The 66,032-nt window shown below is 64.3% G+C and overlaps 2 protein-coding genes across 4 annotated transcripts in view; both read right to left on the bottom strand.

Moving 5' to 3' along the window:
* Window positions 1-7,996: 7,996 nt before the first annotated feature.
* PLEKHO1 (pleckstrin homology domain containing O1) lies at window positions 7,997-33,376 on the bottom strand. Of its 3 annotated transcripts, XM_064175959.1 has the most exons (6): window positions 32,903-33,376; window positions 29,881-30,027; window positions 16,887-17,027; window positions 14,693-14,797; window positions 11,370-11,471; window positions 7,997-10,135 (listed from the first exon to the last, which is right to left on the bottom strand). In XM_064175959.1, exons 1-6 carry the CDS (start codon window positions 32,930-32,932, stop codon window positions 9,278-9,280), a joined length of 1,383 nt encoding a protein of 460 aa, XP_064032029.1. In that variant the 5' UTR covers window positions 32,933-33,376; the 3' UTR covers window positions 7,997-9,277. The 3 variants fall into 3 exon arrangements, with proteins under 3 accessions (XP_064032029.1, XP_064032028.1, XP_064032030.1); XM_064175958.1 differs by lacking the exon at window positions 32,903-33,376 and having other exon boundaries at window positions 29,881-30,300; XM_064175960.1 differs by lacking the exons at window positions 14,693-14,797; window positions 32,903-33,376 and having other exon boundaries at window positions 29,881-30,301.
* Window positions 33,377-43,432: 10,056 nt separating this feature from the next.
* Window positions 43,433-66,032, bottom strand: part of VPS45 (vacuolar protein sorting 45 homolog) — a 36,837-nt gene continuing 14,237 nt past the window's right edge. Inside the window, exons 10-15 of the mRNA XM_064175957.1 lie at window positions 65,551-65,718; window positions 59,615-59,773; window positions 55,335-55,442; window positions 53,172-53,293; window positions 50,394-50,525; window positions 43,433-43,923 (exon numbers count right to left, since the gene is read on the bottom strand). Coding sequence (XP_064032027.1) covers window positions 43,836-43,923; window positions 50,394-50,525; window positions 53,172-53,293; window positions 55,335-55,442; window positions 59,615-59,773; window positions 65,551-65,718 — 777 coding nt within the window. The 3' untranslated portion in view covers window positions 43,433-43,835. The remainder of the gene's footprint in view (window positions 43,924-50,393; window positions 50,526-53,171; window positions 53,294-55,334; window positions 55,443-59,614; window positions 59,774-65,550; window positions 65,719-66,032) is intronic.

Genomic DNA, 66,032 nt, shown 5'->3' on the forward strand with positions numbered 1-66,032 from the left:
GGGGATGGTGAGAACCTGGCACAGGGTGGGGGTGGTGAGAGCCAGGCACAGGGTGGGGATCGTGAGAGCCTGGCACAGGGTGGGGGTGGTGAGAGCCTGGCACAGGGTGGGGGTGGTGAGAGCCTGGCACAGGGTGGGGGTGGTGAGAACCTGGCACAGGGTGAGGGATGGTGAGAGCCTGGCACAGGGTGAGGGTGGTGAGCATCTGGCACAGGGTGAGGGTGGTGAGAGCCTGGCACAGGGTGAGGGATGGTGAGAGCCTAGCACAGGGTTGGGGTGGTGAGAGCCTGGCACAGGCTGCCCAGGGAGGTTGTGGAGCACAGAAGCAGAGAATGTCCCAAGTCTCAAGGGGTAGAAACTGTTCCTCATGGCCAACCTGAACCTCCCTGGGGCAACCTGAGGCCATCTCCTCTGGTCCTGTCCCTTGTCCCTTGGCAGCAGAGCCCAACCCACCTGACTGCAGCTTCCTCTCAGGAAGCTGTAGAGTCCAATGAGGACTCTCTTCAGCCTCCTCTTCTCCAGGCTGAGCAGTCTCAGCTCCCTCAGCTGCTCCTCACAAGACCTTTCTAAGAGCCTCCAGACCTTTCCAGGAGCCTCCAGACCTTCATAGGAGCCTCCAGACCCTTCTAAGAGCCTCCAGTCCTTTCCAGAAGCCTCCATACCTTTCTGGAAGCCTCCAGACCTTCATAGGAGCCTCCAGACCCTTCTAAGAGCCTCCAGTCCTTTCCAGAAGCCTCCATACCTTTCTGGAAGCCTCCAGACCCTTCTAAGAGCCTCCAGACCTTTATAGGAGCCTCCAGACCTTTCCAGAATCCTCCAGACCTTCATAGGAGCCCCCAGACCCTTCTAAGAGCCTCCAGACCTTTCTAAGAGCCTCCAGACCTTCATAGGAGCCTCCAGAGCCTTCTAAGATCCTCCAGAACCTTCTAAGAGCCTCCAGACCTTCATAGGAGCCTCCAGACTCTTCTGGAACCCTCCAGACCTTCATAGGAGCCTCCAGAGCCTTCTAAGAGCCTCCAGACCTTCATAGGAGCCCCCAGACCCTTCTAAGAGCCTCCAGAGCCTTCTAAGAGCCTCCAGAACCTTCTAAGAGCCTCCAGAGCCTTCTAAGTGCCTCCAGACCCTTCTAAGAGCCTCCAGAACCTTGTAAGAGTCTGCAGACCCTTCTAAGAGCCTCCAGAACCTTCTAAGAGCCTCCAGACCTTCATAGGAGCCTCCAGACCCTTCTGAACCCTCCAGACCTTCATAGGAGCCTCCAGACCCTACTAAGAGCCTCCCCTCCCCCAGCCCCCTCGGTCCTGTCCTGCCTGCAGAGCAGCTCCAGCCCTTGCCTCATCTTCGTGGCCACACTCCAGCACCTCCCTGAGCTGTGCAGATGTTCCCTGCCCAACTCCACATCTGGCAGACAATAAAACTCATCTGCCCCCCCCCCCTCCTCTTCCTCCTCTCCTTCTTCCCCCCTCTTTGTTTCTGCTTTGTCTCTCTGCTGTTGCTGAGCTTTCCTTTGAGCTTGGCACTTGCTAAGGCAATTATCAGTCTTGGGAATGTAGGTCAAAGCCTTTCCCCTGCTTCCTCCTCCTCCTTCTTGGGATGGGGAAGAGGATTTCAGGGCTCCAGAGCTGCCAGGGTGAAGCACTTTGGTGCCCTGAGCGAGAGGCAGCCCCAAGGGGCCAAACAGCAACCCCTTGAGGGGCTCAAGATTGATAGAACCAGAGAATGGATGAGGCTGGAAGGGAGCTCAAAGCTCAGGCAGGGCCATGGGCAGGGACAGCTCAGGTCACTCAGGGCCTCATCCAGCCTGGTGCTGAGCACCTCCAGGGAGGTTGTGGAGCACAGAAGCACCCAATGGGATCAAAGATCCCATTGGGTGCTTCTGTGCTCCACAACCTCCCTGGGCAACCTGTGCCAGGCTCTCACCACCCTCACTTCTTCCTCACATCCACTTTCAGTCTCCATTCTGACACTTCAAACCTCCTCCTCCTCCTCCTCTCATCCCAAGCCCTTCTCAACAGTCCCTCCCCAGCCCTCCTGCAGCCCCTGCAAGGCCACTCCAAGGTCTCCTCCAAGCCTTCTCCTCTCCAGCCTGCACAGCCCCAACTCTCTCAGCCTGTGCTCAGAGCAGAGCTGCTGCAGCCCTCTCAGCATCTTGGTGGCCTCCTCTGGGCTGGCTCCAACACTTCCATGTCCTGCTTGTGCTGGGGGCTCCAGAGCTGCCCCCAGGGCTGCAGGTAGGGGCTGAGGAGAGCAGAGCCAAGGGGCACAATGCCCTCCCTTGCCCTGTGCCCACACTGCTCTGGCTGCAGCCAGCACAGGCTTGTGTCTGGGCTGCACTCACCCTGCAGGCTCCTGTGGAGCTTTGCCTCAGCCCAGACCCCCAGGGGCTGTTCCTCAGGGCTGCTCTCAGCCATTCCCCACCCAGCCTGGAGCTGTGCTTGGGGCTGCACCCACCCAGCTGCAGGACCTTCCACTTGGCCTGGCTGAATGCCCTGAGCTTGGCCTGGGCACAGCTCTGCAGCCTGCCCAGGTCCCTCTGCATGGATCCCTGCCCTCTGGGGCAAGCTGACTGTGCCACACAGCTTGGTGCCATCTGCAGACCTGCTGAGGCTGCTCTGATTGCTCTGCCCATGGCACTGGTGCCAGCACTGACCCTTGAGGGAGCCTCTTGGCAGTGGTCTGCAGGTGGGCACTGTGCCCTTGCTCACCACTCTCTGGGTGCCACCACCCAGCAAGTGCCCTGCAGGAGTGCTCAGGGACTGGAACAAGCTGCCCAGGGAGCTGCTGGAGCCCCAAGGCCAGGCTGGGGGAGGCCTTGAGCAGCTAAGACTGGCTGAGAGGTGTCCCTGCCCATGGCAGGGGGTTGGAGGGGATGACCTCAGAGGTCCCTTTCGACCTGAGCTGTGCCTCTGTCACCAAGGGACTGCAAACCAGCAGCAGCTTCCCCCCTCCTGCAGTCCTTTGCTGTGCCCTGGAGCAGCTCAGGGCTAAGCCAGGGCTTCACAAGCAGCCTCTGAGCCTTCTCAGGGCAGAGGTCAGGGCTGGAGAGAGCAGAGCCTGAGGCCACTGCTGGCTTTGGAGCTCTGCATGCCCACCAGGAGTGCTCCTTCCCTCCAGGCTGGCACAAAGCAGGGTAAAGAGGTCACAGGGGGAGGAGAGGCAGACAGAGAGGATCATTCAGAGCTGCAGCCATGAGAGGCTCCCACTTCAGTGTGGGACACCTTGCAGAGGGCTGGCAGCAGCTGGAAGCAGCCAGCAGAGATCAGGACATCATCATTTGAAGGACTAAGCCTCAGCAGATGGACTGGGGGTGCTGGCAGAGAGGAGCTGCAGAGGAGGCAGCAGTGCCCAGGTGGGCAGCAGAGCCAAGGGCAGCCTGGGCTGGCTGAGGAGCAGTGTGGGCAGCAGGAGCAGGGAGGTTCTTGTGCCCCTGTGCTGGCACTGCTCAGGCCCCCCCTGGGGTGCTGTGCCCACAACCTCCCTGGGCAACCTGTGCCAGGGACAGCTCAGCTGCTGAGGCTGCACTCAGTGCCTCTGCCCATGGCACCCCCAGAGATGCTGGGCAAGGCTGGTGGCAGGACTGAGCCCTGAGGGACTCCAACTTGGCACTGTGGAGGGCTGTGGAGATGCTGGAGAGTGTCCAGAGCAGGGCCAGGAGGATGCTGAGAGGCTGCAGCAGCTCTGCTGTGAGCACAGCCTGAAAGAGTTGGGGCTGTGCAGGCTGCAGCAGAGGAGGCTCCCAGGGGACCTTCTTGTGGCCTGCCAGGACCTGAAGGGGGCTCCAAAAAACCTGGGGAGGGACTTTTGAGGCTGTGAGGGAGTGGCAGGAGCGGAGGGGATGGAGCAGAGCTGGAGGTGGGGAGAGTGAGGCTGGAGGTGAGGAGGAAGTTGCTGAGCAGGAGAGTGGTGAGAGCCTGGCAGGGGCTGCCCAGGGAGGGGGTTGAGGCCCCATGGCTGGAGGTGTTTGAGGCCAGGCTGGCTGAGGCTGTGTGCAGCCTGCTCTAGGGTAGGGTGTCCCTGGGCATGGCAGGGGCTGGCACTGCCTGCTCCTTGTGCTCCCTTCCAGCCCTGCCTGCTCCTATGGCTCTCTGATCCCAGGCTGTGCTTCTGTGCTCCACAACCTCCCTGCAGGTGTCCCAGCCCAGGCTGGCTGAGTCCTGGAGCAGCCTGAGCTGGTGGAGCTGCCCCTGGGCATGGCTGGGGCTGGGAGCTGGAGGAGTTTTCAGCTCCCTTCCACCCTGAGCCCTTCTGCCATTCCAGGAACTCACCAGAAAAAGCCTCCTGGGCTCAGCTGCTGCCCTGGGGGGGCTGCTGGGTGCCTGCTCACCCCCAGGCTTCCTCATTCTGCTTCTCCTTATTTGGCTGGGAGCTGGAGCATGGCAGGGATTGGCTGGGGAGAGGGAATGGGAAGAGGCAGGAGGAGAGGAGAGGGTGAAGGAAATGAGTTCTGTTGCCTGCTGAGCAGCAGCTGACAGAGCAGAGCCAACCCCTCCCTGGCACTGCTCAGGCACATTGCAGCTATTCCTGGAGCAGATCCTTTGCCTGCAGCCTCGGATCAGCCTCCAGGGCCTGACCTGAGCTCCCTGCAGGTCGGGTGACAAATACCAGGGCTCGGCCCCCCCCTTTCTCCTACCCATCCTGCAGCCACACTTGTGCAGGGCTGGGCATGAGGAGGATTCTTTTGGCTCTTAGGAGGCTTCCAAACCATTCCCTGCAGGAGCTGCAAGGGCAGGCAGAGCACAGACCTGGCTTTGTGCAGCAGAGACCATGCTGGGGAGCTGTGTCCATGTGGGAATAATGGAGAGAGGCTCAGCCAGCAGAGGGGCAGCAAGTTTGGCACAGCCAGAAAGGGCTGGGACAGCAATTAGGGGAGCTCTGGAGACAAGAGGTTGAGTCACTGCGAGAACAAAAGAGCCCAGCAAAAGAGGCCCAGTGCTGGCCAGGGCCAGGGAGAGGGGCACAGGGCACAGACTGGAGCCCAGGAGGTTCCATCTGAGCTGGAGAAGGAATTTCTTTGTCTGGAGCAGCTCTGGGAGGAGCAAAGGCTGAGCCCTGGGGCTGAGAGCCTGCAGGAGAGCAGCCCCAGAGGGGTTCTGAGCTGAAGGGGCTGGGGGGGGTGGGGGGCAAGAGGCTGGGGCTGGCACCTTGGGAGTGGTGCCAAGGGGCAGCAAGTGGCAGCCAGGAGGAGCAGGGCAGGGATTGTGCCCCTGGGCTGGGCACTGGGGAGGGCAGAGCTGCAGTGCTGGGGGCAGGGTTGGGCTGCTGAGTGCCAGGAGGGCATTGAGGAGCTGGAGCAGGGCAGAGAGAAGGGCAAGGAAGGTGGGGAAGGGTCTGGAGAAGTTCTCAGTGCTCAGCAAGAGGCTGTGGGGGGGCAAGAGGCTGGGGCTGGCACCTTGGGAGTGGTGCCAAGGGGCAGCAAGTGGCAGGCAGGAGGTTGTGTGTGAGCAGGAGGAGAAAGTTGTTTGTTGTGAGGGTGCAGGAGGCTGGAGCAGGCTGCCCAGAGAGGCTGTGGAGCCTCCTGGTGTGCAGAGCTGCCAAGGCCTGCCCTGGGCACTGTGCTGCTGGGCAAGCTGCTGGGGGTGCCCTGCTGGGGCTGGGGGAGATGCTTGGGGGGGGCAGGAGATGCTCTCCAGAGGGTCCCTGCTGGGGCTGGGGGGGGCAGGGGCAGGAGATGCTCTCCAGAGGGTCCCTGCTGGGGCTGGGGGGGACAGGGGCAGGAGATGCTCTCCAGAGGGTCCCTGCTGGGGCTGGGGGGGACAGGGCAGGAGATGCTCTCCAGAGGGTCCCTGCTGAGGCTGGGGGTGGGCAGGGGCAGGAGATGCTCTCCAGAGGGTCCCTGCTGGGGCTGGGGGGGACAGGGGCAGGAGATGCTCTTCAGAGGGTCCCTGCTGGGGCTGGGGGGGACAGGGGCAGGAGATGCTCTCCAGAGGGTCCCTGCTGAGGCTGGGGGGGGACAGGGCAGGAGATGCTCTCCAGAGCTCCCATGCTGGGACTGAGGAGGTTGTGTGCAGCTCCCAGCAGCTCTCCCAGCAGGCAGCAGGCAGCACAGGCAGCTCTGCAGCTGAACCACTCTCAGGGTTTGGTTTGTTTGCTTCTTCCCCCTCCCCCCCCCCCACCCTGCAAAGCCAAAGTTCTCCTCAGCCCTTTTTGCCTGTGGCTCAGGCAGAGCAGGCAGGGCTGAGTGGCTCTGGTTGGTGCCTTCCTTGGCTGTTGGTAGGCCTAAAGAAGGGAGAAAAATCCTCTCAGGCATCAGCTGGCAGCACCCAGGACTCAGCAGCACAGAGCCTGAGCCTGGGCTCCCACTTCTCCCACCCTGGGGATCAGATCTGGTTGGATCCTGATGGATTCCACCAGCCTGGAATTCACTTTCTGCTGCTCTCTGCCTCAGGGAGGTGGCTGGGGAGGAGCTGATGGAGGTGGCTGCCCCGTGAGGGGTTTTGACCTCCTGCAGGGATGCTGCTGGTCCCTGCTGAGCATCCCCAAAACCTCTCAGGTGGCAGAAGGTGAGAATAGAAGCACAGAGAATAATGCAGCTGCTGGGAGGGTGAAACCTGCACCCCTGGGCAGCCCTGGGAGGTGCAGAGATGTCCTCTAAGAGCTGTGTGAGGCTCAGGAGCAGCTCAGAGCCTTCATGGAGAAGATCTCCAGCTGCAGGAGGTTCAGCAAGTGCCAGGGCAGGCTCCTGCAGCTGGCTGGGGCCAAGCCCAGGCACAAATCCAGGCTGGCAGCAGAGGACCTTGAGAGCAGCTCCCAGGACAGAGCCTTGGGGAGGCTGAGAAGCTGCCCAGGAGCCAGCAGTGGCCTCCTGCAGCCCTAAGGCAGCTGTGAGCTGGGCTGCAGGCAGAGCAGAGTGGGCAGAGGGCAGGAGAGGAGACTCTGCCCTGGGCTGTGCTCAGAGCTCAGCTGCAGTGCTGTGGGCAGCAGCAGCAGCAGCAGGGCCCAGAGGTGCTGGAGGGAGGCCAGAGGAGGGCAGCAAGGGGAGGCAGGGCTGGAGCAGCTCTGCTGTGGGCACTGCCAGAGGGAGCTGGGGGGGTGCAGCCTGCAGAGGAGAAGGCTCCAGGGGCAGCTGAGAGCTGTGGCAGAGCCTGAAGGGAGCCTGCAGGGAGGCTGCAGAGAGCCTTTGGCTGAGGGAGTGTGAGGCAGGCCCAGGGCAGTGGTTTGGAGCTGAGGCAGAGCAGGGCAGAGTGGAGCTGAGGCAGGAGCTGGGCAGCAGCAGGGAGGGCAGAGGCTGGCACAGGGTGGGCAGAGGCTGGCACAGGGAGGGCAGAGGCTGGCACAAGGTGGGCAGAGGCTGGCACAGGCTGCCCAGGGAGGCTGTGGCTGCTGCTGCCTGGGGGTGCTGAGGGCCAGGCTGGAGGAGGTGCAGCTGAGAGCTGCCCCTGCCTGTGGCAGGAGCTTGGAGCTGAGCCCTGAGGTCCCTCCCAGCCTGGGCCCTGCTCTGCCTCTGTCCCTCTCTGCTCTCAGCACCTCCTGTGCAGCTCTCTGCTGCCTGCTGCAGCCGCCAGGGCTTGGTGCTCAGGGCAGGGCTCTGCACCCCCCAGCTCTGCACTGTGTCCTCCCTCCCTGCTTGCAGCCTGCTGTGGGGGCAGAGCTGCTGCTGGGCAGCTGCAGCCTTCTCCAGGGCTCTGCTCTGGGCTCCCTTTGGCCTCGCTGGAGCTGGCCCAGGCTGAGGACATCTCCCCCTGGAGCAGGAGCTCAGCCAGAGGGGGAGCATCCTCCTGGCCCTGCCTGTGGCTGCAGGAGGTTGGAGCTGAGCCCTGAGGTCCCTCCCAGCCTGAGCCCTGCTGTGACTGAGGACTCTCATGGCAGCAGGAATGATTCCACCAGGAACTGAAAGAGTAAAGTGGGAGAAGCACAAAGCCAAGAGGGCAGGAAGGGCTCTGAGGCAGAGCAGGCAACATGAGCCTGGGCTGGCAGCAGCCATGGGCACAGGTAACCAATCTGCCTCCCCTGGCAGGTCAGGCACCAGGGAGGGAAGAGACAGCACAGGCTGAGGCCAGGGGATCACTCTGCTGGGTTTAATGTTGGCATGGAGCATTTGCAGCTTGGGGAAGGGCATTTGGGTCCCAAAACCAACAGCAAAAGGAAGACCCAACCCAGCCCTGCCCCAGCCCCAACCCACCCCCAGCGCAGCCACCCCGAGGCTGGCAACCTCCTGGCCCTGGCATCCATCCTCAGCTCCTCCTTCCCTCCTCTTGCTGCTGTTGTTAGAGGCCTGAAAACTGAGCCAGCTGCTGGGCCAAGTGCCTGGCATCACCCTGAGGAGGGCACCTGAGCCCTGGGCTGCAGGCTCAGCTTTCACTGGTTTGGTTAAGCCTGGTTCTGGTCCTAGGGCAACCCCCCCCCCCCCCCCCCGGGGGCTGCTGGCACAGCAGGACCAAACCAACCCCTTTGGGCTCTGCCTCTTCCCAGCCCCCTGATTTTCTGCCATTTCCCCTCAGAGGAGCAAAAACCTTAAGGAAAAGCCAGAAAATGACCCCCCCGGAGCAGCCCCTGAGGGGGTTCGAGGCTCTGCTGCTCTGTGTGCACAGCGAGGAAGACATTGGGGGAGGGGGGAGGGGGAGCCAGGAGGGGCAGAGGCTGAGCCTGGCCACACCTTGCAGACCTGTTACAGCCTGGAGGGTTGTAAATGGACCCCCCCCAACCCCTACTCCCCCCCCCCCCTCCAAGAGCCGACTTCAGGGGGGTTCAGCCAGGGGAGCTGCACCAGCTGCAGCCCAGCCTGAGGTCAGCCTCAACCTCCCAAGCCTCTTCCAGACAGTCCCTGGGTGATGGCAACCTCCAAGCACTGCCTGGGGCTGAGCCTCTGAGCTTTGGGTGGGGGGGGTTGGGGGGTTGGGGGGGGTTAATTCTGTGTCCTTTCTTCCCAGTGGAATCTCTTGGCTGGAGGAGCTGTGAGGCAGGGCCACAGCTGCAGAGCTGACAGCAGCCCAGGCAGAGCCACCAGAGCATCCTGCCCCTGTGGTCCTCCCTCTGCTGCTGCTGCTGCTGCAGGGGGGCAGCTTCTGGCTGCTTCTCTTCTCTCCTCCAGGCATGAGCAAAGCTTTGGGGCTGGGGGAGAGCCTGGGGGGGGAGGTGCAAAGGCTGCAGCTTAAAAGCTCAGGAGGCATCACCTGGGAGTGGATTTCTTGGGCAGGGGAGAGGCAAGGCTGAAGCTGGGGGTGGGCAGAGGCAGGTTTGGGCTCTTTTGAACCCTGTAAATGATGATAGGAAGTTAAAAACCAACCCCAGCCCCACCTGGACCCCCTTTCCCCCCAGCCCTATGCCCAGGGCTTGGCCTTCTTCACATCATACTCTTCCTGAAGTGGGACTGTGAGCTCTGTCTGGCTTTGGAGTCCAACTGCTGCAGTTCAAACTGCCTGTACAGGTCCCTCAGCTCCTTGATCTCCTGCAGCACTCTCTTGGCTTGGCTCCAGGTGGACGAAGCCTCCCCCAGCAACCTCTCAGACTCCTGCAGGATCCTTTCTGAGTCCGACTTGGAAGAGGAAGAGGAAGAGGAGGAGGTGCTGGTGGTGCTGGTGGTGGTGGTGGTGGTGGTGGAGGAGGAGGAGGAGGAGTCCTTGGGCTTCCTCTTGGCTTCTCCAAAGCCTTTCACCTCCGTCAGCAGTTCCTGAGTCTTTTCCAGCTTGAGGGCAACCAAGTGCTGGATCCTGGAGAGCTGCTCAGGCTCTGCCGGGGCCAGCTGAGCCTCCAGCCCCCTCCTCAGCCCCCCCCGCGGTGGGGCAGGGTCCCGGCAGGCTAAGATCTCCTCCATGGAGGCACATCTGCTCTTCTGGCACTGCGAGAGCCTCTTGGGCACCTGGGGGGTGTACATGGTCCCTTTGGCCAAGGAGTCCTGCAGCTGCTGCTGCTGCTGCTGCTGCTGCTGCTGCTGCTGCTGCTGCTGCTGCTGCTGCTGCTGCTGCTGCCCAGGCGTGCCCCAGGAGCTGCCATCCCTGCGGGGGAGGCTGCCGGTGGGAGCCTGCGGGGAGGGTTTGGCGTCGTCGGAAGCCGAGCGGCGCCTGGCAGCGCTCAGCTGCGCCGCAGACCTGCCCAGGTCCACTCGGAAGCTGCGCTCGCAGCTGCTGGGATCCTCGGGGGAGGACTCCTCCTCCTGGATCAGGTCCAGGGTCAGCATCCCGTCCGAGGTTGAGGTAGATGCCTGCAAGGGAGCAAAGCCAGGGCTGGTGGTGGGCACAGGGCTCGGAGGGCATCCTAAAGAGTCCCAGCGTGGGAGGGGGGCTGGGGGGGAAGGGAGCTCTGGAGATCAGCTCCTGCCCAACCCCACCCCAGCTCCAGCAGGGACCCTCTGGAGAGCATCTCCTGACCCTGCCCCACCCAGCCCCAGCAGGGACCCTCTGGAGAGCATCTCCTGCCCCTTCCCCCCCAGCCCCAGCAGGGACCCTCTGGAGAGCATCTCCTGCCCCCCCCAACTCCAGCAGGGACCCTCTGGAGAGCATCTCCTGCCCCCCCCAGCCCCAGCAGGGCACCCCCAGCAGCTTGCCCAGCAGCACAGTGCCCAGGGCAGGCCTTGGCAGCTCTGCACACCAGGAGGCTCCACAGCCTCTCTGGGCAGCCTGCTCCAGCCTCCTGCACCCTCACAACAAACAACTTTCTCCTCCTGCTCACACACAACCTCCTGCCTGCCACTTGCTGCCCCTTGGCACCACTCCCAAGGTGCCAGCCCCAGCCTCTTGCCCCCCCCCCCAGCCCCTTCAGCTCAGAGCCCCTCTGGGGCTGCTCTCCTGCAGGCTCTCAGCCCCAGGGCTCAGCCTTTGCTCCTGCCAGAGCTGCTCCAGGCCCCTCAGCACCTTCCCAGCCTGCCCTGGACTCTGCCCAGCAGCTCCCAGGCCCTCTGCAGCTGGGGGGAGCCCAGAGCTGGCCCTGGCACTGCAGGGGTGGCCTCAGCAGGGCACAGCAGAGGGGCAGCAGAACCTAACCCTTGCCCTGCTGCTGCCCACACTCTGCTGCCTGCCCCCAGTAGACCCTTGGGGGCTTCTTGGCCATGGGGGCACCCTGCTGGCTGCTGTGCACCTCTCTGGCTCCTGGGCACCTCTCTGGCTGCTGGGCACCCTGCTGGCTGCTGGGCACTCTGCTGGCTGCTGGGCACCTCTCTGGCTCCTGGGCACCCTGCTGGTCCTGGGCACCCTGCTGGCTCCTGGGCACCTCTCTGGCTCCTGGGCACCTCTCTGGCTGCTGGGCACTCTGCTGGCTCCTGGGCACCTCTCTGGCTCCTGGGCACTCTGCTGGCTGCTGGGCACCCTGCTGGCTCCTGGGCACCCTACTGGCTCCTGGGCACCCTGGCACCCTGCTGGCTCCTGGGCACCCTGCTGCCCCCCAGCACTGCCAGCTCCTCCCCCGTGGAGCTGCTCCCCTGCAGGACTTCCTTTACCCACCACAGCCATGAGGTGTCCCCGCGTGGGAGGGCGTCTGGAGTGCTGGATCTTGGCTCTGTCCCGCGTGGGGTGTGCCAGGTAGCTGTCCTCTTCCACAGTGACCTGAGGGGGTGGCAAAGGGGCAGTGAGCAGGTGGCAGCAGAGGGCATCTGAGCCCCTCCTCTGCCTTCTGGAGCTGTGGCAGCTCCTCTGCTCCTGCAGGGTTCCCTTTCTCCTGGCAGCTGGTGGTGAACTTCTGCCTCCACTCGAGGTCTCTGGGCTGGACTGGCAGCAGCTGAGGCTGCAGGCATTGAGCCCTGAGGGGCAAGGGGGGGACCCTTCCTGACTCCCCCCCCCCCCCGGTGACCCCCTCCTGACTCGAACCTCCTGTTTGGGAGTTCTTCACACCAGGACAGGGAGGAGGTGGAGGCCACATCCCTGGAGCCATCCAAGGTGAGGCTGGAGGAGGCTCTCAGCAGCCTGCTCCAGAGGGAATGTCCCTGCTGAGGGCAGGGGCTTGGACTGGATGAGCTCCTGAGATCCCTTCCAGGCCAAAGCATTCCAGGATCCTCTGTTCCCAAGGTGCTGAGCAGCTCTGGCTGCTGACCCTCACACTGCTCCTGGGGGCACATCCTGACCAGGCAGCTACAACCCCCCCCCCTGCCCTCCTGGTTTCTGCACGGTGCTGAGGGCCAGCACTGGTCCAGCAGCTCCAGGGGGGACCTCTGTGTGCTTAGAGGATGCACAGAGGGGAGAGCCAGCAGGGAATGGGCTGTGGGAGTCATGGAATGGCTCAGGTTGGAGGGGAGACCTCAGAGCTCCTCCAGCTCCAGCCCCAGGGACATCTCCCCCAGCCCAGGCTGCTCAAGGACTCATCCAGCCTGGACCTGAGCACCTCCAGGTTGGGGCAACCAAAGCCTCCCTGGGCAGCCTGTGCCAGGCTCTGCCCAGCCTCACTCTCCACAACTTCTGCCTCCTCTCCCCTCTCCCTCTCCTCTCTCCCAGCCCAAATCCATTCTCCCTCCTCCTGCCCCTCCCAGCCCTTGTCCCAAGTCCCTCCCCAGCTCTCCTGCAGCCCCTCCAGGCACTGCCAGGCTGCTCTGAGCTCTCCCTGCAGCCTTCTCCTCTCCAGCCCCAACTCTGCCAGCCTGTGCCCCCCACAGGGGAGCTTCTGCAGCCTCTGCCCATCCTGGTGGCCTCCTCTGGATCTTCTCCAGGTCCCTCCTTGTGCTGGGGGCACCAGACCTGGCTGCAGTGCTGCAGGAATCCCTGCTCTGAGCTTGCTCTGCTCCAGCTCTGCCTCTCTGCAGCCTCCTCCCTCCGTGCAGCAAACACTGCAGGGCCAAACTCCTGTGCAGCTCTTCTGGTGCTGCCCAACTGTGGGCAGCAAACCCAAACCCTTCAGCATCCCTCCCTGGGCTGCAGTGCTGCAGGGGAGGGCAGAGCAGAGCCAAGAGGCAGAATCCCCTCCCTGTGCTGCTGCTCTCCCTGCTCCTGACTCCCTGCCTTGGGATCAAGTTGATCCTTTTGCCCCTCCCTGCCTCTATCTCCTGCACAGAGCCTGCTTGGCCTGGCAGAGATGCCAATCCCAGCCTGGTTGGGGTTGGGATGGGACTCCTGGAGCTCAGCTTGCTCCTACCCTTCCTGCTCCAGCAGGGGCACCTCGGGCAGGTGGCAGCCAGAAGATGCCAGAGGCTGCTGAGCAGGGCAGGATTGGACCTCCCGGGTGGGAGCCTGCAGCAGCAGGAAGGCATCTGCAGAGCTGAAACTGCCCTGCCCTCAGCCACAGCATCTCCTGGGGGGGCAGGCAGGGCTGGCAGATGGTGCCATGCTCCCAGGAGCACAGACAGGGCTGGCAGATGGTGCCATGCTCCCAGTGCCATGAAGGGCACAGGCAGGGCTGGCAGATGGTGCCATGCTCCCAGTGCCATGAAGGGCACAGGCAGGGCTGGCAGATGGTGCCATGCTCCCAGGGGCACAGACAGGGCTGGCAGATGGTGCCATGCTCCCAGGGGCACAGGCAGGGCACAGACAGGGCTGGCAGATGGTGCCATGCTCCCAGGGGCACAGGCAGGGCACAGGCAGGGCTGGCAGATGGTGCCATGCTCCCAGGTGCCCTGAAGGGCACAGGCAGGGCTGGCAGATGGTGCCATGCTCCCAGGTGCCATGAAGGGCACAGACAGGGCTGGCAGATGGTGCCATGCTCCCAGGTGCCATGAAGGGCACAGGCAGGGCTGGCAGATGGTGCCATGCTCTCAGTGCCATGAAGGGCACAGGCAGGGCTGGCAGATGGTGCCATGCTCCCAGGTGCCCTGAAGGGCACAGGCAGGGCTGGCAGATGGTGCCATGCTCCCAGGTGCCATGAAGGGCACAGGCAGGGCTGGCAGATGGTGCCATGCTCCCAGGTGCCATGAAGGGCACAGGCAGGGCTGGCAGATGGTGCCATGCTCCCAGGTGCCCTGAAGGGCACAGGCAGGGCTGGCAGATGGTGCCATGCTCCCAGGTGCCATGAAGGGCACAGGCAGGGCTGGCAGATGGTGCCATGCTCTGAGTGCCATGAAGGGCACAGGCAGGGCTGGCAGATGGTGCCATGCTCCCAGGTGCCATGAAGGGCACAGGCAGGGCTGGCAGATGGTGCCATGCTCCCAGGTGCCATGAAGGGCACAGGCAGGGCTGGCAGATGGTGCCATGCTCTCAGGTGCCATGGAGGGCACAGGCAGGGCTGCAGATGGTGCCATGCTCCCAGGGGCACAGGCAGGGCACAGGCAGGGCTGGCAGATGGTGCCATGCTCCCAGGGGCACAGGCAGGGCACAGGCAGGGCTGGCAGATGGTGCCATGCTCCCAGGTGCCATGAAGGGCACAGAAAGGGCTGGCAGATGGTGCCATGCTCCCAGGGGCACAGGCAGGGCTGGCAGATGGTGCCATGCTCCCAGTGCCATGAAGGGCACAGGCAGGGCTGGCAGATGGTGCCATGCTCCCAGGTGCCCTGAAGGGCACAGGGCACTGCTCATGCAGCCCTTAAGCTCCTCTGCCAACAGCTCTGACCTGCCTGCTGCTGCCAGCCCTGGGAAGCCATCCCAAGCAAGGCTGGGCCCTAGGGGAGGGCATCGCACTGGGCAAAGGGCTGCCAGGGGGAGCACAAAGCCTGGCAGCTGCCCCTGCCCCTCTGCCCTCAGCGCTGTGCCCCCCGAGGCTGGCAGGGAGCCCTCGGCTGGCTCTGAGCATGGTCCAGGGAGCCCTCAGGGTGGGGGTGGGGAGGGCAGGAGGGGCTGCTGCTGGCTCCAGCAGTGCCAAGGCAGGAAGCTGAGTGCCAGGGGCCTGGGGGGGCACGGGGGGGCCTCACCTCGTCCAGGATGCGGTTCTTGGCACGGGTGATGGCAGAGTTGAGGGCATTGATCCAGGACTCCTTCTCCTCTGGGCTCACTGCCAGGAAGATCAGGTTTGGTGCCTGGCAAAAGAGGGGATGGAGCTCAGTGCTGGGCACCAAGCTGGGCTCAGAGGAGCTGCCACAGTGCCCCCCTGCCCTCCCAAGGTGGCACAGCCTCTGGGGGGGGGGGGGGGGCAAAGGCAGAGCAGCTTCAGTCCTGCTGCCCTCTGCAAAGCAGCCCTCAGCTGCCCTGCAGCCCTCTGCCAGCCAGACCCTGGCCCCTCCCTGGCCCCAGAGCTTGGCACCACAGTTCCTCCTTCCCCTCCCCCTCCTCTGCTGCCTTCCCACACAGCCCAGCCTGGGGTTTGCCCTCCTTAAGCAGGGCTGCAGCTCTGCCCCCGCAGCTGCTGCCCAGGTGGCAGTGCCCTGCCCCCCCCGGGGTGGTGGCACCGGTGGCAGCTCCAAGAGGAGCTGCAGGCTCCATGCCTTGGTGCAGCAGAGGCACACTGGGGGCAAAGCAGTCCTGAGGGTACCACCCAGAGAGGTTGGCTGGGGGGAGGGGGGTTGTTAGGTGCCACTTTCACTTCACCCCCATGGCTCTGGGCACCTGGGGCCAGGGCAGCCTCTTCTCACTGTGCCCTCTCCTCCCCCTGCCTTTGGTGTTACACAACCCCAGGGGGTGGGCTGGGGGGGGTTTGGTCTGCTGCAAGCAGGCAGCAGGAGCCCTGCAAGAGCCAGCTCAGGCCTGGTGGGAGGGGGTGGGAGGCAGCTGGCAGCTAGAGACTGCCTCAGCCCTGGCTCAGCCCTGGCAGTGCCAGCTGAGAGCTCGTGGGAACCCCAGACTCTGAGAGTGAGACCTCAAAGCTCAGCCAAGCTCCAGGCTCCTGCCGTGCCCAGGGACACCTCCCACCAGCACAGGCTGCTCAGGGACTCATCCAGCCTGGCCCTGAGCACCTCCAGGGAAGCTGCAGAGCAGAGAACCAGAGACCCACAGCCTCCCTGGGCAGCCTGTGCCAGCCTCTGCCCAGCCTCACTCTCCACAGTTCCACTCTCCCTCTCCCAGCCCAAATCCATTCTCCCTCCTCCTGCCACTGCCAATCCTTGTCCCAAGTCCCTCCCCAGCCTCTTGCCCCCCCCACAGCCTCTTGCTGAGCACTGAGAACTTCTCCAGACCCTTCCCCACCTTCCTTGCCCTTCTCTCTGCCCTGCTGCAGCTCCTCAATGCCCTCCTGGCACTCAGCAGCCCAACCCTGCCCCCAGCACTGCAGCTCTGCCCTCCCCAGTGCCCAGCCCAGGGGCACAATCCCTGCCCTGCTCCTCCTGGCTGCCACTTGCTGCCCCTTGGCACCACTCTCAAGGTGCCAGCCCCAGCCTCTTGCCCCCACCCCCCAGCCCCTTCAGCTCAGAGCCCCTCTGGGGCTGCTCTCCTGCAGGCTCTCAGCCCCAGGGCTCAGCCTTTGCTCCTGCCAGAGCTGCTCCAGGCCCCTCAGCACCTTCCCAGCCTGCCCTGGACTCTGCCCAGCAGCTCCCAGGCCCTCTGCAGCTGGGGGGAGCCCAGAGCTGGCCCTGGCACTGCAGGGGTGGCCTCAGCAGGGCACAGCAGAGGGGCAGCAGAACCTAACCCTTGCCCTGCTGCTGCCCACACTCTGCTGCCTGCCCCCAGCAGACCCTTGGGGGCTTCTTGGCCATGGGGGGCACCTTGCTGGCCCCTGGGCACCCTGCTGGCTGCTGGGCACTCTGCTGGCTGCTGGGCACTCTGCTGGCTCCTGGGCACTCTGCTGGCTCCTGGGCACCCTGCTGGCTCCTGGGCACCCTGCTGGCTGCTGGGCACTCTGCTGGCTCCTTGGCACCCTGCTGGCTGCTGGGCACTCTGCTGGCTCCTGGGCACCCTGCTGGCTGCTGGGCACCTCTCTGGCTCCTGGGCACCCTGCTCAGCCTTTGTTCCCCCCAGAGCTGCTCCAGGCCCCTCAGCACCTTCCCAGCCTGCCCTGGACTCTGCCCAGCAGCTCCCAGCACCTCTGCAGCTGGGGGGGGAGCCCAAGCCAGCAGACTCCAGACCCTGCCTGAGCATCTCCAGGGCTCTGTCCCCTCCCTGCAAAGGCAAAGAAGCTTCTCCTGTGGCAGCTGAGCCCTGGGGATGCTGCCCAGGAGCTGGCCCCTGGCTCCTTACCGTGTTCCCAGGCTGCCTGGAGTGGGCAAGGGTAAATTTGCTGTGGTTCTTTTTGCTTCTGCTTTTGGACTTCCTGAGCTCTTCACACTTCTCATAGTCACTCAGATCAAAGACCTCCTGGATGCTTTTGTCATCTTTCACCTGAAAAAACAACCCCAGGGGGGGAAAAAAAAAGCTCAGGAAGTTGCAGGTTTGGAGCTGTCAAAAGCAGGCAGAAAGGAGAAGGAGCTGGGTGGGGGCTGCTGGGGGCTGCTGGATGCACGTGGAGGGGGTTCAGGCACAGGAGGAGGTTCTGGGGGGGTGCCAGGTCACTGTTTGTGGGTAGAGAGGAGAGAAGCAGAGGGCTGCAAGGTGCTGGAGCTGCTGGAGGGAGGCCAGAGGAGGGCAGCAAGGGGAGGCAGGGCTGGAGCAGCTCTGCTGTGGGCACTGCCAGAGGGAGCTGGGGGAGGAGAAGCTGCCCAGGAGCTGGCAGTGCCCTCAGGCAGCCCAGAAGGCTGCAGCCAGAGCAGTGTGGGCAGCAGGGCAGGAGGGGGCAGAGAGGATCCTGCCCCTTGGCTCTGCTCACAGCTCAGCTCCAGTGCTGTGCCCAGCAGCAGGAGGGCACAGAGCTGCTGGAGGGAGGCCAGAGGAGGGCAGCAAGGGGAGGCAGGGCTGGAGCAGCTCTGCTGTGGGCACTGCCAGAGGGAGCTGGGGGGGTGCAGCCTGCAGAGGAGAAGGCTCCAGGGGCAGCTGAGAGCTGTGGCAGAGCCTGAAGGGAGCCTGCAGGGAGGCTGCAGAGAGCCTTTGGCTGAGGGAGTGTGAGGCAGGCCCAGGGCAGTGGTTTGGAGCTGAGGCAGAGCAGGGCAGAGTGGAGCTGAGGCAGGAGCTGGGCAGCAGCAGGGAGGGCAGAGGCTGGCACAGGGTGGGCAGAGGCTGGCACAGGGAGGGCAGAGGCTGGCACAGGCTGCCCAGGGAGGCTGTGGCTGCTCCAAGGCCAGGCTGGAGGAGGTCTGCCCATGGCAGGGGGGCTTGGAGCAGCTGATCCACCCTGAGCCATTCCACCTCTCTGTGATCTCAGCTCTCTCCCAGCCCAAGCTGCTCCCTGCAGGTCCTTTTGTGTGCTCAGGCATCAGGGGGTGGGGGAGGGGGGGGGAGGGGGCAGCTTGCTCCCAAAGGGATGGATCCTTGCAAAGGAGGAGGGTCCAAGGCCAGGCTGGATGAGACCCTGAGCAACTTGGGCAGGTGGGGAGGGGGTTGGAGCTGAGCCCTGAGGTCCCTTCCACCCTGAGCCAGTCAGGATTGCTTTGCCTCAGCCCCTTCCTGCCATGACAGCTTCACCATCACCATCCCTCAGCTCTGCCCTGGGGTCTCAGCAGCCCCCCACGGCCCCAGGAGGTGTGAGCAGACACCGGGGGGGGTTGCTTGGTGGACCCTCAGAGCCAGAAGGACTCACTGCAGCAGCAGACAGAGGAGGTTGGAAGGAGAAGGGTTTGGCTCTGCCCAGCCCAAGGCACAATCCCAGCAGCAGTTGTGGCCTCCCAGCAGAGAGCAGAGCAGGAGCTGGGGGGGGGCAGGATTAGCAGCTCCTATTTTTACCCTCCCAGCCTGACAGCTGAGCTGGACTGGGCTGAGGAACAGCCAGCCCCGGGCCCCTGCTGCCCTCCCCCCACTGCTGAGCCCCTTGGGAGGGGGCCACAGGCAGCACTCAGGCAGGCAGAGCTCAGGCAGGCAGCACTCAGGCAGGCAGAGCTGAGGCAGGCAGAGCTGAGGCAGGCAGAGCTGAGGCAGGCAGAGCTCAGGCAGGCAGCACTCAGGCAGGCAGAGCTCAGGCAGGCAGCGCTCAGGCAGGCAGCACTCAGGCAGGCAGTACACAGTGATGGTGGCACAGTGAGGGGCACAGTGATGCTGGCACAGTGAGGGGCACAGTGATGGTGGCACAGTGATGGTGGCACAGTGAGGGGCACAGTGATGCTGGCACAGTGATGCTGGCACAGTGAGGGGCACAGTGATGGTGGCACAGTGATGGTGGCACAGTGAGGGGCACAGTGATGCTGGCACAGTGATGCTGGCACAGTGAGGGGCACAGTGATGCTGGCACAGTGATGCTGGCACTCAGAGCTGAGGCTGCAGGGAGGTTGAGCTGTGCCTGGGGGGCAATGCTTTGGGCTGCCTCCCCCGGGGCAGGTGTCTGAAGGGTGGGCAGAGGGAGGAGGAGCTGGGCCTGGTGGAAGCAGAGGCAGGAGGCTGTGCCAGGCAGCAGCTGCCTGCAGGTGGCACAGAGCACAAGTGGGCTGCATTCTGCCTGAGCTCAGCACCTGCTCTGTGCCCCTGCCCCAGAGCTGGGCCAGGGCAGCAGTGCCATGCTCTGTGTGGCACAGCTCCCTGCAGTGCCATGCTGCTGTGTGGCAGAGCTCCCTGCAGTGCCATGCTCTGTGTGGCACAGCTCCCTGCAGTGCCATGCTGCTGTGTGGCACAGCTCCCTGCAGTGCCATGCTGCTGTGTGGCACAGCTCCCTGCAGTGCTATGCCCTGTGTGGCACAGCTCCCTGCAGTGCCATGCCCTGTGTGGCACAGCTCCCTGCAGTGCCATGCTGCTGTGTGGCAGAGCTCCCTGCAGTGCCATGCCCTGTGTGGCACAGCTCCCTGCAGTGCCATGCTGCTGTGTGGCACAGCTCCCTGCAGTGCCATGCTGCTGTGTGGCACAGCTCCCTGCAGTGCCATGCCCTGTGTGGCACAGCTCCCTGCAGTGCCAGTCTCCCAGCAGAGCCCTTCCAGCCCTGCCAGCACTGCTGTGGCCTCCCCTGGCCCTGCTCCCCCAGTCCCTGCCTGTGCTGTGCTGAGGGCTCCAGAGCTGCCCCCAGCACTGCAGGGCAGGTCCGGGCAGGGCACAGCAGAGGGGCAGAGTCCCCTCCCTGCCCCTGCTGCCCTTGGCACAGCCTCCTGCAGCCAGCAAGGGACAGCCTCAGCCAGAGCAGGTTGCTCAGAGAGCCTGAAGCAAGCTGAGCTGGGATGCTGCCAGCCCTGGGGAGCAGAGGGGGCACTGCTGGGGGCACTTCTGATCCCTGGGTGACCTGCCCTGGGTGCTCCTGCTGGAGCAGGGGGGGAGGTGGGAGGGGGTTGGGCTGGGTGAGCTCCAAGCAGTCCCTTCCAGCCTCTCTCCATCCCTTGCCCCTGAGCTTCCCCCATGGGCTCCAATCCCTCTCAGTCACCAGCTGGGACCTGCAGTGCAGCAGCAGCAGCAGCAGCAGCTCAGCTCCTGGATGGAGCTCTGGGATTCCTTGGGAGGGCTCCACCCCATTCCATGTGCTTCCAGGAAGGAATTCCCCACTCCTTTGCTGTGCAGTAGAGGCCCAAGAGAGGCTTCTTTGGAGCCAGCTTTGGAAGCAGTGAAAAGAGATGAAATTAGCAGCTGGAAGTGCCTGAGGAATCATGGAAGGGTTTAGGCTGGAAGGGAGCTCAAGGATCAGGCAGGGCCATGGGCAGGGACAGCTCAGGTCACTCAGGGCCTCATCCAGCCTGGTGCTGAGCACCTCCAGGGAGGTTGTGGAGCACAGAAGCACCCAATGGGATCTTTGATCCCATTGGGTGCTTCTGTGCTCCACAACCTCCCTGGGCAACCTGTGCCAGGCTCTCACCCCCCTCACTTCTTCCTCACATCCACTTTCAATCTCCCCTCTGACACTTCAAGCCCATTCCCCTCCTCCTCCTCCTCCTCCTCCTCCTCTCATCCCCAGCCCTCCTGCAGACCCTGCAAGGCCACTCCAAGGGCTCCTGGAAGCCTTCTCCTCTCCAGCCTGCACAGCCCCAACTCTCTCAGCCTGTGCTCAGAGCAGAGCTGCTGCAGCCCTCTCAGCATCTTGGTGGCCTCCTCTGGGCTGGCTCCAACACTTCCATGTCCTGCTTGTGCTGGGGGCTCCAGAGCTGCCCCCAGGGCTGCAGGTAGGGGCTGAGGAGAGCAGAGCCAAGGGGCACAATGCCCTCCCTTGCCCTGTGCCCACACTGCTCTGGCTGCAGCCAGCACAGGCTTGTGTCTGGGCTGCACTCACCCTGCAGGCTCCTGTGGAGCTTTGCCTCAGCCCAGACCCCCAGGGGCTGTTCCTCAGGGCTGCTCTCAGCCATTCCCCACCCAGCCTGGAGCTGTGCTTGGGGCTGCACCCACCCAGCTGCAGGACCTTCCACTTGGCCTGGCTGAATGTCCTGAGCTTGGCTTGGGCACAGCTCTGCAGCCTGCCCAGGTCCCTCTGGGTGGATCCCTGCCCTCTGGCAGCTCCTTCATCCCTTCCATCCCTGGAGGTTCTCCTCAAGTTGGGAGGCAGGAGCTGGACTCAGCTCTTCTGAAGCCCCAGGGGAGTTGCTGGCTCCTGCCCCTGACAGCAGCTGCTGCATGCAGGCTGCTCCCAGCAGACCCAGAACTGCCTCTCCAGGGTCTGGCCCCACACACTGCTGATCAGCTTTGACCCCTTCCCATCCTCCAGGCCCTCTCTTCCCACCAATCTTGCCTGAATCCTTCCCTGTGCTCCTGCAGCTGGGAAAGCTGAGCCTCCCCTTCCCCCCAGCCCTGAGCCTGCAGCAGCTGAGGCACAAGAGCCTGCTCCAGATGTTGGCTGATGTAGGTCACTGGGACTTGCCCAGCCCTTCCCTCCCCCCTCAGACACACGGAGCCTGCCCTGGCAGCTCCTGGCAGCTGAGATCCCAAAGGCTTCTTCCCTCCCACAATGCCTGCAGGGGGCTTGGAAGGGACCCTCCAAGGGCATCCTGGCACCTAGGGGCCAGCTCCAACCAGAGCAGGCTGCCCAGGGCCACAGCAAGGCTGAGCTTGGATGTCTGCAGGGATGGAGACTCCACCACAGCCTTGGGCAGCCTCTTCCAGTCTGTCCCCAACCTCCTGGTGCAGAACCAACCCAAATCTGCCCTGCTCCAGGTCCAAGCCATTGGCCCTGGGCCCATCACCCCAAGCCCTTCTGAAGAGTCTCTCCCCAGCTCTCCTGCAGCCCCTCCAGGCACTTCCCAAGCAGACCCTGGGGGTGCAGATGGTGCTGGAGAGGACCTGGAGTGCCCAGAGCCAGGCTCTGACTGCACCTGGAGCAGCACAGCTGGGCTGAGCCTCACCAAAACTGAACCACAGCTGAACCACAGCTGCCAGCAGAGGCTGCAGGAGAACAGCTTGGGCCTTGCTCCTGCCAAATCCTCTGGTCCCTTCCCCTCTCAAAGGCTCCAGAGAGACCTCGAAGCAGCCTGGCAGTGCCTGGAGGGGCTGCATAAGAGCTGGGGAGGGACTTGGGACAAGGGTTGGCAGTGCCAGGAGGAACAATGGCTTTGAGCTGGGAGAGGGGCAGAGAGGAGCTGCAGAGGAGGCAGCAGTGCCCAGGTGGGCAGCAGTGCCAAGGGCAGCCTGGGCTGGCTGAGGAGCAGTGTGGGCAGCAGGAGCAGGGAGGTTCTTGTGCCCCTGTGCTGGCACTGCTCAGGCCAGCCCTGGAGTGCTGTGCCCAGCTCTGGGCTCCTGCATTGCAGAGAGCTGCTGAGGGGCTGGCAGGTGCCCAGAGCAGGGCAGCAAGGCTGGGGAGGGGCCTGGGGCTGTGCCCTGTGAGGAGAGGCTGAGGGAGCTGGGGGGGTGCAGCCTGGCCCAGAGCAGGCTGAGGGCAGAGCTGATTGCTGCCTGCAGCTGCCTGCAGGGAGGTTGTGTCCAGCTGGGGTTGGGCTCTGGTGCCAGGCAGGCAGGGCCAGAAGCAGGGCACAGAGGCTGAAGCTGTGGCAGGGCAGGCTGAGGCTGGGTGTGAGGAGGAAGCTGTTGGCAGAGAGAGTGATTGGCACTGGCATGGGCTGCCCAGGGAGGTGGTGCAGTGCCCATGGCTGGGGGTGCTGAAGCCAAGGCTGGCTGGGGGCACTGAGTGCCATGGGCTGGTTGGTTGGGCAGGGCTGGGGGAGAGGTTGGCATGGCTGAGCCTGGAGCTCTCTGCCAGCCTGCCTGGCTCTGGGATTCCCTCTGGTTCCAGAGCAGCCCCAGGGTAGCTGTGCTCTGTCTCCCAGGCTGAGCCAGCAGCAGGAGGGGGCAGTGCCAGGGCAGGCATCCTGCAGTGAAAGCAGAGAGCAGGGAGAGGGAAGGCAAAGCCCAGCAGCAGCAGCAGGCAGCTCCTCTGTGCCCTGGGGCAGGCTCTGAGGCCAGGTGGTGGCCATGGGGCACAGAGCAGAGCAAGCCAGGGGCACTGAGGGCAGTCCCAGAGCCTGTCCCCAGGTAAAACCCAGCCCCTGGGGAGGCAGAAAGCTGCAGGAGGCTGAGCAGCAGACCCCAACCCTGGACCCCCATCCCGGGGGGGCTGCTCTCCTCCAGGGCTTCAGGGAGCTTGGGGCAGGTAAAGAGCCTTCAGGGTTGGCCCAGCAGAGAGTTTGCCTCGATGGGTTCCCAGCAGGCAAGCAGCAGCTGGAGGGGGTGGGTGGGGTGGGTGTGGGTTGGGGACCCTTGGGAGGAGGCAGCCTCAGCTCTCAGCTCTCAGCTCTCAGGAGGAGGAAGGCAGTGGAGCCTCTACCCCTGCTGTGTCCACAGCCTCCCTGGGCAGCCTGTGCCAGGCTCTGCCCAGCCTCACTCTCCACAGCTTCTGCCTCCTCTCCACTCTCCCTCTCCCCTCTCCCAGCCCAAATCCATACTCCTTCCTCCTGCCCCTCCCAGCCCTTGTCCCAAGTCCCTCCCCAGCTCTCCTGCAGCCCCTCCAGGCTCTGCCAGGCTGCTCTCAGCTCTCCCTGCTGCCTTCTCCTCTCCAGCCCCAACTCTGCCAGCCTGTGCCCCCCACAGGGGAGCTTCTGCAGCCTCTGCCCATCCTGATGCCCTCCTCTGTACCCTCTCCAAGCAGCTCCAGGTCCCTCCCTGTGCTGGGGGCGCCAGACCTGGCCACTCTGTGATCTGCCTCCAGCCTCCAGCTCCCCTCCTCCAGCTCCCATCCACTCCTCCCCAGCCAAGCAGGGCTGATCTCTGACCTGCAGCTCCAGGCCCCAGGCAGGCAGCTGCAAAAGCACAGCAGCTCCCAGCAGGAATCGATGTGGACATCGATGGGAATTTGGCACTGGCACCTCCTGCCAGCCCCTGCAGCTCCCAGAGCTGTGCTCAGCTGGCAGCACTTCCACTGCTCCCCTGCTGCAGCCTCCACCTCCTGCCCTCAGCTGACCTCTTTCCCAAGGGATTCAGTGATCCATGGGGATGGTTTAGTGCTGGAAGGGACCTTAAAGCTCATCCAGTTCCACCTGGGACACCTCCTGCCAGCCCTGGTCCCATCCATCCTGGCCTTGAGCACCCTCCAGGGAGGGCACAGCCACAACCTGCCTGGTGCCAAGAGGTGAGCCAGGCAATTCCCAGCTCATGCCAGGGAGCTGAGGAGCTCTGCCCCCCCCGGTGGAAAACTCAGGGCAAAGGAAGGAAAGGTCTGGTTGGGATTCATGGATGCAGTGGGAGCATGCAGGAGCTGTGGGGTTTAACCCTTCGTGGGCTGCTCTGGGCTGCCAGGGAGGGGCTGGGAGCATTGCTCTGGCTCCTGAGCAAGTCTCTCTCTGTGCTCTGGGGGGGCTCAGCCTCAGAGCAGCTCTGAACAGCAGCACCAAAGGCGCCCCAGGAGCTGCTCCCAGCAGGTCCAGGCTGCTCCAGGGGCTTGGAGGTAGCAAAAGGAATTTGCAGCAGAGGAGTTGGATGTTTGCTGCAGAGTTTTGAGTCTCTGTCCCAGGGCAAGAGGAGGAAGATTTGAGGCTCCAAGAGGGGAGAGTGGAGAGGAGGAGAAATTGGTGTGGCTGAGGGTGGGCAGAGCCTGGGCCAGGTATGCCCAGAAGGACAGAGCCAGGCAGGCTGGCAGAGAGCTCCAGGCTCAGCCATGCCAACCTCTCCCCCAGCCCTGCCCAACCAACCAGACCATGGCACTCAGTGCCCCCAGCCAGCCTTGGCTTCAGCACCCCCAGCCATGGGCACTGCACCACCTCCCTGGGCAGCCCATGCCAGTGCCAATCACTCTCTCTGCCAACAGCTTCCTCCTCACACCCAGCCTCAGCCTGCCCTGCCACAGCTTGAGGGCCCTTCTTCTGGCCCTGGCTGCCACACAGAGCATGGCACTGCAGGGAGCTGTGCCACACAGAGCATGGCACTGCAGCAGCTCTGCCATACAGCAGCATGGCACTGCAGGGAGCTGTGCCACACAGAGCATGGCACTGCAGGGAGCTGTGCCACACAGGGCATGGCACTGCAGCAGCTCTGCCACACAGCAGCATGGCACTGCAGGGAGCTCTGCCACACAGAGCATGGCACTGCTGCCCTGGCCCAGCTCTGGGGCAGGGGCACAGAGCAGGTGCTGAGCTCAGGCAGAATGCAGCCCACTTGTGCTCTGTGCCACCTGTAGGCAGCTGCTGCCTGGCACAGCCTCCTGCCTCTGCTTCCACCAGGCCCAGCTCCTCCTCCCTCTGCCCACCCTTCAGACACCTGCCCCGGGGGAGGCAGCCCAAAGCATTGCCCCCAGGCACAACTCAACCTCCCTGCAGCCTCAGCTCTGAGTGCCAGCATCACTGTGCCAGCATCACTGTGCCACTCACTGTGCCAGCATCACTGTGCCCCTCACTCTGCCAGCAGCACTGTGCCAGCATCACTGTGCCACTCATTGTGCCCCTCAGTGTGCCCCTCAGTGTGCCACTATCACTGTGCCCCTCACTGTGCCAGCATCACTGTGCCACCATCACTGTGCCCCTCACTGTGCCACCATCACTATGCTGCCATCACTGTGCCACCATCACTGTGCCCCTCACTCTGCCAGCAGCACTGTGCCAGCATCACTGTGCCACTCATTGTGCCCCTCACTGTGCCACTATCACTGTGCCCCTCACTGTGCCAGCATCACTGTGCCACCATCACTGTGCCCCTCACTGTGCCCCCTCACTGCCACTCTCCCTTCCCACCCACCCGAGGGACCAAGCAGCCTCCTGCCGGCACCAGGAGGCCTCTCAGTGGCTTCAGCAGCACAGCCCCACCCCGCCCAGCCCCCCCCCAGCCCAGCTGAGCTGGGACCCCAGCAGGCAGCTCCTGCCCCCTGGCACTCGCTCCTGCTGCCTGCTTTGCCCAGCCCTGGCTCCAGCAGCTCAGGCTCCAGCTGCATCCCAGCCCACTTCTGCTCCAGCAGCACCTCCAGCGCTGGCTCCAGTTGGCAGAACCTGCAGCAGCACCAAAACTCCTTCCAGCTGTGCCACCTCTGCCTGGCAGCTGCCACTGCCTGCTCCGTGCCCCTCGGAGCTTGCCGAGGGGCTGGGGAGAGTCACAGCTCTGAGGAGGGCAGCACCGAGGGCAGCACCGAGGGCAGGCTCTGTGCCCTGCCTGCCTGCTGCAAGATCCCCTCCTGCCACCAAACCTTCCCCCCCCTGCCCCCAGCAAGGGCTCTGCCTTCCCTCAGCCCCAGGCTCTGGCTGCCCCCAGGGCTCCTGCTGCTCTGCCACCCTGAGCAGCTCTGCAGCACCAACCCCCAGCCCCCACAGCTCCTCCCTGGAGACTCCAATCCCAGCATGGGAGCTCTGCAGAGCATCTCCTGCCCCATCCCAGCTCCAGCAGGGACCCTCTGGAGAGCATCTCCTGCCCCTGCCCCCCCAGCCCCAGCAGGGACCCTCTGGAGAGCATCTCCTGCCCCCCCCCCCCAGCCCCAGCAGGGCACCCCCAGCAGCTTGCCCAGCAGCACAGTGCCCAGGGCAGGCCTTGGCAGCTCTGCACACCAGGAGGCTCCACAGCCTCTCTGGGCAGCCTGCTCCAGCCTCCTGCACCCTCACAACAAACAACTTTCTCCTCCTGCTCACACACAACCTCCTGCCTGCCACTTGCTGCCCCTTGGCACCACTCCCAAGGTGCCAGCCCCAGCCTCTTGCCCCCCACAGCCTCTTGCTGAGCACTGAGAACTTCTCCAGACCCTTCCCCACCTTCCTTGCCCTTCTCTCTGCCCTGCTCCAGCTCCTCAATGCCCTCCTGGCACTCAGCAGCCCAACCCTGCCCCCAGCACTGCAGCTCTGCCCTCCCCAGTGCCCAGCCCAGGGGCACAATCCCTGCCCTGCTCCTCCTGGGTGCCACTTGCTGCCCCTTGGCACCACTCCCAAGGTGCCAGCCCCAGCCTCTTGCCCCCCCCTACAGCCCCTTCAGCTCAGAGCCCCTCTGGGGCTGCTCTCCTGCAGGCTCTCAGAGGGGCAGCAGAACCTAACCCTTGCCCTGCTGCTGCCCACACTCCTGCCAGTGCCAACCTCCTCTCTCTGCTTCTGGAGCCCTGCAGAGCCCAGAGGTGAGGTTCCAGCACACAGCTAAGCTCCACCTGAGCTTCCAGCCCCTTCCCAGCTATTTCTGTGTCCTAATCACCTCTGATCCCTCTGCACCTGGCCCTGCCCTGTGACTCAATTAGCCTCTAAATCAAATTACCTCCTGGCACCTTCTTATCTCCCCAGCAGAGCAGCTGCCCAGCAGCCCACCCTGAGGTGCCCTTCAAGGGGTAAACTCCACTTGGAGGAGGAAACCTCCTGAGATCCAGGCTCAGATCCAGGTTTCTGCCCCAGGATGCTGTGTCCTGCCTGCAGGCAGCCCCTGGTGCCTCCTCCTGGGGGCCACAGCTCTGCCCAGGGCTGCTGAGGGGCTCTGGAGGGGCTGGGGGAGGCAGCAAAGCTGCTGCCTGGGGGCTTCTCCTGCTGGATCTCTCAGGATGGATCTCTCAGACTGGAAGCTAAGGAAGGGGAGGCTGTGGGAGGCTGCTGCTGGCCTGCTGCAGCCTGCATCTGATGGTCACATCCAATTAACTCTGCTGCCAGCACCAAAGCCCAGGCCAGGCAAGAGCAGGCAGGGGGCAGCTTGGTGCACACAGAGTGGAATCTGCCTCAGTGCCCTCCTCAGCCTCTCAGGGCATGAAAAAGCCTCCAGGAGATGAGGGCTGGGAGACCACAGAGCAGCTGAGGAGAGCTGGGCAGGGGCTCTTGGCAAGGGCTTGGGCAAGAGGAGATGGCTTCAGGCTGGAAGAAGCTGGACTGAGCCAGCAGGAGGAAATTATTCCCCCTGAGGGTGGGCAAAGACTGGAAGAGGTTGTCCAGGAAGGCTGTGGATGCTCCAAGGCCAGGTTGGATGAGGCCTTGAGCAAGCTGGGCTGGTGGGAGGTGTCCCTGCCAGTGGCAGGGGGGGCTGGAACTGGCTGAGCTTTGAGTCCCTTCCAGCCCAGTCCATGGCTCTGACACTGCTGCCCATGGCAGGGGGGGTCAGAACTGGCTGAGCCTTGAGTCCCTTCCAGCCCAGCCCCGTCCATGACTCTGACACTGCTGCCCATGGCAGGGGGGGTCAGAACTGGCTGAGCTTTGGGGCCCCTTCCAGCCCAGCCCAGTCCATGACTCTCTGACACTGATGCCCATGGCAGGGGGGGGTCAGAACTGGCTGAGCTTTGAGTCCCTTCCAGCCCAGCCCAGTCCATGACTCTCTGACACTGATGCCCATGGCAGGGGGGGTTGGAACTGCCTGAGCCTTGAGTCCCTTCCAGCCCAGTCCATGGCTCTGACACTGCTGCCCATGGCAGGGGGGGCTGGAACTGGCTGAGCTTTGAGTCCCTTCCAGCCCAGTCCATGACTCTCTGACACTGCTGCCCATGGCAGGGGGGGCTGGAACTGGCTGAGCTTTGAATCCCTTCCAGTCCAGTCCATGACTCTCTGACACTGCTGCCCATGGCAGGGGGGGTCAGAACTGGCTGAGCTTTGAGTCCCTTCCAGCCCAGTCCATGGCTCTGACACTGCTGCCCATGGCAGGGGGGGCTGGAACTGGCTGAGCTTTGAATCCCTTCCAGCCCAGTCCATGGCTCTGACACTGCTGCCCATGGCAGGGGGGGCTGGAACTGGCTGAGCCTTGAGGTCCCTTCCAGCCCAGTCCAGTCCATGGCTCTCTGACACTGCTGCCCATGGCAGGGGGGGTCAGAACTGGCTGAGCCTTGAGTCCCTTCCAGCCCAGCCCAGTCCATGGCTCTGACACTGCTGCCCATGGCAGGGGGGGTCAGAACTGGCTGAGCCTTGAGTCCCTTCCAGCCCAGCCCAGTCCATGACTCTCTGACACTGCTGCCCATGGCAGGGGGGGGTTGGAACTGGCTGAGCTTTGAGGTCCCTTCCAGCCCAGCCCATGGCTCTGACACTGCTGCCCATGGCAGGGGGGGTCAGAACTGGCTGAGCTTTGAGTCCCTTCCAGCCCAGCCCAGTCCATGGCTCTGACACTGCTGCCCATGGCAGGGGGGGGTCAGAACTGGCTGAGCTTTGAGTCCCTTCCAGCCCAGCCCAGGATTCCAGGATTCCACAGCTGGCATCCCAGGAGCAGGCCAGGCACAGGAGCAAGCTTGGCACTGCCATTCCCCAGCAGCAGCAGGACCTTGGGGGGAGGGGGTTGGGGGTGGGGGTGGGGGAGCAGCTTTGACTCCTGCTGCCTGAATCCCTCCAACGTGTCCGGGGCTGGGAAGATGCCTCCCAAGCAGAGCCTTGCCGAAGCCTCCCCAGCAGCCCACGGGGGGGGGAAAGGATCAGAGTTGGGGGGGAAGGGATCAGAGCTGGGGGGGAAGGGATCAGAGCTGGGGGGGGAAGGGATCAGAGTTGGGGGGGGAAGGGATCAGAGCTGGGGGGGGAAGGGATCAGAGCTGGGGGGGAAGGGATCAGAGTTGGGGGGGGAAGGGATCAGAGCTGGGGGGGAAGGGATCAGAGTTGGGGGGGAAGGGATCAGAGTTGGGGGGGGAAGGGATAAGAGCTGGGGGGGGAAGGGATCAGAGTTGGGGGGGAAGGGATCAGAGTTGGGGGGGAAGGGATCAGAGCTGGGGGGGGAAGGGATCAGAGTTGGGGGGGGAAGGGATCAGAGCTGGAGGGGGAGGAGGAGATGAGAACCTCCCTCCCAGCCCGGCCGGGGCCGCTCCGCTCTGTGCCTGCGGTGCGCAGCAGGGCAGGGGCAGGGGCAGGGACCGGGGACCGGGGACCGGGGGCCGGGGGCCGGGGGGGGGGGCAGGCAGCATCCCGCGGAGCTTTACCTCCTTCTCGGCCATCAGGAGCTGATCTCCCTTCAGCAGCACGTAGCGAGTTTTCCAGATCTCCCGGAAAATTCCCTTCCCGCAGAACCTCCGCAGCCATCCTACCTTCTCCGGCGGCGCAGGAGGCTGCTGCCCGTCCTGGTGCCCCTGGCACGGAGAGGGCAGGGAGGGAAGAGCAGGCAGGGGGGGGGAGTTTGGGGGGGCAGCACACGACCGAGGTCGTTCTCTCCCCATCCCCAATCTCTTCCACTCTTTCTTCAACCAACTTTCGCCTTCCCCACCCCCCCCACTCCCATCCCCAGCCCCCCTGCCCCTGGCACGGAGAGGGCAGGGAGGGAAGAGCAGGCAGGGGGGGGGTTGGGGGGGGCAGCACACGACCGAGGTCGTTCTCTCCCCACCCCCAATTTCTTCCACTCTTTCTTCAACCAACTTTCGCCTTCCCCACCCCCCCCCACTCCCATCCCCAGCCCCCCTGCCCCTGGCACGGAGAGGGCAGGGAGGGAAGAGCAGGCAGGGGGGGGGTTTGGGGGGGCAGCACACGACCGAGGTCGTTCTCTCCCCACCCCCAATCTCTCCCACTCCTTCTTCGCTCAACTTTCGCTTGCACCCCCAACCCCCAGCCCCTCTTTTCCCCTCTGGGGTCAGCTCCAGACCTTCCTCCCCACCCCCCACTCCCAGCCCCAGCCCCCCTGCCCCTGGCACGGAGAGGGCAGGGAGGGAAGAGCAGGCAGGGGGGGGGGGTTGGGGGGGCAGCACACGACCGAGGTCGTTCTCTCCCCACCCCCAATCTCTCCCACTCCTTCTTCGCCCAACTTTCGCTTCCCCCACCCCCAGCCCCTCTTTTCCCCTCTGGGGTCAGCTCCAGACCTTCCTCCCCCCCCCCCCCTTCCACTGAGCTCAAGGAGAATCCCTTGGGAAGCACTTCCAGACCTCCCCCCCCCCTTCCACTGAGCTCAAGGAGAATCTCTTAGGAAGCACTTCCAGACCTCCCCCACCCCCACCCCCAGCCCCTCTTTTCCCCTCTGGGGTCAGCTCCAGACCTCCCCCCCCGCTGACCTCAAGGCGAATCCCTTGGGAAGGACTTCCAGACCTCCCCCCCCTACCCCCAGCCCCTCTTTTCCCCTCTGGGGTCAGCTCCAGACCTTCCTCCTCCCCCCCTTCCACTGAGCTCAAAGAGGATCCCTTAGGAAGCACTTCCAGGCCTCCCCCCCCCGGCTGAGCTCAAGGAGAATCCCTTAGGAAGGACTTCCAGACCTCCCCCACCCCCACCCCCAGCCCCTCTTTTCCCCTCTGGGGTCAGCTCCAGACCTCCCCCCCCGCTGACCTCAAGGAGAATCTCTTGGGAAGCACTTCCAGACCTCCCCCCCCCCCCTTCCACTGAGCTCAAGGAGGATCCCTTGGGAAGCACTTCCAGACCTCCCCCCCCCCCCTTCCACTGAGCTCAAGGAGGATCCCTTGGGAAGCACTTCCAGACCTCCCCCACCCACCCCCAGCCCCTCTTTTCCCCTCTGGGGTCAGCTCCAGACCTTCCTCCCCCTCCCCTTCCACTGAGCTCAAGGAGAATCCCTTGGGAAGGACTGGGGGGAAAGGGGGGGGGGGAAGGAAATATCCCAGGCAGGGTTTTGCTCCTGAGCGTTATATAAGGGAAGGTTGCTCTGGTCTGGTGCCTTCAGCCCAGGAGAAGAGGAAGAGGAAGAGGAGGGCGATGGGCGGGGGGGGGGAGGGGACACTTTCGACCTCTCTGATTTTTATTCCTGCGGTTCGTGGCTTGTTCAGGGTTGGGTTTTGGGGGGGGGGGGTTTGGGGGTCCCTCAATCCGAGGGGATGATTCCTTGGGATGGGCTCTGGGAAGAGCAGCAGAGAGAGAGAGGCACAGAGCGGGGAGGGCTCCTGCGTCCTGGCTGCTTCCCTGCCCCCCCCTTAGCACCCCCACCCCCATCCCCACCCCTCCCCCAGGCATCCCAGAGGATCTCCTGGAGAATCCCAAGGGAAAAGGAGCCTCTGGGCTGGGCAGCGAGGGGGAGGGGTCTTTGGGGGGGTGGGGGGGGGGGGGGAAGAGCCGAGCGCTGCTTTTGGGTTTGTTTTCGTCTGCTTGGAGCGGGGAGGGAAGCAGAAGCGAAGCAAACGACTGGGGAGGAAGAAAGAGCTGAGCCCCGAGCCCCGAAACAGCTCCACCCCCACACACAGCATCCCCCCCCCCACAGCACCCACCCCCACACACAGCATCCCCCCCCCAGCACCCCCCCACACACACACAGCATCCCCCCCCCAGCACCCACACCCACACCCACACAGAGCATCCCCCCCCCAGCACCCACACACACACACACAGAGCATCCCCCGGCCCCAGCCTGGCTGCGTCTGCCTGCCTGTGTCCGTCTGTCTGCCTGCCTGTGTCCGTCTGCCTGTGTCTGCCTGCCTGTGTCCGTCTGTCTGCCTGCCTGTGTCCGTCTGCCTGTGTCTGTCTGCCTGTGTCCGTCTGCCTGCCTGCCTGTGTCCGTCTGTCTGTCTGCCTGTGTCCGTCTGCCTGCCTGCCTGTGTCCGTCTGCCTGCCTGCCTGTGTCCGTCTGCCTGCCTGCCTGTGTCCGTCTGTATGTCTGCCTGTGTCCGTCTGTCTGTCTGCCTGTGTCCGTCTGCCTGCCTGTGTCCGTCTGCCTGCCTGTGTCCGTCTGCCTGTGTCCGTCTGCCTGCCTGTGTCCGTCTGCCTGTGTCCGTCTGCCTGCCTGTGTCCGTCTGCCTGCCTGTGTCCGTCTGCCTGTGTCCGTCTGCCTGCCTGTGTCCGTCTGCCTGTGTCCGTCTGTCTGCCTGTGTCCGTCTGCCTGCCTGTGTCCGTCTGTCTGCCTGTGTCCGTCTGTCTGCCTGTGTCCGTCTGTCTGCCTGCCCGTGTCCGTCTGTCTGTGTCCGTCTGCCTGCCGGCCTGTGTCCGTCTGTCTGCCTGTGTCCGTCTGCCTGCCGGCCTGTGTCCGTCTGTCCGCCTGCCCGTGTCCGCCTGCCCCCAGCCCCCAGCCCCTTCCCCACTCACCCTTTTAGCCGAATTGTTCTTTTTCATCATTCCTTGGGCGCTGCGCCGGAGGGAGGCTGAGGGACGGAGGGGGGGAGGGGGAGGGGAGGGGAAGGGGAAAGGGATGGGGGAGGGGGGGGAGAAGATCCAAGAAAAGGTGAGGGGGGGGCTCCCGACGGCCTCCTTTTGGGGGGGGGGCTCCCGACGGCCTCCTCTTGGGGGGTGGGGGAGCAGAGCTCTGCTGGCAAACCCTCGGAGTCCCTCCTCTTCCTCCCTCGCTTCGCCTTCAGCCCTTCGCGGCTCGGCGCAGCTCCTTAGCTAGAGGCAGAGCAGGCTCCGGGAGCATCCTGCGCCAGCATCCCCCCAGCCTCCGCCAGCTGCCTCCAGCGCCGCCGCCACCATCACTCAGCTCGGCTGGGCTCGCACTGGCGCTGGCCTGGGCTGCCGAGCTCCATCTATAGCCCTGCGCCGATGACGTCTGGAGTTCACCGGGGAGGGCGAATCGCAGCCCACGAGGGTGGTGGTTTCTTCCCCCCCCCCCACCTCCCTCCTCCCTCCCTCCCCTCCTTCCTCTTCTTCTTTTCCCTCCTTCTTCTTTGTTTCTGTCTCCGCTGATGCTCCAGCGCCAGGATGCAGCCCTCGCTGGCTGCAGGGCTCCAGCAGCAGATGGGATGGGATGGGATGGGATGGGATGGGATGGGGGCAGATCATTGTGTGCCCCCCCCCCCAGCAGCCTCAGACGACCCCTGCCTGACCCCCACCCCCACCCTGTACCAACCAAAACTTCCTGGGATCTGTCCCTGCCCCTGGGATCTGTCCCTGCCCCTGGGATCTATCCCTGCCCCTGGGAGCTGTCCCTGCCCCTGGGAGCTGTCCCTGCCCCTGGGATCTATCCCTGTCCCTGGGAGCTGTCCCTGCCCCTGGGATCTGTCCCTGCCCCTGGGATCTGTCCCTGCCCCTGGGATCTGTCCCTGCCCCTGGGAGCTGTCCCTGCCCCTGGGATCTGTCCCTGCCCCTGGGATCTGTCCCTGCCCCTGGGATCTATCCCTGCCCCTGGGATCTATCCCTGCCCCTGGGATCTGTCCCTGCCCCTGAGATCTATCCCTGCCCCTGGGATCTATCCCTGCCCCTGGGATCTATCCCTGCCCCTGGGAGTTGTCCCTGCCCCTGGGATCTATCCCTGCCCCTGGGATCTATCCCTGCCCTTGGGATCTATCCCTGCCCCTGGGATCTATCCCTGCCCCTGGGATCTGTCTCTGCCCCTGGGATCTGTCCCTGCCCCTGGGAGCTGTCCCTGCCCCTGGCAGGGGCTGGAGCTGGAGGAGCTTTGAGGTCACTTCCACCCCAACCTGTTCCAGGACTTGAAGATGCTCTCGGCAGAGCTCAGCTCACTCCAGCTCATCCTGGCCTGTGTCTGGGGGAAGGGTGCCCGAGGGGACACTTGGCAGGGGGTTGGGGTTGGGTTGTTTTCGCTGCCAGGGAAGTGGTGGAGGGGCTAAGAAGTGGGAGAAGGGCTTGGGGGGTGTCGGCTGGAGCCAAACTCAGCAGGAGGCAGCAGCCCAGAGCCAGCCCTGAGCTGGGCTGCAGCCAGAGCAGGGGGAGCAGGGAGGGGATGCTGCAGCTCTGCCCTGCTCAGCCCCCACCTGCAGCACTGCAGCCACTGCTGGGGGCACAAGGAGGGACCTGAGGCTGCTGGAGAGGGCCCAGAGGAGGCCACCAGGATGGGCAGAGGCTGCAGAAGCTCCCCTGTGTGGGGCACAGGCTGGCAGAGTTGGGGCTGGAGAGGAGAAGGCTGCAGGGAGAGCTGAGAGCAGCCTGGCAGTGCCTGGAGGGGTGCAGGAGAGCTGGGGAGGGACCTGGGACAAGGGCTTGAGGTGCCAGCAGGAGGGAGAATGGCTCTGAGCTGGGAGAGGGGAGAGGGAGAGTGGAGATTCTCTGCAGTGTGGGTGGGGAGAGCCTGGCACAGGTTGCCAGGGGAGGTCGTGGATGGGTCAAGCCTTTGGACACCTTTGCCTGGTGGAGCTGTCCCTGGGCATGGCAGGGGCTTGGGACTGGATGAGCTTTGGGGTCCCTTCCACTCCAACCCACTCCCTGAACCCCAAATCATCCATCAGGGTGCAGCAGACGACTGAGGACCTGAAACGACTCCAGCCCAGGTGCTCCAGCACTGCTTGAGCTGCCAGCACCTCCTGCCCGGGGGAGCTGCCACAGCAGCGGCAGCACCGCAGCAGCCTCAGCACCTCCCTCCCTCCCCGGGCGGTGGAGTGGAACCCAACGGCGTGGGAGGGCTCCAGACACAGGAGCTGGCAGAGGAGTTCTGCTGGGAGGCTGCTGAGCAGTGATGGCTCAGTCCTGATCTGTGATGGCTCAGTCCTGATCTGTGATGGCTCAGCCCTGAGCAGTGATGGCTCAGTCCTGATCTGTGATGGCTCAGTCCTGATCTGTGATGGCTCAGTCCTGATCTCTGATGGCTCAGCCCTGATCTGTGATGGCTCAGTCCTGATCTGTGATGGCTCAGCCCTGATCTCTGATGGCTCAGCCCTGATCTGTGATGGCTCAGTCCTGATCTGTGATGGCTCAGTCCTGATCTGTGATGGCTCAGCCCTGATCTCTGATGGCTCAGTCCCGACCTGTGATGGCTCAGTCCTGATCTGTGATGGCTCAGCCCTGATCTCTGATGGCTCAGCCCTGATCTGTGATGGCTCAGTCCTGATCTGTGATGGCTCAGTCCTGATCTGTGATGGCTCAGTCCTGATCTGTGATGGCTCAGCCCTGATCTCTGATGGCTCAGTCCTGATCTCTGATGGCTCAGTCCTGATCTGTGATGGCTCAGTCCTGATCTCTGATGGCTCAGCCCTGATCTGTGATGGCTCAGTCCTGATCTCTGATGGCTCAGTCCTGATCTGTGATGGCTCAGTCCTGACCTGTGATGGCTCAGTCCTGATCTCTGATGGCTCAGCCCTGATCTCTGATGGCTCAGCCCTGATCTCTGATGGCTCAGCCCTGACCTGTGATGGCTCAGCCCTGATCTCTGATGGCTCAGCCCTGATCTCTGATGGCTCAGCCCTGATCTCTGATGGCTCAGCCCTGATCTCTGATGGCTCAGTCCTGATCCAGCCACTCCTGGGCAGAACTTCTTCCCTTCACTGCTTTCTTCTCCCTTCCAGTGCTTTTCTCTCCTTGCATCCTTCCCTCTCCCAAAGCTGCTCCCTTACCTCAGTCCCACACAGGATGGAGACCAAAGAAGGCTCCCAAAGGGGTCTCCTCCAAGCCCTCCTCACCTTTGCCAAGCTGAGATTTGCTTCCCACTGCCTTTGTGCAGCCTCAGTCCCTGCCCCCAGGCCCTCAGTGATCTCCTCAGGTCTCCTTCCAAGGGCTTCTCCTCTCCTCTCCTCCCTGCAGAGCTCTTCCCACACTTCAGACAGGCATGGAATGGGCTGGGCTGGAAGGGACCCCAAAGCTCCTCCAGTTCCAACCTCCTGCCAGGGGCAGGGACAGCTCCAGCAGCTGCTCTCAGCCATTCCCCACCCAGCCTGGAGCTGTGCTTGGGGCTGCACCCACCCAGCTGCAGGACCTTCCACTTGGCCTGGCTGAATGCCCTGAGCTTGGCCTGGGCTTCTGTGTCCCCCCTTCAGAAGGGACCTGGGAGAGGCAAAGGCACTGCAGTGCCCACAGCTCTGGCTGGGAAGTCTCTGAGTGAGGGGACAGAGACCATGGAAGGGCTCAGGCTGGAAGGGAGCTCAAAGCTCCTCCAGCTCCAACCCCCTGCCATGGGCAGGGACAGCTCCACCAGCTCAGGCTGCTCAGGGCCTGCAACACCTCCAGGCTGGGGGCAGCCACAGCCTCCCTGGGCAGCCTGTGCCAGGTCTGGCTGAGGGCAGTGAAGCAGCCTCAGGCAGGCTGCAGATGCCACTGAGCTGGGTGGGCTGCAGAGCTGCTGGAGGCTCTCTGGGGGGGGCCTGGAGCCAGAGCTGAGCTCAGTGGGGTGAGGCTCAACAGGGCCAAGAGCTGAGTCCTGCCCCTGGGAGGCTGCAGGCTGGGGGCAGTGGATGGGAACTGCCTGGGGGGGTTGGTGCCAGCAGCTGGAGAGGAGCCAAGGGGTGCCCAGGTGGGCAAGAAGGGCACCAGCAGCTTGCCCTGGAGCAGCAGTGGTGTGGGCAGCAGCAGCAGGGCAGGGATTGTGCCCCTGGGCTGGGCACTGGGGAGAGCAGAGCTGCAGTGCTGGGGGCAGGGTTGGGCTGCTGAGTGCCAGGAGGGCATTGAGGAGCTGCAGCAGGGCAGAGAAGGGCAAGGAAGGTGGGGAAGGGTCTGGAGAAGTTCTCAGTGCTCAGCAAGAGGCTGTGGGGGGGACAAGAGGCTGGGGCTGGCACCTTGGGAGTGGTGCCAAGGGGCAGCAAGTGGCAGGCAGGAGGTTGTGTGTGAGCAGGAGGAGAAAGTTGTTTGTTGTGAGGGTGCAGGAGGCTGGAGCAGGCTGCCCAGAGAGGCTGTGGAGCCTCCTGGTGTGCAGAGCTGCCAAGGCCTGCCCTGGGCACTGTGCTGCTGGGCAAGCTGCTGGGGGTGCCCTGCTGGGGCTGGGGAGGGCAGGAGATGCTCTCCAGAGGGTCCCTGCTGGGGCTGGGGGGGGCAGGAGATGCTCTCCAGAGGGTCCCTTCCCACCTCAGCAGGCTGGGGTTGAGGTCTCTGTGATGTCAGTGAAGGCTACAGAGGCTCACAGCTGGACCACAGCTGGAGGGGGCTGAGGTGTGCTGGCAGAGGGGAGGCAAAGCTCTCCTGCCACCACCACCAGCATTGTGCCACCTGGCATTGGCCTCCAGCCCCCCTGCTGCAGGTCTCCTGCTACCAGGTGGTTTAAGGACATCTTCTGCTTCCCACCTGGGCTTGTCCTTCCTTCTCCACGTCCTGCTTTCAGCAGCCAGGTCCTGCAGAGCAGCCCAGAGGTGGCTGCAGGCCAATGCCAGATGGCAGAGTGCTGGTGGCAGGAGGAGAGCTTTGTCCTGCCCTTTGAATCCAGGCTCCTGCTGCCCAGGACCCTCTCCCTCCCCAGATGGCTTCTGGGCTGAGCCCAGCGTTGGCTCTGTGCTGCTTGCACCTCCCTGACCCAGAGCTCTGGGCACAGCTGTGCTCAGGGTTGCTGTTTGGGGCTACCATGGAAGGGTTTTGTGTGCCCAAAGGCTCCAGCCCTGCCCCTGGGCACTCTCCCAGCAGGTGCAGAAGATGCCTCACACCCACTGAGATCCCACCCCAGGAGACTGCCTCAGCCCCAGCCCCAAATTCCCACTTAGAATCCCTGAATCCCAGCGTGGGTGGCTGGGAAGGGACCTCTGGAGAGCATCTCCTGCCCCCCCAGCCCCAGCAGGGACCCTCTGGAGAGCATCTCCTGCCCCCCCCAGCCCCAGCAGGGACCCTCTGGAGAGCATCTCCTGCCCCCTCCCCAGCCCCAGCAGGGCACCCCCAGCAGCTTGCCCAGCAGCACAGTGCCCAGGGCAGGCCTTGGCAGCTCTGCACACCAGGAGGCTCCACAGCCTCTCTGGGCAGCCTGCTCCAGCCTCCTGCACCCTCACAACAAACAACTTTCTCCTCCTGCTCACACACAACCTCCTGCCTGCCACTTGCTGCCCCTTGGCACCACTCCCAAGGTGCCAGCCCCAGCCTCTTGCCCTCCCCCCCCAGCCCCTTCAGCTCAGAGCCCCTCTGGGGCTGCTCTCCTGCAGGCTCTCAGCCCCAGGGCTCAGCCTTTGCTCCTGCCAGAGCTGCTCCAGGCCCCTCAGCACCTTCCCAGCCTGCCCTGGACTCTGCCCAGCAGCTCCCAGGCTCAAGCAAGGAGACTCCACAGCCTCTCTGGGCAGCCTGCTCCAGGCCTCCAGCACCCTAAAAGGGTGCCCAGAGAGGTTGTGGAGTCTCCTGGTGCAGAAAGCTTCCAGCCTCACCTGGATGTGTCCCTGGCTGCCCCTGCTGGAGCAGGGAGCTGGAGGTGTGGAGCTGCTGGAGCCAGCCCCTGCCCCCCCCCCCGGAGTGAGTCACATTTGTGAAGGATGTGACCAATGAGTCAGAGCTGCAAACAGCAACCACTTGAGAGGGGAGGAAGGGAGAGGGGAGGAGGGGAGAGGGGAGGGAGAGGGGAGGGAGAGGGGAGGAAGAGGGGAAGAGGGAAGAGGGGAGGAAGGGAGAGGGGAAGAGGGGAGAGGGGAAGAGGGGAGAGGGGAAGAGGGGAGAGGAGGGAGAGGGGAGGAAGAGGGGAGGGAGAGGGGAGGAAGAGGGGAAGAGGGGAGAGGGGAGGAAGGGAGAGGGGAGGAGGGGAGAGGGGAGGAAGGGAGAGGGGAGAGGGAGAGGGAGAGGAAGAGGGGAGGAAGGGAGAGGGGAGAGGGAGCTCAGCTCCCACTTCTCTGCCCGAAGCATGACCCACGCCCCCCACCTAGCAGTAAAAGTGACCCCCCCCCAGGACACTGCTCCCAGCAGGCTGTGGCCAGCAGGGCTGGGGAGGTTCTGCTGCCCCTCTGCTGGGCACTGCTGAGCTCCTCTGCCACCTGTGCCCCCAGAGACACTCCCTGAGCAGGGACAAGAGAGCCGCAGGGAGCTGCTGCTCTCTGGGGGAGGTGACACAAACCTCTCATTGTTCTGCAAGGGCAGGGAGGGAGGGAGAGGGAGGGGAAGGGCCTTGGGAATTCCAAGGAGTTGCTGGAGAGAGTCCAAGGGAGGCTGTGAGGATGCTGAAGGGCCTGGAGCAGCTGCTGGGGGAAGGCTGAGAGCCCCTGGGGCTGCTTGGTCTGGGCAGGAGCAGGCTGAGAGGAGACCTGAGCAGTGTCTGCAAACAGCAACTCTGCCCTGCCCCAGCTCCAGCTCCAGCTCCAGCTCCAGACCATTGCTGCTCCTCCTGGCACCAAACTCTGCCCTGCTCCAGCTCCAGACCATTGCTGCTCCTCCTGGCACCAAACTCTGCCCTGCTCCAGCTCCAGACCATTGCTGCTCCTCCTGGCACCAAACTCTGCCCTGCTCCAGCTCCAGACCATTGCTGCTGCTCCTGGCACCAAACTCTGCCCTGCTCCAGCTCCAGACCATTGCTGCTGCTCCTGGCACCAAACTCTCTGCCCTGCTCCAGCTCCAAGCCATTGCTGCTGCTCCTGGCACCAAACCCTTCTGCCCTGCTCCAGCTCCAGCCCATTGCTGCTCCTCCTGGCACCAAACCCTCTGCCCTGCTCCAGCTCCAGACCACTGCTGCTGCTCCTGGCACCAAACTCTGCCCTGCTCCAGCTCCAGGCCATTGCTGCTGCTCCTGGCACCAAACCCTCTGCCCTGCTCCAGCTCCAGACCACTGCTGCTCCTCCTGGCACCAAACCCTCTGCCCTGCTCCAGCTCCAGACCATTGCTGCTCCTCCTGGCACCAAACTCTGCCCTGCTCCAGCTCCAGACCATTGCTGCTGCTCCTGGCACCAAACCCTCTGCCCTGCTCCAGCTCCAGACCACTGCTGCTCCTCCTGGCACCAAACCCTCTGCCCTGCTCCAGCTCCAGACCATTGCTGCTGCTCCTGGCACCAAACTCTGCCCTGCTCCAGCTCCAAGCCATTGCTGCTGCTCCTGGCACCAAACCCTCTGCCCTGCTCCAGCTCCAGACCATTGCTGCTGCTCCTGGCACCAAACTCTGCCCTGCTCCAGCTCCAGACCATTGCTGCTGCTCCTGGCACCAAACTCTCTGCCCTGCTCCAGCTCCAGCCCATTGCTGCTGCTCCTGGCACCAAACTCTGCCCTGCCCCAGCTCCAGCTCCAGCTCCAGACCACTGCTGCTGCTCCTGGCACCAAACTCTGCCCTGCTCCAGCTCCAAGCCATTGCTGCTGCTCCTGGCACCAGACCCTCCTGCCCTGCTCCCCTGCTTGCAGCCCCTCCAGGCACTGCCAGGCTGCTCTCAGCTCTCCCTGCAGCCTTCTCCTCTCCAGCCTCACCAGCCCCAGCTCTGCCAGCCTGTGAGCCCCACAGGGGAGCTTCTGCAGCCTCTGCCCATCCTGGTGCCCTCCACTGGAGCCTCCCCAGCAGCTCCAGGTCCTCCTCCTGCTGGGGGTCCCACAGCTGCCCCAGCACTGCAGCTGAGGCCTGGGCAGGGCAGAGCAGAGGGCAGGATCTCCTCTCCCCACCTCTGCCCACACTGCTCTGGATGCAGCCCAGCCTGCCCTTGGCCCTCTGGGCTGGCAGTGCCCATTGCTGCCTCCTGCCCAGCCTCTCCCCCAGCAGCACCCCAAGGCCTTCTCTGCAGCCTGCTCACCCTGAGCCAGCTGCAGGACCTTGGCCTGCTTGCAGCTCCTGAGCTCCTCCTCAGCCTCTCCCTGCCCCTGCCTGGATCCCATCCCTCAGCCTCACCACTCAGCTCGGTGCCAGCTGCAGACCTGCCAAGGGCTCCTCAATCCCTGCCTGCAGCATTGATGAAGATGTTGAACAGGCCCCTGAGGGGCACCACTTGGCCCCCAGCTCCACCTGGACACCAAACCATTGACCCTTTGGGTGCCACCATCCAAGCAGTTCATAGAGTCCCAGAGCCAGGCAGGCTGGCAGAGAGCTCCAGGCTCAGCCATGCCAACCTCTCCCCCAGCCCTGCCCAACCAACCAGACCATGGCACTCAGTGCCCCCAGCCAGCCTTGGCTTCAGCACCCCCAGCCATGGGCACTGCACCACCTCCCTGGGCAGCCCATGCCAGTGCCAATCACTCTCTCTGCCAACAGCTTCCTCCTCACACCCAGCCTCAGCCTGCCCTGCCACAGCTTCAGCCTCTGTGCCCTGCTTCTGGCCCTGCCTGCCTGGCACCAGAGCCCAACCCCAGCTGGCCACAGCCTCCCTGCAGGCAGCTGCAGGCAGCAATCAGCTCTGCCCTCAGCCTGCTCTGGGCCAGGCTGCACCCCCCCAGCTCCCTCAGCCTCTCCTCACAGGGCACAGCCCCAGGCCCCTCCCCAGCCTTGCTGCCCTGCTCTGGGCACCTGCCAGCCCCTCAGCAGCTCTCTGCAATGCAGGAGCCCAGAGCTGGGCACAGCACTCCAGGGCTGGCCTGAGCAGTGCCAGCACAGGGGCACAAGAACCTCCCTGCTCCTGCTGCCCACACTGCTCCTCAGCCAGCCCAGGCTGCCCCTGGCTCTGCTGCCCACCTGGGCACTGCTGCCTCCTCTGCAGCTCCTCTCTGCCAGCACCCCCAGGGCCCTCTCTGCCTGCCTGCTCTCAGCCACTCTGGCCCCAGCCTGCAGCTGCTTGGGGCCCCAGGTCCCAGCTCCTCCTCCCCCCCTCTCCAGCCTAGGGAGCAGGATGCTGTGGGGGTCCTGGGTGCAGGTAGCTGAGAGGTTGCTTTGGTTCTCTCCTCCCAGGCTTTGCTGCTGCCCACTCAGCTCGGTGCCAGCTGCAGCCCTGCCCAGGGTTCCTCAGCCTCTGCCATTCCATCAGGATCCTTTTGCTCTTCCTCTGCTCCTGGCACACTCTGAAGCTGTGCCCAAGCCAGGGCCAGGCTCTTCCTCTCTCGGAGAGCCCAACCCAGCAAACCTCCACCTGCAGAGGTGCTGAGGACAGGAGGAAGAGCTTGGAAGGGTCCAGACCCTCCAGCCACAAGCAGCTGTGGCTCAGCAGAGCCTCCCAGAGCCTCTTCCACCTCCCCTGCAGTTTCCTTGCCATCTGGGGGACTTTTCCATGAAGAAATGCCCTGGGAAGTTGATTCCTCAGGGTGGAGATGTCCTGAGCCAGACTCATCCCAGGCCCTTCCTCCCAGACAGGAAACCAGAACCTTCCTCAGCTGTCAGAGAAGCTCCCTGGGAGCTGCTCCTCTCCTCCCCCCAGCCCCAAGCTGTCACTTTCTTGGCCTCCAGCAGGCAGATCTCTGCCCCAGGGGGCTGCAAAGGGCTGGAGCCTGATCCCTGAAGCACAGAATCAGGTGGGAAGGGTCCTGAGAGGTCCTCCAGCTCCAGCTCCCTGCCGTGCCCAGGCACAGCTCCACCAGCAAAGGCTGCTCAAGGCCTGGGACACCTCCAGGGAGGTTGTGGAGCACAGCAGCAGTCTGGGATCAGAGACCACAGATCAGAGATCTGATCTCACTCAGTGCTTCTGTGCTCCACAGCCTCCCTGGGCAGCCTGTGCCAGCCTCTGCCCAGCCTCACTCTCCACACTTCCTCCCTCCTCTCCCTCTCCCCTCTCCCAGCCCAAATCCATTCTCCTTCCTCCTGCCCCTCCCAGCCTTGTCCCAAGTCCCTCCCCAGCTCTCCTGCAGCCCCTCCAGGCACTGCCAGGCTGCTCTCAGCTCTCCCTGCAGCCTTCTCCTCTCCAGCCCCAACTCTGCCAGCCTGTGCCCCCCACAGGGCAGCCTCTGCCCATCCTGGTGGCCTCCTCTGTGCCCTCTCCAGCAGCTCCAGGTCCCTCCTTGTGCTGGGGACTCCAGCAGTGGCTGCAGTGCTGCAGGGGAGGGCTGAGCAGAGCAGAGAGGTAGAAATCCTCTCCCTGTGCTGCTGCTGCTGCTCTCCTGCCTTGGGATCAAGTTGATCCTTTGCCCTGTCTGCCCCTTCCCAGCTCTCCCAGAGTCCCTCCAGGCCAGGGCTGGGTTCAGTTCTTTAATAGGACTCCAAACACAGAGACACAGACCCCAGACCCCCCCCCCCCAGTGCCCTTCAGCTTCACCTCTCCGAGCAGCAGCCTGGGCCAGGAGCTCCTTGAGGAGAGGCTCAGCAGGCTCTGGCCCCTCCAGCCCCCGGAGCCGCCGCAGGGACCTGTCCCAGCTCCTCCTGCAGGCAGGGACCTGTCCCAGCTCCTCCTGCAGCTGCTGGGGAGTGCCCAAGGAGAGGCCACCGCAGCCTGGGGCACGGCCCCGGGGCCAGCTCCAGCTCCAGCAGCTTCTGGCGCCCACGCAGGTTCCAGGCACGGGTGGGAAGCAGCAGCAGAAGGATGCCAAGGTCCAGATGTGCTCCGGAGCCGCGCAGGTAGCTCCGGGGGCAGCCTCGGGCTCAGCGTCTGCTGCTCGACCTGGGCAGGGCTTGGGAGAGCTCCGAGCTGCGGCCGCGGAAGGCTGAGCAGGAAACCTCCTCCAGGAAGCTGCGGGGAGAGCTCAGCTCAGCACCAGGCACAGCTCAGCTCAGCACCAGGCACTGCTCAGCACCAGGCACAGCTCAGCTCAGCACCAGGCACAGCTCAGCTCAGCACCAGGCACTGCTCAGCACCAGGCACAGCTCAGCACCAGGCACTGCTCAGCACCAGGCACTGCTCAGCACCAGGCTCAGCTCAGCACCAGGTACAGCTCAGCACCAGGCACTGCTCAGCACCAGGCACTGCTCAGCACCAGGCACAGCTCAGCACCAGGTACAGCTCAGCACCAGGCTCAGCTCAGCACCAGGCACTGCTCAGCACCAGGAGCAGCTCAGCACCAGGCACTGCTCAGCACCAGGCACTGCTCAGCACCAGGCTCAGCTCAGCACCAGGCTCACTGCTGCTGCCCCTGCCCCTCCAGCTCAGCTCAGCATCTCCCCTGGGATCACCTCCAGCTCCCCAGTATCTCCCCTGGGGTCACCTCCACCCCCAACATCTCCTCTGGGGTCACCTTTATCTCCCCCCTGGTGTCACCACCAGACCCCAGCATCTCCCCTGGGGTCCCCTCCAGCTCCCCTGGTGTCCCCTCCTACCCCAAACATCTCCCCTGCTGTCACCTCCAGCCCCCCAGCATCTCCCTGGGCAGCCTGTGCCAGCCTCTGCCCTCCCTGCTGCTGCCCAGCTCCTGCCTCAGCTCCACTCTGCCCTGCTCTGCCTCAGCTCCAAACCACTGCCCTGGGCCTGCCTCACACTCCCTCAGCCAAAGGCTCTCTGCAGCCTCCCTGCAGGCTCCCTTCAGGCTCTGGCACAGCTCTCAGCTGCCCCTGGAGCCTTCTCCTCTGCAGGCTGCACCCCCCCAGCTCCCTCTGGCAGTGCCCACAGCAGAGCTGCTCCAGCCCTGCCTCCCCTTGCTGCCCTCCTCTGGCCTCCCTCCAGCAGCTCTGGGCCCTGCTGCTGCTGCCCACAGCACTGCAGCTGAGCTCTGAGCACAGCCCAGGGCAGAGTCTCCTCTCAGGAGCAACCTTCCCCCAGAGCTGCTCCTGCATGGCCTCAGCCAAAGGTTTGGGTCGAGAGGGAGCTCAGAGCTCCTCCAGCTCCAGCCCTGCCCAGGGACCCCTCCCCCAGCCCAGGCTGCTCAAAGCCTCATCCAGCCTGGCCTGGAACACCTCCAGGCTGAGGGCAGCCACAGCCTCCCTGGGCAGCCTGTGCCAGGCTCTGCTCATGCCCCATGCAGGGGCAGGGTGGGGGCAGGAGGTGCTCCCAGTGCTCCAGAGTCAGCTGAAGGCAAAGCAGGAGCACATCTGGCCCCTGGGGCTGACTCAGGCACAGGTTAAGCAGAGAACTGCAGGGACTAATCCCAGGGGATCCCCAGTCTGACCCAGTTACCCACTTACAGCTCCAGCTGTGGGGTCAGGAGCCTGCTCCTGGGCAGCTGAGCCAGCCCTGGGCCACCCCCCAGCAGAGAGGGAGGCTCTGGGGCAGAGCAGAGGGCTCAGGTCAGAGTCTCCTGCTGTGATGCAGCTGTGGCTGTGCCCTCCCTGGAGGTGCTCCAGGCCAGGCTGGATGAGGTCCAGCTGAGAGCTGTCCCTGCCCAGGGCAGGAGGTTGGAGCAGGTTGGTCCCAGAGGTCCCTTCCAGCCTGGGCCCTGCTCTGCCTCTGTCTTGGCTCTGTTGAGCCTCACCCCACTGAGCTCAGCTCTGGCTCCAGCCCCCCCAGAGAGCCTTCAGCAGCTCTGCAGCCCACCCAGCTCAGTGGCATCTGCAGCCTGCCTGAGGCTGCTTCACTGCCCTCAGCCAGACCTGGCACAGGCTGCCCAGGGAGGCTGTGGCTGCCCCCAGCCTGGAGGTGTTGCAGGCCCTGAGCAGCCTGAGCTGGTGGAGCTGTCCCTGCCCAGGGCAGGGGGTTGGAGCTGGAGGAGCTTTGAGCTCCCTTCCAGCCTGAGCCCTTCCATGGTCTCTGTCCCCTCACTCAGAGACTTCCCAGCCAGAGCTGTGGGCACTGCAGTGCCTTTGCCTCTCCCAGGTCCCTTCTGAAGGGGGGACACAGAAGCCCAGGCCAAGCTCAGGGCATTCAGCCAGGCCAAGTGGAAGGTCCTGCAGCTGGGTGGGTGCAGCCCCAAGCACAGCTCCAGGCTGGGTGGGGAATGGCTGAGAGCAGCCCTGAGGAACAGCCCCTGGGGGTCTGGGCTGAGGCAAAGCTCCACAGGAGCCTGCAGGGTGAGTGCAGCCCAGACACAACCCTGTGCTGGCTGCAGCCAGAGCAGTGTGGGCACAGGGCAAGGGAGGGCATTGTGCCCCTTGGCTCTGCTCTCCTCAGCCCCCACCTGCAGCCCTGGGGGCAGCTCTGGAGCCCCCAGCACAAGCAGGACATGGAAGTGTTGGAGCCAGCCCAGAGGAGGCCACCAAGATGCTGAGAGGGCTGCAGCAGCTCTGCTCTGAGGCCAGGCTGAGAGAGTTGGGGCTGTGCAGGCTGGAGAGGAGAAGGCTTCCAGGAGCCCTTGGAGTGGCCTTGCAGGGTCTGCAGGAGGCTGCAGGAGGGCTGGGGAGGGACTGTTGAGAAGGGCTGGGGATGAGAGGAGGAGGAGGAGGTTTGAAGTGTCAGAATGGAGACTGAAAGTGGATGTGAGGAAGAAGTGAGGGTGGTGAGAGCCTGGCACAGGCTGCCCAGGGAGGTTGTGGATCTTTGATCCCATTCTGTGCTTCTGTGCTCCACAACCTCCCTGGAGGTGCTCAGCACCAGGCTGGATGAGGCCCTGAGTGACCTGAGCTGGCCCTGCCCATGGCCCTGCCTGATCCTTGAGCTCACTTCCAGCCTCCTCCCTTCTGTGCAGTCTCAGCCTGGCTGAGTGGGAAGAGGCCTCTGGAGCTCATCTCCTCCAAGCCCCAGCTCCAGCAGCTCACCCCCAGCAGCCTGCCCAGCAGCACAGTGCCCAGAGCTTGCCTGCTGGCACAGCCTTGGGGGCTGAGGGGGGTCCAGAGGGGTTGCAAAGGAGAGGAAGGGGCTCGGAGGTGAGGCAGAGGAGCTGGGGGCAGAAGCAGGCAGCTCAGGTGGTTGCTTTGCAGGAGTGCCCAGGAGGGCTCAGCAGGAGGGTTCCAGCCTGCCCCTTCCTGGCTCCTCAGCCCTGCAGGAAGGTTGGGAGGCAGCAGGAGCCAGCCTGGAATGTTGCTCTTCCTGGCTTTGTTCCTGCAGAGGCTGCAGCAGCATCCAGCTGCTGAGCTGAGCCCCTGCCTGGGCATGGAGAGCTCCCAGCTGGGCTGCAGCAGCTCAGGGGCTCAGGGTCCAGCTGCAGGGAGCAGTTGAAGCTCCTCAGGGCCCTGTCCTGGGGCCAGCAGTGTGGGCAGTGGCTCTGGGGCAGCCTCCCCAAGCTGTGTGGGGCCACAGAGGCCTGCAGTGGCAGGCAGAAGGGTGCTGAGAAGTAGGCCAGGGGCAGCTGCAGGAGGTTCAGCAGGTGCCAGGGCAGGCTCCTGCAGCTGGCTGGGGCCAAGCCCAGGCACAAATCCAGGCTGGCAGCAGAGGACCTTGAGAGCAGCTCCCAGGACAGAGCCTTGGGGAGGCTGAGAAGCTGCCCAGGAGCCAGCAGTGGCCTCCTGCAGCCCTAAGGCAGCTGTGAGCTGGGCTGCAGGCAGAGCAGAGTGGGCAGAGGGCAGGAGAGGAGACTCTGCCCTGGGCTGTGCTCAGAGCTCAGCTGCAGTGCTGTGGGCAGCAGCAGCAGGGCCCAGAGCTGCTGGAGGGAGGCCAGAGGAGGGCAGCAAGGGGAGGCAGGGCTGGAGCAGCTCTGCTGTGGGCACTGCCAGAGGGAGCTGGGGGGGTGCAGCCTGCAGAGGAGAAGGCTCCAGGGGCAGCTGAGAGCTGTGGCAGAGCCTGAAGGGAGCCTGCAGGGAGGCTGCAGAGAGCCTTTGGCTGAGGGAGTGTGAGGCAGGCCCAGGGCAGTGGTTTGGAGCTGAGGCAGAGCAGGGCAGAGTGGAGCTGAGGCAGGAGCTGGGCAGCAGCAGGGAGGGCAGAGGCTGGCACAGGGTGGGCAGAGCCTGGCACAGGCTGCCCAGGGAGATGCTGGGGGCTGGAGGTGACAGCAGGGGAGATGTTTGGGGCAGGAGATGACCCCAGGGGAGATGCTGGGAGCTGGAGGTGACCCCAGAGGAGATGTTTGGGGTGGAGGTGACCCCAGGGGAGATACTGGGGAGCTGGAGGTGACACCAGGGGAGATGTTTGGGGTGGAGGTGACACCAGGGGAGGTGTTGGCAGCTGGAGGTGACCCCAGGGGAGACGTTGGGGGGCTGCAGGTGACACCAGGGGAGCTGCAGGTGACCCCAGGGGAGATGCTGGGGGTGGAGGTGACCCCAGGGGAGTGCTGAGCTGAGCTGGGCCTGGAGGGGCAGCAGCAGTGGCCCCTGAAGCCCTCTCCTGGGTGGGGCCCTGCTGGGCTCTGGGCAGGTCCTCTCCTCTCTGCCACCATCCCGGGGAAGGCTGAGAGCTGTCCCTGCCCCTGGCACCTCTGAGGTCCCTTCCTACCCAATCCTCATCTCCCACACAGCCCCCACCCAGCTCCAGCTCCCTCCCTCTGGGGGCTGCTTTGGCTCCCAGCCCTGCAGGCAGCCCCCAGCTCCATGCCAGCTGCTGGGGGCCAGTCCCAGCTGCCTGCTGAGGCCAATGGGAGCAGGAGGATTAATGCTGCTCAGGGCATTAGTGGCCAAAGCTGCTTGGAGCCTGGGCCACAGCAGCCCTAATCCAGCAGCAGTGAGCCAAGGCCTCAGCAGAGGGACCCAGAGGATTACTGCAGCAGTTGGAGCAGCTCAAAGGTTGCTTTGCCTCACAGCAGACACCTCAGCAGCTTCCTGCACCGGGGCAGAGCTGAGCTTAAAGGAGGTCACAGAGAGGCTTAGGTTGGAATGGAGCTCGGAGCTCACCCAGCAGGGAACAGCTCTCCCCAGCCCAGGCTGCTCAAGGCCTCATCCAGCCTGGCCCTGGACCAGCCACAGCCTCCCTGGACAACCTCTCTCAGGCCTTCCTCACCCTCAGGGGAGTCATTTCCTGCTCCTGATGTCTCATCTCAGCCCAGCTCCAACCTCCTGCTCCAGGGGGAGATGTCCTCAGCCTGGGCCAGCTCCAGCGAGGCCAAAGGGAGCCCAGAGCAGAGCCTTGGAGAAGGCTGCAGCTGCCCAGCCTGGGGCTGAGAGCCTGCAGGAGAGCAGCCCCAGAGGGGCTCTGAGCTGAAGGGGCTGGGGGGGTGGGGGGCAAGAGGCTGGGGCTGGCATCTTGGGAGTGGTGCCAAGGGGCAGCAAGTGGCAGCCAGGAGGAGCAGGGCAGGGATTGTGCCCCTGGGCTGGGCACTGGGGAGGGCAGAGCTGCAGTGCTGGGGGCAGGGTTGGGCTGCTGAGTGCCAGGAGGGCATTGAGGAGCTGCAGCAGGGCAGAGAGAAGGGCAAGGAAGGTGGGGAAGGGTCTGGAGAAGTTCTCAGTGCTCAGCAAGAGGCTGTGGGGGGGACAAGAGGCTGGGGCTGGCACCTTGGGAGTGGTGCCAAGGGGCAGCAAGTGGCAGGCAGGAGGTTGTGTGTGAGCAGGAGGAGAAAGTTGTTTGTTGTGAGGGTGCAGGAGGCTGGAGCAGGCTGCCCAGAGAGGCTGTGGAGCCTCCTGGTGTGCAGAGCTGCCAAGGCCTGCCCTGGGCACTGTGCTGCTGGGCAAGCTGCTGGGGGTGCCCTGCTGGGGCTGGGGGGGGGGGCAGGAGATGCTCTCCAGAGGGTCCCTGCTGGGGCTGGGGGGGGTCAGGAGATGCTCTCCAGAGGGTCCCTGCTGGAGCTGGGGAGGGAAGGGGCAGGAGATGCTCTCCAGAGGGTCCCTGCTGGAGCTGGGGGGGCAGGAGATGCTCTCCAGAGGTCCCTTCCCAGCCACCCACGCTGGGATTCAGGGATTCTAAGTGGGAATTTGGGGCTGGGGCTGAGGCAGTCTCCTGGGGTGGGATCTCAGTGGGTGTGAGGCATCTTCTGCACCTGCTGGGAGAGTGCCCAGGGGCAGGGCTGGAGCCTTTGGGCACACAAAACCCTTCCATGGTAGCCCCAAACAGCAACCCTGAGCACAGCTGTGCCCAGAGCTCTGGGTCAGGGAGGTGCAAGCAGCACAGAGCCAACGCTGGGCTCAGCCCAGAAGCCATCTGGGGAGGGAGAGAGCTGCTGTGGGTGCCCTGCTGGAGCAGAGGTAGGGGGCAGAGATAACCTCCAGAGGTCCCAAGCTGGGCCTGGATGAGTTCCAAGCCAGAAACACTTCCCACAGCCACAGCCCTGCCCTGGAGCTCAGAGCAGTGCCCAGGGAAGCTTCCCCTGGGTCCCGCAGCGCAAGAGCAGAGCTGTGCTGGCAGCACTTCCACACCTGCTGTGCCTTGGGTGCCTGAGGGGTGAAGCCTCCAAGCATCCTGCTGGTGCCAAGCAGCAGTTCCTGACAGCCAGGAGGAGGAGGAGGAGGAGGAGGAGGACCCTGCCTGGCTCTTACCTCTTGGTGTTGTGGATGGTGGTGCCCCCCAGCACGATGCGGACCCCAGGGTTGGTGCGGTTCAGGTTGTAGACAGTCAGAGCCTCCTCGTAGGTTGCTCCTCCAATGATGAAGACAATGATGTCCTGGGGCCTGCAGCAGGGCACAGAGGGGAGGGGGACAAGGAGAGGGTCCTGAGGAGGCCACCAAGATGAGCAGAGGGCTGGAGAATCTCTCCCGTGGAGGGGCACAGGCTGGCGGAGTTGGGGCTGGTGAGGATGGAGGAGGCAGCAGAGAGAGCTTGGAGCAGCCTGGCAGGGCCTGGAGGGGCTGCAGGAGAGCTGGGGAGGGACTTGGGACAAGGGCTTGAGGTGCCAGGAGGAGGGAGAATGGATTTGAGGTGGGAGAGGGGAGAGAGAGAGAGGAGGCAGAAGTTGAGGAGAGTGAGGGTGGGGAGAGCCTGGCAGAGGCTGCCCAGGGAGGTGATGGAGCACAGAGGTGAGCCCTGATCATGTTCAGTGCTCCACAGCCACCCTGGAGCTGTTCAGGCCTGGCACAGGCTGCCCAGGGAGGTGATGGAGCACAGAGTCACAGAGTGTGACCTCTGATCATGTTCAGTGCTCCACAGCCTCCCTGGAGCTGTTCCAGCCTGGCACAGGCTGCCCAGGGAGGTGATGGAGCACAGGGTCAGTGCTCCACAACCTCCCTGGAGCTGTTCAGGCCTGGCACAGGCTGCCCAGGGAGGTGATGGAGCACAGAGGTGAGCCCTGATCATGTTCAGTGCTCCACAACCTCCCTGGAGCTGTCCAGGCCTGGCACAGGCTGCCCAGGGAGGTGATGGAGCACAGAGTGTGACCTCTGATCATGTTCAGTGCTCCACAGCCTCCCTGGAGCTGTCCAGGCCTGGCACAGGCTGCCCAGGGAGGTGATGGAGCACAGAGTGTGACCTCTGATCATGTTCAGTGCTCCACAACCACCCTGGAGCTGCTCCAGCCTGGCACAGGCTGCCCAGGGAGGTGATGGAGCACAGAGTGTGAGCCCTGATCATGTTCAGTGTTCCACAACCACCCTGGAGCTGCTCCAGCCTGGCACAGGCTGCCCAGGGAGGTGATGGAGCACAGAGTGTGACCTCTGATCACGTTCAGTGCTCCACAGCCACCCTGGAGCTGTTCAGGCCTGGCACAGGCTGCCCAGGGAGATGATGGAGCACAGAGTGTGACCTCTGATCATGTTCAGTGCTCCACAACCACCCTGGAGCTGTCCAGGCCTGGCACAGGCTGCCCAGGGAGGTGATGGAGCACAGAGTCACAGAGTGTGAGCCCTGATCATGTTCAGTGCTCCACAGCCTCCCTGGAGCTGTTCCAGCCTGGCACAGGCTGCCCAGGGAGGTGATGGAGCTCAGAGTGTGACCTCTGATCATGTTCAGTGCTCCACAACCACCCTGGAGCTGTTCAGGCCTGGCACAGGCTGCCCAGGGAGGTGATGGAGCACAGAGTGTGAGCCCTGATCATGTTCAGTGCTCCACAACCTCCCTGGAGCTGCTCCAGCCTGGCACAGGCTGCCCAGGGAGGTGATGGAGCACAGAGTGTGAGCCCTGATCATGTTCAGTGCTCCACAACCTCCCTGGAGCTGTTCAGGCCTGCCCAGGGGGGCTGTGGCTGTCCCCTGCCTGGAGGAGTTCCAGGCCAGGCTGGAGGAGTCCCTGAGCAGCCTGGGCTGGGCTGTCCCTGGCCATGGCAGGGTTGGAGCTGGAGGAGCTTTTGAGCTCCCTCCCATCCCAACCCACTCCATGACTCCAGCATCAACATTCCAGAGTCTCCTCCCCCTCCCTCTGAACAATCTCTTCCTCATCTCCAGTCCAAATCCACCCTCCTCATCCTCCACCCCATTCCCACTCCTCCCCAGCACAACAAATCCATGCCCAAAGTCCCTCCCCAGCCTTCTTGTTTGGCCTCAGGGGCAGGTGGAGGTGAAGCAGGACAAGGGGAAGGATCCTAACCCCTGGGAGCTGAGAGGTTGAGCTGCTGAGCAGCAGCTCCAGCCCTGCCCCTGGGCACTCTCCCAGCAGGTGCAGAAGATGCCTCACACCCACTGAGATCCCACCCCAGGAGACAGCCTCAGCCCCAGCCCCAAATTCCCACTTAGAATCCCTGAATCCCAGCGTGGGTGGCTGGGAAGGGACCTCTGGAGAGCATCTCCTGCCCAACCCCCCCCAGCTCCAGCAGGGACCTCTGGAGAGCATCTCCTGCCCAACCCCCCCCAGCTCCAGCAGGGACCTCTGGAGAGCATCTCCTGCCCCCCCCAGCTCCAGCAGGGACCTCTGGAGAGCATCTCCTGCCCCCCCAGCCCCAGCAGGGACCTCTGGAGAGCATCTCCTGCCCCCCCAGCTCCAGCAGGGACCCTCTGGAGAGCATCTCCTGCCCCCCCCAGCTCCAGCAGGGACCCTCTGGAGAGCATCTCCTGCACCCCCAGCCCCAGCAGGGACCTCTGGAGAGCATCTCCTGCACCCCCAGCCCCAGCAGGGACCCTCTTGGGATCATTTCCTGTACCCCCAGCCCCAGCAGGGACCCTCTGGAGAGCATCTCCTGCCCCCCCCAGCTCCAGCAGGGACCCTCTGGAGAGCATCTCCTGCACCCCCAGCCCCAGCAGGGACCCTCTGGAGAGCATCTCCTGCTCCCCCCAGCCCCAGCAGGGACCCTCTTGGGATCATCTCCTGCACCCCCAGCCCCACAGGGACCCTCTGGAGAGCATCTCCTGCCTCCCCAGCCCCAGCAGGGCACCCCCAGCAGCTTGCCCTACCTGTCCCGGAGGGTGTTGGGGCCCAGGTAGGGGTAGTGACTGTCCTTGAGCTTCCCTTTGATGAGCTGGTCCAGGGTCTCATGCAGCAGAGGCTGGTGCTGGGTGTAGACATTCTCCACCCCCTAGAGAGCAAGAGGAGCTGTGGTCAGGAAGGGCACAGCAGGGCAGGAGGCAGAGCAGCAGAGGCAGAGGGGGAGCAGCAGCAGCAGCAGCTGATGGGCACAGCAAACCTGCCCCACCCAGAGAGGCTCTGCAGCCCCTCACTGCTGCTGACCTCAGCACAGCAGGGCTCAGGCTGGGAGGGACCTCAGGGCTCAGCTCCAACCTCCTGCAGCCACAGGCAGGGCCAGGAGGATGCTCCCCCTCAGGCTGAGCTCCTGCTCCAGGGGGAGATGTCCTCAGCCTGGGCCAGCTCCAGCCAGGCCAAAGGGAGCCCAGAGCAGAGCCTTGGAGAAGGCTGCAGCTGCCCAGCAGCAGCTCTGCCCCCACAGCAGGCTGCAAGCAGGGAGGGAGGACACAGTGCAGAGCTGGGGGGTGCAGAGCCCTGCCCTGAGCACCAAGCCCTGGCGGCTGCAGCAGGCAGCAGAGAGCTGCACAGGAGGTGCTGAGAGCAGAGAGGGACAGAGGCAGAGCAGGGCCCAGGCTGGGAGGGACCTCAGGGCTCAGCTCCAAGCTCCTGCCACAGGCAGGGGCAGCTCTCAGCTGCACCTCCTCCAGCCTGGCCCTCAGCACCCCCAGGCAGCAGCAGCCACAGCCTCCCTGGGCAGCCTGTGCCAGCCTCTGCCCTCCCTGTGCCAGCCTCTGCCCTCCCTGCTGCTGCCCAGCTCCTGCCTCAGCTCCACTCTGCCCTGCTCTGCCTCAGCTCCAAACCACTGCCCTGGGCCTGCCTCACACTCCCTCAGCCAAAGGCTCTCTGCAGCCTCCCTGCAGGCTCCCTTCAGGCTCTGCCACAGCTCTCAGCTGCCCCTGGAGCCTTCTCCTCTGCAGGCTGCACCCCCCCAGCTCCCTCTGGCAGTGCCCACAGCACCAGGCACAGCTCAGCTCAGCACCAGGCACAGCTCAGCTCAGCTCCAGGCTCAGCTCAGCTCCAGGCACAGCTCAGCTCAGCACCAGGCACAGCTCAGCTCAGCACCAGGCTCAGCTCAGCTCAGCACCAGGCTCAGCTCAGCTCAGCACCAGGCTCAGCTCAGCACCAGGCACAGCTCAGCTCAGCACCAGGCTCAGCTCAGCTCAGCACCAGGCACTGCTCAGCACCAGGCTCAGCTCAGCTCAGCACCAGGCACTGCTCAGCACCAGGCTCAGCTCAGCTCAGCACCAGGCACAGCTCAGCACCAGGCTCAGCTCAGCTCAGCACCAGGCACAGCTCAGCTCAGCACCAGGCACAGCTCAGCACCAGGCTCAGCTCAGCACCAGGCTCAGCTCAGCACCAGGCACAGCTCAGCTCAGCACCAGGCACAGCTCAGCTCAGCACCAGGCACTGCTCAGCACCAGGCTCAGCTCAGCACCAGGCACAGCTCAGCACCAGGCACAGCTCAGCTCAGCACCAGGCACAGCTCAGCACCAGGCTCAGCTCAGCACCAGGCACAGCTCAGCACCAGGCACAGCTCAGCTCAGCACCAGGCACAGCTCAGCTCAGCACCAGGCACAGCTCAGCTCAGCACCAGGCACAGCTCAGCTCAGCACCAGGCACAGCTCAGCTCAGCACCAGGCACTGCTCAGCTCAGCACCAGGCACAGCTCAGCACCAGGCACAGCTCAGCTCAGCACCAGGCACAGCTCAGCTCAGCACCTCTCCTCTGCCACCTCAAACACTCTGCCAGGCTGAGACTGCACAGAAGGGATGAGGCTGGAAGGGAGCTCAAGGATCAGGCAGGGCCATGGGCAGGGACAGCTGAGGCCACTCAGGGCCTCATCCAGCCTGGTGCTGAGCACCTCCAGGGAGGTTGTGGAGCACAGAAGCTTTGATCCCATTGGGTGCTTCTGTGCTCCACAACCACCCTGGGCAACCTGTGCCAGGCTCTCACCCCCCTCACCCTGTGCCAAGCCTGCTGGGCTGGCTCCCAGGGAGCTTCTCCTTTGCCCTCAGCTCCCTGAATGCCAAGCGTGGGGCAGGATGAGGCCTGCTCCTTGGCAGTGCCCACCCCCAGCCCTGGCAGCTGCTCACCTTCAGGCCTTTGAGGAACTGCTTGGTGATGGCCACAGCATCCTTGGGGCTGAAGAGGTCACTGCCTGGCACTCGCTTCCCGCCGTACTCCAGCAGGGCTGGCACCAGCTGCAGGGGGCAAAAGCACAACCCTGGCACTGCCAACAGCTCTGGGCCACTCAGCCTCACAGCTTGGCATAGCCTGGAAGAGATCATCCCCTCCAACCCCCCTGCTGTGGGCATGGGCACCTCCCAGCTAGTCCAAGGTGCTCACAGCCCTGTGCCAACCTGGCCTAGGGCACCTGAAATGGACATGGGCACCTCCCAGCTAGTCCAAGGTGCTCACAGCCCTGTGCCAGCCTGGCCTTGGGCACCTGAAATGGACATGGGCACCTCCCAGCTAGCCCAAGGTGATCACAGCCCTGTGCCAACCTGGCCTAGGGCACCTGAAATGGACATGGGCACCTCCCAGCTAGCCCAAGGTGCTCACAGCCCTGTGCCAGTCTGGCCTTGGGCACCTGAAATGGGCATGGGCACCTCCCAGCCAGCCCAAGGTGCTCACAGCCCTGTGCCAACCTGGCCTTGGGCACCTGAAATGGGCATGGGCACCTCCCAGCTAGCCCAAGGTGCTCACAGCCCTGTGCCAGCCTGGCCTTGGGCATCTGCTGTGGGCATGGGCACCTCCCAGCTAGCCCAAGGTGCCCACAGCCCTGTGCCAGCCTGGCCTTGGGCACCTGCTGTGGGCATGGGCACCTCCCAGCTAGCCCAAGGTGCTCAAGGCCCTTTGCCAGCCTGGCCTTGGGCACCTGCTGTGGGCATGGGCACCTCCCAGCCAGCCCAAGGTGCCCACAGCCCTGTGCCAGCCTGGCCTTGGGCACCTGAAATGGGCATGGGCACCTCCCAAGGGAGGCTGTGAGGATGAGGAAGGCACTGGAGGAAGCTGCTGGAGCCTTTGGGGCTGCCTGGTGTGGAGAGGAGGAGGCTGAGAGGGGACCTGAGCAGCGTCTGAGGGGGGGGCAAGAAGGGGCCTGTGAGAGGGCAGGGGGCACAAGGTCAGGCCTGGAGGTTGCCCCTGGGCAGGAGGAGGAGGTTGGGTGGGGGTGGGGGTGCAGGAGGGCTGGAGCAGGCTGCCCACAGCTGCCAACCCCTGCCCTGCCTGTGCCCCTCTGTGCCCTGCCCTGGCTGCTCCTGCTCTGCATGGGCTTGGCCTGGCTGGTGCCCAGAGTTGTGCCCCTGGGCCCTGCCCTGGCTGTGCCCAGAGCAGCCAAGCCCTGCCCTGCCTGTGCCCCTGTGTGCCCTGCCCTGGCTGTGCCCCTCTGTGCCCTGCCCTGGCTGCTCCTGCTTTGCAGTGGGCTCGGCCTGGCTGGTGCCCAGAGCTGCCAACCCCTGCCCTGCCTGTGCCCCTCTGTGCGCTGCCCTGCCTATGCCCCTGTGTGCCCTGCCTGTGCCCCTCTGTGCCCTGCCCTGCCTGTGCCTCTGTGTGCCCTGCCCTGGCTACTCCTGCTTTGCAGTGGGCTTGGCCTGGCTGTGCCCAGAGCTGCCAGCCCCTGCCCTTGCTGTGCCCCTGTGTGCCCTGCCCTGGCTGGTGCCCAGAGCTGCCAGACCCTGCCCTGGCTGTGCCCCTGTGTGCCCTGCCCTGGCTGGTGCCCAGAGCTGCCAAGCCCTGCTCTGGCTGTGCCCCTGTGTGCCCTGCCCTGGCTGTGCCCAGAGCTGCCAGCCCCTGCCCTGGCTGTGCCCCTGTGTGCCCTGCCCTGGCTGGTGCCCAGAGCTGCCAAGCCCTGCTCTGGCTGTGCCCCTGTGTGCCCTGCCCTGGCTGTGCCCAGAGCTGCCAGCCCCTGCCCTGGCTGTGCCCCTGTGTGCCCTGCCCTGGCTGGTGCCCAGAGCTGCCAAGCCCTGCTCTGGCTGTGCCCCTGTGTGCCCTGCCCTGGCTGTGCCCAGAGCTGCCAGCCCCTGCCCTGGCTGTGCCCCTGTGTGCCCTGCCCTGGCTGGTGCCCAGAGCTGCCAGCCCCTGCCCTGGCTGTGCCCCTGTGTGCCCTGCCCTGGCTGGTGCCCAGAGCTGCCAGCCCTGCCCTGGCTGTGCCCCTCTGTGCCCTGCCTGTGCCCCTGTGTGCCCTGCCCTGGCTGGTGCCCAGAGCAGCCAGCCCCTGCCCTGCCTGTGCCCCTGTGTGCCCTGCCCTGGCTGGTGCCCAGAGCAGCCAGCCCCTGCCCTGCCTGTGCCCCTGTGTGCCCTGCCCTGGCTGTGCCCAGAGGTCACCTCCAACCCAAAGCATCCTCCAGGCCCATGGAGGACTCTGCCTGCAGCAAGCAGCTCAGGCTGGCACTGCAGTGGCCTGCAGGAGAGAGGCTTCACTTGGCAGTGCCTGCTGCAGATCTGCCCCCAAGCTGGCATCATTCTGCTTCTCCACCTCCTCTCCAGCTGCTCACTGCTCCTGCCAAGTGCTGCCATCCTCTCTCCTCTCCCTCCCAGCCCAGCTCCTCTGCCAGGCTCCAAAGTCCTTGGCTGCAACTCTTGCTTCTTCTTGCAGGAGGGTGGGAAGAAGGGAGAGGAGAAAGGAAGCAGCTCCCATGCCCACCTCTGTGCCAGGCACCCATCCCAGCACAGCTCTGCTCCACTCAGGCTGATTTGGGGGTGGAGATGAAGTTGGGATTTGGAAGTGGCACCTGCAGGGCCCAGCCAAGCTCAGCACTGCAGAGTGGTGCTGGTCAGAGGAGAGCTCAAGCCAAGCCCAAGCCCCTTCTGCCTCCAAGGCTGATGCCAACCCAAGGCCCTCAGCACCACATGGGCTGGGTTGGAAGGGAGCTCCAAAGGCCACCCAGAGCAAGCTCCCTGCAGCCAGCAGGGACAGCCCCAAGCAGCCCAGAAGGGATGGAAGGGACCTTAGGAACAGCTCATTACAGAGCCAGTAGGGTTGGAGAAGACCTCCAAGGGCATCCAGACCAATCATAAGCCAACCCCCACCCACCACAGCCACCAAACCCTGGGCACAGGGCTCTGGAGTGGCTCCAGGCATGGGCACTGCACTGCACCACCTCTCTGGGCAGCCTGGGCCAGGCCCTGACCACTCTTGCAGGGCACAAATTGTTCCTTGGGACCAACCTGAACTTGTCCTGGGGCAGCCTGAGGGCACCTCCTCTGCTCCTGGCCCTTGGCACCAGAGCCCAACCCCCACCTGGCTGCAGCCTTCACTCAGGGAGCTGCAGAGGTCAATGAGGACACCCTCAGCCTCCTCTTCCCCAGCTCCTTGAGCTGCCCTTCCCTGCCCATCTTTGTGCCCTACTCCAGCTCCTCAATGTCCTCCTGGCACCAAGGAGCCCAACCCCAACCTGGCTGCAGCCTCCTCTCAGGGAGCTGCAGAGGTCAATGAGGCCTCCCCTCTCAGCCTGCTCCATCCCAGCCTCACCACCTCCAGCTCCTTCAGCTGCCCTTCCCCAGACCCTTCCCTGCCTATCTTTGTGCCCTGCTCCAGCTCCTCAATGTCCTCCTGGCACCAGGGAGCCCAACCCCAACCTGGCTGCAGCCTCCACTCAGGGAGCTGCAGAGGTCAATGAGGCCTCACCTCTCAGCCTCCTCCATCCCAGCCTCACCATCCCCAGCTCCTTCAGCTGCCCTTCCCCAGACCCTTCCCCACTTTCCCTGCCCATCTTTGTGCCCTGCTCCAGCTCCTCAATGTCCTCCTGGCACCAGGGAGCCCAACCCCAACCTGGCTGCAGCCTCCACTCAGGGAGCTGCAGAGGTCAATGAGGCCTCCCCCCTCAGCCTCACCACCCCCAGCTCCTTCAGCTGCCCTTCCCCAGACCCTTCCCTGCCCATCTTTGTGCCCTGCTCCAGCTCCTCAATGTCCTCCTGGCACCAAGAAGCCCAACCCCAACCTGGCTGCAGCCTTCACTCAGGGAGCTGCAGAGGTCAATGAGGCCTCCCCTCTCAGCCTCCTCTTCCCCAGCTCCTTGAGCTGCCCTTCCCCAGACCCTTCCCTGCCCATCTTTGTGCCCTGCTCCAGCTCCTCAATGTCCTCCTGGCACCAAGGAGCCCAACCCCAACCTGGCTGCAGCCTCCACTCAGGGAGCTGCAGAGGTCAATGAGGCCTCCCCTCTCAGCCTCCTCTTCCCCAGCAACTTGAGCTGCCCTTCCCCAGACCCTTCCCTGCCCACCTTTGTGCCCTGCTCCAGCTCCTCAATGTCCTCCTGGCACCAAGGAGCCCAACCCTGCCCCCAGCATCCAGCTGCAGCCCCGCACCAAAGCCGCCCTCGAATGCCTGCAGGGCTGGGCCCAAAGCTGCTCCCTGCAGTGCTGCTGGCCTCACCTTGCGGTACTTCTCCTGCACCCCTCGGCCCCTCAGCTCTGCCAGCAGCCCTGGCAGGCTGCTGCTGCTGTGCCTCTCGTAGTGCAGGGCATAGAGCATCACCAGCCTGGCAGCATCCAGCTCCGACACCTTGGGGTTCTGCAGCAGGCGGCGAACGTTCTGCGGGCACAGGGAGAGAGCAGAGTGAGGAGAGGCTGAGGGAGAGAGCAGAGTGAGGAGAGGCTGAGGGAGAGAGCAGAGTGAGGAGAGGCTGCAGAGAGAGAGAGCAGAGTGAGGAGAGGCTGCAGAGAGAGAGCAGGGGGAGGAGAGGCTGCAGAGAGAGAGCAGGGGGAGGAGAGGCTGCAGGGAGAGAGCAGAGTGAGGAGAGGCTGCAGAGAGAGAGAGCAGAGTGAGGAGAGGCTGCAGGGAGAGAGCAGAGTGAGGAGAGGCTGCAGAGAGAGAGAGCAGAGTGAGGAGAGGCTGCAGGGAGAGAGCAGAGTGAGGAGAGGCTGCAGGGAGAGAGCAGAGTGAGGAGAGGCTGCAGAGAGAGAGCAGAGTGAGGAGAGGCTGCAGGGAGAGAGAGCAGAGTGAGGAGAGGCTGCAGGGAGAGAAAGCAGAGTGAGGAGAGGCTGCAGAGAGAGAGAGCAGAGTGAGGAGAGGCTGCAGGGAGAGAGAGCAGAGTGAGGAGAGGCTGCAGGGAGAGAGAGCAGGGTGAGGAGAGGCTGCAGGGAGAGAGAGCAGGGTGAGGAGAGGCTGCAGGGAGAGAGAGCAGAGTGAGGAGAGGCTGCAGGGAGAGAGAGCAGAGTGAGGAGAGGCTGCAGAGAGAGAGCAGAGTGAGGAGAGGCTGCAGAGAGAGAGAGCAGAGTGAGGAGAGGCTGCAGGGAGAGAGAGCAGGGGGAGGAGAGGCTGCAGGGAGAGAGAGCAGAGTGAGGAGAGGCTGCAGAGAGAGAGAGCAGAGTGAGGAGAGGCTGCAGAGAGAGAGCAGGGGGAGGAGAGGCTGCAGAGAGAGAGAGCAGAGTGAGGAGAGGCTGCAGAGAGAGAGCAGGGGGAGGAGAGGCTGCAGAGAGAGAGCAGGGGGAGGAGAGGCTGCAGAGAGAGAGCAGAGTGAGGAGAGGCTGCAGAGAGAGAGCAGAGTGAGGAGAGGCTGCAGAGAGAGAGAGCAGAGTGAGGAGAGGCTGCAGGGAGAGAGAGCAGAGTGAGGAGAGGCTGCAGAGAGAGAGAGCAGAGTGAGGAGAGGCTGCAGAGAGAGAGAGCAGAGTGAGGAGAGGCTGCAGAGAGAGAGAGCAGAGTGAGGAGAGGCTGCAGGGAGAGAGAGCAGAGTGAGGAGAGGCTGCAGAGAGAGAGCAGGGGGAGGAGAGGCTGCAGAGAGAGAGAGCAGGGGGAGGAGAGGCTGCAGGGAGAGAGAGCAGAGTGAGGAGAGGCTGCAGGGAGAGAGCAGAGTGAGGAGAGGCTGCAGGGAGAGAGAGCAGAGTGAGGAGAGGCTGCAGAGAGAGAGAGCAGGGGGAGGAGAGGCTGCAGAGAGAGAGAGCAGGGGGAGGAGAGGCTGCAGGGAGAGAGAGCAGAGTGAGGAGAGGCTGCAGGGAGAGAGAGCAGAGTGAGGAGAGGCTGCAGAGAGAGAGCAGGGGGAGGAGAGGCTGCAGAGAGAGAGCAGAGTGAGGAGAGGCTGCAGGGAGAGAGCAGAGTGAGGAGAGGCTGCAGAGAGAGAGCAGGGGGAGGAGAGGCTGCAGAGAGAGAGCAGAGTGAGGAGAGGCTGCAGGGAGAGAGCAGAGTGAGGAGAGGCTGCAGGGAGAGCTCAGAGCAGCCTGGCAGTGCCTGGAGGGGCTGCAGGAGAGCTGAGGAGGGACTTTGGGCAAGGGTTGGCAGTGGCAGGAGGAGGGAGAATGGCTTTGGGCTGGGAGAGGGGAGAGAGAGAGTGGAGAGGAGGCAGAAGTTGTGGAGAGTGAGGCTGGGGAGAGCCTGGCACAGGCTGCCCAGGGAGGCTGTGGCTGCCCCCAAGCTGGAGGTGTTCCAGGCCAGGCTGGATGAGTCCTTGAGCAGCCTGAGCTGGGGGAGGTGTCCCTGGAGGAGCTTTGAGGTCCTCCCCCTCCAACCCAACCCAGTCTGTGGCTGCTTGGGTCCCCCCTTGGTGCCAATCCAGGCCTTGCCCTGCACTCCCCAGGTCGTTCTGCATCTTCCCAGCAGTAAAGCTGCTTCCAGCCTCATGCTTGAGGGCTTTGGGGTGCAGAAGGGTGGAGCTGGTGGCTTGCTCTAGCAGAGGCCTCCAGAGCTTCTCTTCAGCTGTGCTGCCCCAGGCTGTGGCCTCTCAGAGTCTATTCGTGGCAGCAAAGGGCCAAGGCCACAGGGCCAATGAAGAATGAGGCAGTGCCTGGCACAAAAGCTGCATTGTCCCCTCCTGATGGCACCTCGGGGGTTGTCCTTGGCCCTGTTGGCCCCAGGGCCCCTTCAGAGCAGCACATTTGGGTTCTCCTTGCCCCTTGCTCCTTATTAATCCTGACACAGGACATGAGCCTGGATGGAAGCTGTGGAATCCCAGCTGGACAATGGCTGCTCTGTCCCACAGGCTTCCTGCTGCTGCAGCCACTGCTGCTGCCCCCCCAGGAGCAGGCACCCTGGCAGCAGCCACTGCCCTGGGCTGGGCACTGCTGGGAGCACATCTCAAGTCCTGGGGGCAGGTTTGGATTCCTCAGTGCCAGGAGGGTATTGAGGAGCTGGAGAGGGAACAGAGAAGGGCAAGGAAGGTGGGGAAGGGTCTGGAGAGGAGAGCTGGGGAGGGGGAGCTGGGGGTGGGGAGGCCTCATTGCCCTCTACAGCTCCCTGAGAGGAGGCTGCAGCCAGGTGGGCTCTGGTGCCAAGGAACAAGGGACAGGGCAGGAGGAGATGCCCTCAGGCTGCCCCAGGGCAGGGTCAGGTTGGCCATGAGGAGCAATTTGTGCCCTGCAGGAGTGGTCAGGGCCTGGCCCAGAGAGGTGGTGCAGTGCCCATGGCAGGAGGTGCTCCAGAACCTGTGCCCATAGAGTCCCAGAGCCAGGCAGGCTGGCAGACAGCTCCAGGCTCAGCCATGCCAACCTCTCTCCCAGCCCTGCCCAACCAACCAGCCCATGGCACTCAGTGCCCTCAGCCAGCCTTGGCTTCAGCACCCCCAGCCATGGGCACTGCACCACCTCCCTGGGCAGCCCATGCCAGTGCCAATCACTCTCTCTGCCAACAGCTTCCTCCTCACACCCAGCCTCAGCCTGCCCTGACACAGCTTCAGCCTCTGTGCCCTGCTTCTGGCCCTGCCTGCCTGGCACCAGAGCCCAACCCCAGCTGGCCACAACCTCCCTGCAGGCAGCTGCAGGCAGCAATCAGCTCTGCCCTCAGCCTGCTCTGGGCCAGGCTGCACCCCCCCAGCTCCCTCAGCCTCTCCTGACAGGGCACAGCCCCAGGCCCCTCCCCAGCCTTGCTGCCCTGCTCTGGGCACCTGCCAGCCCCTCAGCAGCTCTGGGCTCAGAGAGAGCTGGGCTGAGGCCTCCAGGCCTCTGCTGATTCACAGCAGTTTGGGATCTGGGTAGTGATGACAACACTTTAGAGAGTCTAATCTTAGCCCCAGCCACCCCCGTGGAGCACAGCACCAGCCTGAGCTGCAGGCTGGCAGAGTCCTGGCTCTGAGCTGCAGCCAGAGCTTGCCTCAAGGACTCTGCTGGGTGGAGAACTCCTGCCCCAGCTGGACAAAAACCATCAAGGACCTGGGATCTGACAGCAAATTGCAGGTGGATCTCTGATAGTGTGGGCAGGAGCAGGGCAGGGGTTGTGCCCCTGGGCTGGGCACTGGGGAGGGCACAGCTGCAAGGCTGGGGGCAGGGTTGGGCTGCTGAGTCCTGCCAGGAGGGCACTGAGGAGCTGGAGCAGGGCAAGGAAGGTGGGGAAGGGTCTGGAGAAGGCAGAGGAGGAGCAGCTGAGGGAGCTGGGGGTGGGGAGGCTGAGGAAGAGGAGGCTGAGGGGAGGCCTCCTTGGCCTCTGCAGCTGCCTGAGAGGAGGCTGCAGTCAGGTGGGGGTTGGGCTCTGGTGCCAAGGGACAGGAGCAGAGGAGATGCCCTCAGGCTGCCCCAGGGCAGGGTCAGGTTGGGCATGAGGAACAATTTGTGCCCCCTGAGCCTGGCCCAGGCTGCCCAGGGCAGTTTCCATCCCTGGAGCTGTGGTGCTGAGGGCCATGGCTGGTGGTGCCCTGGCACTGCTGGGCTGGAGGCTGACTCCATGCTCTTGGAGGCCTTTTCCAGCCTCCCTCACTGCCTGATTCCCTCACCCAGTCCCTCCCAACAATGCTCCCTTTGCCCTGGGGAGGGCTCAGCAGCTGAAGGAGCCAGCATGGGGTCAGCTCTGCAGGCTGGGCTGTCACAGAGCTCTCTCAGGGCTTTTCCTGTCCCCTGCCAAAGGAATCTTTCATCTCAGAGCTTCTCCCACTGCAAAAAGAGAGCAGAAAGAAGCAGAAGCCACAGGGAACAGCCTGGGGCAGAGAACTCCTGGGCTCACCCAGCTGCTGGGTGACCTTCAAGAGCATCCAGCCCAAGCACAAACCCAACCCCTCCACAGGCACCTAACCTTGGCCACAGGTGCCAAGGGCACAAGGCTCTGGAGCACCTCCAGGCATAGGCCCAGCAGCACCTCCCTGGCAGCCTGGGCCAGGCTCTGACCCCTCCTGCAGGGCACAAATTGCTCCTGGGGGCCCTGGGGCAGCCTTGAGGCCATCTCCTCTGGGCCTGTCCCTTGTTCCTTGGCACAAGAGCCCAACCCCCACCTGGCTGCAGCCTCCTTTCAAGCAGAGACCTTGAAGAACATCAGGTCCAATCCTGCACCCAGCAGTGCCAGGGCAGCACTACCAGCCCATGGCACTCAGCACCACAGCCCCAGGGCTTGGGAACCCCTCCAGGGCTGGGGGACTCCACCACTGCCTCTGGGCAGCCTGGGCCAGGCCTGGGCAAAGCTCAAGGGGCAGAAATTGTTCCCCATGGCCAAGCTGAGCCTGCCCTGCAGTAATTCCAGGCCACTTCCTCTCCTTCCACCACCTGCCTGATGGATTCCATCTCTTCTCCTCCCTAGGCCTCTGCAGGGGGGTCCAAGGGGTTAGTTTGCTGTGGAGTGGCAGCCTGGCAGGAGCCAACTGCCTGCAGAGGAGGAGGGAAGTGTGAAGACAGTTTGCAAAGCTGCTCCTCAAGCCACCCCTTAATGATGACTTAGCCCAGACTGAGCTGGGGAGGGAGGAGAGGACTCAGCCCAACAGCTCCCAGCCCTGAAGAACTCCCACAGGCTTCCAGCATCCAACTTCCATCACCAAGGAGAGTTTGGGGATCAATAATCCCACCCTGAGCTGCAGGCAGAGCAGAGTGGGCAGAGGGCAGGAGAGGAGACTCTGCCCTGGGCTGTGCTCAGAGCTCAGCTGCAGTGCTGTGGGCAGCAGCAGCAGCAGCAGGGCCCAGAGCTGCTGGAGGGAGGCCAGAGGAGGGCAGCAAGGGGAGGCAGGGCTGGAGCAGCTCTGCTGTGGGCACTGCCAGAGGGAGCTGGGGGGGTGCAGCCTGCAGAGGAGAAGGCTCCAGGGGCAGCTGAGAGCTGTGGCAGAGCCTGAAGGGAGCCTGCAGGGAGGCTGCAGAGAGCCTTTGGCTGAGGGAGTGTGAGGCAGGCCCAGGGCAGTGGTTTGGAGCTGAGGCAGAGCAGGGCAGAGTGGAGCTGAGGCAGGAGCTGGGCAGCAGCAGGGTGGGCAGAGGCTGGCACAGGGTGGGCAGAGCCTGGCACAGGGTACCCAGGGAGGCTGTGGCTGCTCCAAGGCCAGGCTGGAGGAGCAGCCTGTGCTGGCAGGAGCTGTCCCTGCCTGTGGCAGGAGGTTGGAGCTGGCTGAGCTCTGAGCTCGCTCCCAGCCTGAGGCTCTCTGGGCTGAGTCCAGCTGCACCCTGAGCACACAGGGCAGGGCTTGGGGCCCAGGTTACCTGCAGGGCACTGGAGTGGTCGTTCTGGCAGGCCAACTCCTGCTCCACCTCGGAGACCTCCAGCAGGTTCCTGTCCCCCACCAGGCGGGAGAGCTCCCCCACCACTGTCACATGCTTGGCCACGGCGCCGGAGAGCTTCCGGAACTGCGGATAGGTCTCCACGAAGGCCTGGGGGGGCAAGCAGAGAGTGGCTCAGGGCAAGGCCAGCACAGAATGGCTCAGGGCAGGGCAAGCAGAGAGCAGCTCAGGGCAAGCAGAGAGTGGCTCAGGGCAGGGCAAGCAGAGAGTGGCTCGGGGCAGGGCCAGCAGAGAGTGGCTCGGGGCAGGGCCAGCAGAGAGTGGCTCGGGGCAGGGCCAGCAGAGAGGCTCAGGGCAGGGCCAGCAGAGAGAGGCTCAGGGCAGGGCCAGCAGAGAGAGGCTCAGGGCAGGGCCAGCAGAGAGAGGCTCGGGGCAGGGCCGGCACAGAGAGGCTCAGGGCAGGG

This window comes from Pogoniulus pusillus, chromosome 43, assembly GCF_015220805.1.
Source record: "Pogoniulus pusillus isolate bPogPus1 chromosome 43, bPogPus1.pri, whole genome shotgun sequence".
NCBI lineage: Eukaryota > Metazoa > Chordata > Aves > Piciformes > Lybiidae > Pogoniulus > Pogoniulus pusillus.

What these genes read in the sequence shown, in the direction of transcription:
- PLEKHO1 (XM_064175958.1), bottom strand. Translation starts at nt 30,114, where the DNA reads ATGGGGAGAGAACGACCTCGGTCGTGTGCTGCCCCCCCAAACTCCCCC. An exon ending in TCCTGATGGCCGAGAAGGAG is followed by an intron (nt 17,028 to 29,880) that starts GTAAAGCTCCGC and finishes TTGTTTTTTCAG; the next exon opens with GTGAAAGATGACAAAAGCAT. An exon ending in CCAGGCAGCCTGGGAACACG is followed by an intron (nt 14,798 to 16,886) that starts GTAAGGAGCCAG and finishes CTCTTTTGCCAG; the next exon opens with GCACCAAACCTGATCTTCCT.